Source organism: Capsicum annuum, chromosome 10 (genome assembly GCF_002878395.1).
Source record: "Capsicum annuum cultivar UCD-10X-F1 chromosome 10, UCD10Xv1.1, whole genome shotgun sequence".
Classification (NCBI taxonomy): Eukaryota; Viridiplantae; Streptophyta; class Magnoliopsida; order Solanales; family Solanaceae; genus Capsicum; species Capsicum annuum.
The window spans coordinates 165,643,227-165,715,315 of NC_061120.1; the positions used below are offsets into that span (position 1 = coordinate 165,643,227).

Consider the following 72,089-nt stretch of genomic DNA (forward strand, 5'->3'; position numbering starts at 1 on the left):
GCGGATCAATTCACTAGTGATTTAATAACCTAACTCAAAAGAGGAAAGGATTTTTATTAAAAGATTTTAGAGATGGAACTATTAAACAAGTGATTAATATCTTTCATGGTATTTTATAGAATCTATATATAATATAAAGCTAAACATTAGAAAAATTAATGTAACACATCTCTTTGGCCAAAAATCCTTTTTTTCCTTCATTTGTTTGCCTTTTTCTTCATTTTTTTCAATTTATGTGACATGTTAAAAAAGAAAAGAAAAACCTTCAAGAGTCACTTCTTTCAACTTGCTTAATTATTTTTTTAATTATATAAAATATATGTTGTACGTTGAACATTCTATAACATTTTGCCAGTTTCTTTTCTTCGCTTTCTGTCTAATTTTATTGATAACAAATCTGTATAACTTAATGCACAATTTCTTAATTGTGAATTTTATATCTATAAGGACATTGAATAATTTTTATGACAATAGATAATATAACTAAATGTGGAATGAAAGCAGGGATCGAACCCTTCAAATAGAGAAAAAGTTTCTTCTTACAAATTCAATCCACTTGATAATTCTAATCAACAGCCTATTGTTGCATTGTCTCTTTCAATAGGTGATACATATACTTTGTCCATCATATTAATGTGTGTGTCTTTTTAGAAAAAAAATTATTGGTTGTGATAATATTTAGGTGTTTGACCTCACCTTAAAGCTTAATTAAGCATATGTTGGCTTTTCTAATGTTGAATGCAAGGTTTCTTTTGAGAGCAATAGCTGAGTATAGAAGTTTATTTTTACGTCTAATTTGAGAATGTTATTGCAGACAGTATTTCAGAGTATATGTCATCCACAAAAATAAAAAGTCATAGGTATATATCTATTATATATTTTATCACGTTACTCTCATAAAATTGTGTTTATAAAGTGTTTGTATTCTGAATATGCATAAAATCATTTTTGGTTAAGCTTGTGAAATTGTTAATACATTTCTACAGATGTATTACGTAGTTGAATTTTATGATTTAACATTCGGATAGAGAGGTATATATGATTGGGTTCCTCTTGGTGCTATCCTTTTTTGGGTATTATCTTTGTTATCTTAATGTATATATCAAAATAAATATTCATGCACGCTAATAAAAATTCTATTGTGCATTTCATTAATTTCTTGCGAAAATCTGAAAATATATTATCAAATAGGTGTATTGATTGTACTTGTAGATATGTATATGTATCTGTATATGTGTAAAAAGATTTGAGTAAGAATTTTTTAAAATCAAAATGTCTTAAATAGAACGGAGAGTGAAATAATGACATTTACTTCTTTTTCTTGCATTTTGAAAAATGATAGAATTACAAATTTTTTTGAAATAGTGCAAGTTTTATGAATGAATATCTCATTTTTGGTTTTTTAAATTTTTTTGGTTATTTGTTATTTTGTCTTCTTAAAATGAAGATCCATTATAAAAATATTAATTACGCATGTTAGAAACAAAATTATGTGTTGAACATAACAAGTTTTTAAGTGGTATTTTTTCATTTTTATTTGATATTTTAAAAGTTATATTTCTCTCTTTTTTTTCTTTTATTATATAGGAGTATCTTATTTTGCAAATCTAATTCAATAAAGAAGAAGCGGAAAAGAAGGATGTTATAAAAATTTTGTAAGAATATTAAATTAAACCATGTGAAATTTTTCTATTTATTATTTATAAAATAAATATTGTATCATAAGATTACAAAATTATTATAATAATATGTAGAAAAACTATAAGTTATTTTGGATTTTCAATTTAGTTCTTTTATGAGATATAACAATTATTTTAATATTAAAAATATAATTATGATAATATCATTTCGTCGGTAAGATACATATTATGTTTTGACAAATAGCACAATAAGGTATAAAAGTCAATAGTTAAGCGACAAGAGAACTTAAAAAAAAAATAACGTTGAAAATATTATGATATCGAGGAACAATTAATAACATTATGGTTGAAAATGGTTATTATGGTTGAAAATGTAAACAAATGAATATTTTTATTATAAGAATATAGCAATACATATTTAATTATATTAATAATATGTAAGAAAACTAAGTTATTTTGGATTTTAAATTCAGTTCTGTTATGAGATATAACATTTATCTTAATATTGAATGTTTAATTATAATAATATCACTTTGTTGATAAAGTACATATTATTTTTTGGCAAATAGCACAACAAGGTACAAAAATCAATAGTTAAGTGACAAGAGGACAAAAAGAAAAAAAAGCAAACAACCTTGAAAATATTATGATATCTAGGAACAACTAATAACATTCCGGTTGAAAGTGTAAACAAATGAATTTTTTTATTATAAAAATATAACAATCCATATTTGATTATATTTCTTTAACAACCGTGCGAAGCATGGATATATTCACTAGTTCCAAATGCCACAACCTAGCAACATAGAGAAAAAGAAAGTATAACTTTTCAAGTTCACAAGTTATATAAACAATCATTTCCTATTGAAGTGTGCATCAACTACCAAACTAACCCTCTAATTTAATACGTACCCTTCATAATATCCTATCTAAGAGTGTGTCGTAGTTGTGTTATGTTATTAGTAAAAAGGAAAAAAAAACTCTAGTGTTGTAACAACGAGTATCCCATGCGATCTTAGCATGTAATATTGAGGAAATTCATCATTTCGAATACCATAACCTAGCAACATAGAGAAAAAAGAAGTGTACTTTTCAAGTTCACCAGTAATGCAAATAATCATTTTCTACTGAAGTGCATATTTTAATATTAAGGCAAAACACATTGATAACCCCCTAGTATTCTCATGTGTCATTTTCACACATTTTGCTCACATGTTAAAGTGAGTGTATCAGATTCATTTGAGGAGGTGGGAAGCTTATTTAGTTAATTTTGTTTTATTTTTCTCTTTTTCTTCCACATTTTTTCTTGCCATTATTTTTCAAGATTAAAACTCAAACATGTTCATCAATGATCCAAATTGAAAGAAAATGGATTTCTTTGATCGAAATTCATCTGCATTTTATTTTTAGCTCACAAAGAAAAGAGTAATTTATTCAAAAATAGGATCATACCCAATTCATACTCAAAAATTGAATCATCTGAAAAATCTAATTTAAAAAAAAATTAGAGGAATTATACTCACAAATTGAATCACACCCAAATGGGTTTCCTTAAAAGAAATTAATCTACTATTACAAAATTGTCAAAGAAAAAACACAATCTTTTATTCGAAAACTTACAATTTTTCCATCCTTCTTCATACCAAATTTTGCTTTTAAAAAGAAACCTCTCTGCTAGTATTTTTCAAGCTTCTTCATGTGTTTTGGGTAAAAATTATTGAAGAAAGGTGGACTAATATCTATAATTCTTCAGCTTTTTAGTTGTTGTTGTTTTTTTTTTTAATTTTAAGTTTTGAGTTATTATTAGAAGTGATTTGAAAAGAAAAACTTTGAATAAGTCGTTTGGGGTATTATGGAGAAGACAGCGCCGGGCTGTGGCGGGGGTGGCTTCAGCAAATAATAAAGTTTTGAGGTGTGTTGTAGAAGACAGTTGGATGGGGGGGTGAAAATGTTATTTTTTAAGTAACCTTGAAATTAATTATGTGGAAAAAATGACAGGTGTTATCTATTCAGTAGTGGGGTTTTAAAAAATATGTATTTTTATTTATTATTTTTTTTGCTGAAAATTAGTTTCCTGTTTATTTTTCTTTTAATTTATTTTAAAATTATTATGTTACACTCAAATGTAACATGTCCTTTTTTAATTAGTCATTATGACATGTCATTCGCGAGTATATTATATTTTCTCTGTAATTTTAGTTGATTGCGGAAAAGGCATCAAAATGACACAACTTAACACTAATTAAGGTGTTTAAAATAAACAATGACTAGTTGAGATTTCAAAATAAAAGTTCATGTCAAATTTAGGAGATTGTCAATGCGTTTGACCTAATATTAACAAAGAATTGCAAGTTAAATAGTAAGTTATTTCATTTTAGAAACCGAATCGATTTTCATTTGCATGTCATCACGTAAATTAACTTTTGAGATTCATAAAATTTTAAGCTCAAGATGCGACTCTTATTATAAATTAATATACTAGTAGTTTATTTTCATCTAAATCACGGCTTATTATAAATTAAAGAGTAAATTATCAGAAACATACCTACATCATTTTTTATTTGAATTTTATACTCAACCTATCACTCATTATTTGAGGAACACACCTCAAGTAATATATGATGATGTCCATAATTTACTCTCTCTTTTATTTAAAAAGCCTCGCCACATGACACTCGAAATGGACAAATAGATTCCACCTCAGAAAAAATTAATAAAATGATAACTTCTAATTCAAATAATTAATCTCATATCAGGTGCTTACCATTTAAACTTTTTTTTTTTTTTAATATTTCAGTTTTAAAATTTTTCATTTTTGCTATAAAGAACAGCCAAAATCAATTTTTTGAGAAATTTGCCAATGTGCCAATCTCTCGAAGCTAATCTCTTTCAAGAACCTGAAAACAAACTCACAACATTTTCAAGGTGTTTTTTTTTTCCTTTTTACTTTTTTGCGAGGAGATTTTCATTTTTATCATTTAATATTCAATTGGAGTTATTGGTGCGCGACAGAGATACACATATAAGAATAAGACATAGGTCTAATTCTATAGAAGATTAATTGCTTTATAAATGTTATGAAATATAAGTAAGAACAAGAATAATAGGGAGAGGATAGAGAATAACTCTTATTTCTCTGAAGGATTTCTTGAGGGGTTTATTACAATGAAGAAAGATTCCTTTATTTATAGGGAAATACTAACCTTGTCCCAAAAGTTAGGGAATCGAACTTTTTCATAAATACACATTCACTATATATGCTAATACATTTTTAACACTTTCCCTTGAGTATCTAACTGATAGATAATGTGTCTCGTTAAAACCTTATTAGAAAAAATTTCATGAAAAAAAAATCTATTGAAGGAAAAGAGTACATGTTTTTAACAATACGCATATAGACTGCCTCATTAAAAACCTTACAAGAAAAATTCAGTGGAATAAAACTTCGTAAGGAAAAAAGAGTGCATCGCATATCAACTCCCCTAATGAGAACATCGTTGAACCTTTGCATCCTGACTTATGTACCATCTTCTTGAAAGTTGCAGTTAGAAGAGACTTCCTGAATAAATCAGTCACATTGTTACTTGCACCTTAATATCACCATTATTTTGGAGTTCATGTGTACAAAAAATTTTTGACGAAATGTGCTTCACTCTATCTTCTTTTATGAATCCTCCCTTAAGTTATACTATGCATGTTGTATTATCTTCATATAAAGTCGTGGGTACTTTGTCACATTTAAAATTATATTTTTCTCGAATGAGATGTATCACGGATAGCAATCACAGACTCTAGGCTTGCTTCATGAATAACTATTATCTTAACATGATTTGATGGAGTGATTATGATAGACTACTTTGTAGATCTCCAAGATATGGCAGTACCCCACATATAAACACATATCATGCTTGAGACCGACCTTTATGCGGGTCAGACAAATATCCAACATCAACATAACCGACAAGATCGGGACTGCAATCTTTAGAATAAAATAAGCTCATATGTTTAATCCCATTTTGATGTTTCCTAATAGGAGCAGAACTATATTTTGCTAGCAACTAATCGAAAAGGAAACATCGAGCCTTGTAGTATTACTAGGAGACAAAACTATATCTTGCTAGTAAATCAACCAAAAAGGCTATGAAGGATTTTTTTGTATCAATGTGAAATGCCATATGGCAAGATTTTTTTAAATCAAAGAGAGTGTGTAGTACACACGCCATCAAGAGAGTGTAGTAAAAAAAATTGTGCGTCTCAAACTAATGAAGGATAATTTAGGTACGAAATTTACACTGCCAGTAGTTTAAGTATGAAACTCAAAAAAAAATAAAAAAATAACATTAGGTGTGTTTTTCATACTTCACTATAAACTTTATTTTCATCTGAATCACTCAGAGATGGGTTGAAATGAATCAACCCGATTTTTACTGATTTTTATTGACAACGACAGAACAATCAACTTTTATTGACTTTCAACATATAAACCACACTACGTTCTAAAAGGTACAGAACTGTATTTTTAAAATAGGTACAATTATATTCGAGAGTTTTGTTAAAATTCATATAGAAATTGAACGATTAAGATTACCATTGGAGAAGTTGGTTGACCTAAGAAGGAAGAAGAAGAAGAAACAAATATTATTTCATCAAAAACAGTTCATCCCAAAATACACTGGAACAGTGCTTATATAGAGCACTGTTTTTTTCTAACTAAATCTTAACAAATCTGCTCTACCTAATCTGACTTATGTTAATTACATATTTGCCCTTATACATCAAGTTATCCCTATCTCATTACTCCCCCCTCAAGCTAGAAGGTGCAAAAACATTCAGCACTCCTAGTTTGCCAACCAAACTTCCGCGTTGTGATCTGGACGATCCCTTAGGCAATATATTTGTCAATTGATCCTTAGAGCTTACATGTTCAGTCCTTATCATCCCATTTTGTATCTTTTGTCTGAAGAAATGAAAGTCAAATCTCTATAGGTTTTGTTCTTTCATGAAACACTATAGGTTACTCTGTTATCACTTAATACTACTACTGGTTCTGCCGTCTCACTCCCCAGTTCCTTTAATAAAGTTTTGATCCATATTACTTCTGAAATTGCACAAGCCATGCTCCTATACTCAAATTCTGCTGAACTCCTGGATACTAAACTTCGCTTCTTGGACTTCCATGATAATAAAGTATTACCATGTTTGATTAAGAATCCTAAAATTGACCTTTTAGTGTTTGGACATGATTCTCAATCTGCATCACAGAACACACACAATTGATTTGATATTTCTTCTAGTGATAAGTATTCCAAGCCCTGGTGCCCTTTTTAGATATCTCATCACTCTAATTGTTGTTTCCCAGTGTGATCTTTTAGGTTGCTGCAAGAATTAACTTAGGTTGCTGCAAGAATTAACTTAGTGTTTGGACCGAGTATGAAATGTCTGATCTGGTTTATGTCAATACAGCATCCTTCCTATCAGTCTTTGATATTGTTCTTTGTTCGCAGGAGCTTCATCATCAGTCTAATTTGTCAAGTTGTCTAATTCTTGTGTTGTAAGTTTGAGATTTATTTCAAGTGGAGTCCATACTGGTTTAGCATTTCCAAGTCCAAGTCTGACAAGATCTCTAATGCATATTTTTTTTTATTGACTAAAATTCCCCTTGCTGATCTAATGAACTCCATTTCAAGGAAACGTTTTAGTTCACCGATATCCTTGGTTTTGAGAACTGTTGCAATGACGACTCAGTATCTTTTATAAGAGTCAAATTGCTACCGGCCATCAACATGTCATCAACATACACAAGTATAACCACTATATTTTACCCTTCTATTTTGATAAACAAGGAGTGATCTAGAGTGCTTTGAGTAAAACCAGATTTAAGCCATGCTTCACAATTTGAGATTTCATTGTCTTCTTGCTTTCTTAAGCCCATAACGATTTCACAAGTATACATATTAAACCAGACTCTCCCAGACTAGGAAATCCCTCAGGCAATTGCATATAAACCTCATGTAAATCCTCCTTGTAAGAAAACATTATAAATATCTAATTGCATCAGGATCAGCGGAGCTCCAACGGTATCGAAGGGATGTAAGAATAGAGCATGATTATGGTTGAATTTCACTGCTGCCATTGTTGAAGCGCGGAATATCAAGGTCGGAAATCGAACAATTCTAGAAAAAAAAAAAAACTCACTATATGTGGTTGTAAAGCTCTGATTCCTTGTTAAAATTCATATAAAAATTGAACGATTAAGCTCACCATTGGAGCAGTTGGTTGAGCTAAGAAGGGAGAAGAAGACAGATATTATTTCATCAAAAACAATTCATCCCAAAATACAATGAAACAGTGCTTATATAGATCATTGTTTTATTCTGACTCACTCTTAACAAATCTGCTCTACCTAATCTAACCGACTTATAATAATTACATATTTCCCCTTATACATCTAGTTATCCTCATCTCATTACTTTTGACATACAATTCCATATGACAAGGGAGATAACCTACTACGTAAAAGGGTCAGTTGGCTGCTGGGGGTAGGGGTGGAGGATTGGGAGAATGTAGTTTTACCATATCAGAAGAAATATCATGCGGGCATACATGAGTTGCAATACAATAAATCCTCAGATTCTTCATTTCAACATAAAGTGAACCTTCAGTATCTAAAATAATAAGTAGAGCTGAATATTCTATGAATAACAACTGAGGCGAAACCCAAAAGTCCGAATTTTGAACTCATAAAAGGCGCTATTGGGAACTTAAGGATCATGATCAAACTAAACTAATATAGTTTGGTTGATGCATTTTCAAATCGAGGCAATCCCCAATCGGCTGGGCTGAACTCAAATAAAGAACTCAAAACCTGATCAGCGACTTGATGATACGAGCTATCCAGCCTTGCATCTGGAACCATAACCACTGACCTGTATGCATGCAGTAACATAAAACCCAAGTCAGTAAGTAGATGATACCGCAATCAGAGTTTTTATGCATTCCTATGTCAACTGTATATCTGTACCTTCACTTTTCTCATAAGAACATTAATGCAACGAATGGGGATAAAAGATACCAAAATGCAACCAAGTGATCTTTATATCAATAGAAATCATAATGCAATTTCAGGACACACTTGGCATATGTTGTTACATCTTACCAGAAGAAGTCCTCATCTACGAACAGAACTTTGGGGATTTTAGTAGCTGAAGCATGTTCTTGGCACTTAATCATGCCTCATAGGACCCAAACCACGTAGCAATAATAGCAAACAAAAATGAGGAAGTTCAAAACTCATGAAAACAGCTAACATTCCAGACTGAACACACCTGAAGAAAGTAAATTAAGGAAAAAACATAGCCTCATAATGGAAAAAGAAGGAAAACTATTCGGAAAAACAACAAGAGAAACACCAACGGAACCACGTTACAAGGACTCTGATGATCACTACTAGCAAGAGATTCAGGTCTGCATATGAAAGGACCCAAACAAGGACTATCGGCTTTCCATCAAAGGCAAAACAATAGTGTTTACATGGGTGTCATAAAGTAGCAAACTGAGGCTGTTGAGGACCGAATAATAATATGCATCTTTTGGATTATTGGATGATAATGAAGGGACCGAAGAAGAATATAAATCAGATAGAAAATTGGAACACCAGGAACACCAGGGAGTACCTGCAATGTTTATAGGTTGAGAGATTCTTGAAAGTCAAGACAAAACCCCAAATATAGTTAGGAGGAAGAAAAACAAGATCCTGAAGGAGTGCTGTGAGACTGAGCAAATTGACTTGTCAGACATCGAAAATGAGGAAATGGACATGTACTAGCAGCTGCACAAAACGAGTGCCATCAGTGCAACAGAAAGAAAACCTTGCCAGATGAGATCAGGATCATATTGGTAAACAATGTTCACAAACATATTTTAGAGAACATTAACTGACATACAAAGGGTTCTAAGTGTCCTTTAAAATGAAGGTAACCTTGTTTGCCATAGTGAGCACGTAGTTCGGTCAGACATGGAGGACCAGACCAAAATCATATTGTTTCCTCAATTACTAAATGCTATCTTCAAGAGATGTACAACACCTATGAGTTAACCAACTAAACGTAGTCTTAAGCCTCATTTGTTTGGACTTAATGGAGATCTGAATCTGAATGGTTCAGACCTTAGGCCATTAAGTGCATTTGGTTTCATTAAGATTTAAGTACTTCATTGGTCTGAATGGTTCTTAACAATCAAGATCTAGAATAATGTATTAATACCATTAAGAGGTATTCTTGTATGGATGATATTCACCACAACTCTATTCACAATCACCAGTCACCACCACTTGCCACTTTTGCCATCACAACCAACACCACCATTATCAACCACCACTACTTTCGTCAACCACATCAACCACCACCAACTACCGTCACCGCCAGCCACAACTATCACCGCAACCATTTACATGTTCATCATACCAAGAAGTGTAACCTTTTGCACAGGATGTCAAGTACATAAGACTGCTGTCGGAGACAAAATTTCATAGTAATCACTAAGACAAAGATCATGCAATGAAAAGATATGCAGTTAAGCAAGCATTTACTGGAAGTGCAAGGAGAGTTGGGAAGTGGAAAAAGAGACTTTTAAGAGTGAAAATAAAGAATATAGGACACAAGTTTTAAGAAGGTAGTAAAAGAGACACTTTTCATTTAGTGATAACGACACATATCTTAAAAGTCCACAAGTTCTTTTATTTACACAAACATCCCACTTCTATTCCCCTTCCCCCTCCCCTCCACCTCATCACCACCTCCAAACAACTAAGCAGATGTTTAAACGTCTTTCTAAACAACTCCTGATTGTTTAAACAAAATTCTTGATTGCTTAAACATCTTTCAATTGCTTAAACGACTCTTGATTGTTTGAACATCTTTCAGTTCCTTAAACAATTCTCAGTTGTTTTTCGACGAGCAGCAAAGTTCCTCCACTATTTTGAACATTTACCAACAAATACTCTCCAGATATAAAGGAAGAAAGAATTAAAAGAAAACGAAAACACACACAAAAAAAAAAAAAGAAAAATGAAAAATTCTAGATGAAGAGAAGGAGACAAAAAAAAAAGGGGGGGGGGGGGGGGCAGCCCGGTTCACTAAAGCTCCCGCTATACACAAGGTCCGGGGAAGGGCCCCACCACAAGGGTGTATTGTACGCAGCCTTATCTTGCATTTTTGCCAGAGGCTGTTTCCAAGGTTTGAACCCATGACCTCCTGGTCACATGGCAGCAACTTTACCAGTTACTCCAAGGCTCCCCTTCACAAGGAAAAAAAAATGGTAAGAGGATAAGGTAAAGCTCCCGCTATGCACAAGGTCCGGGGAAGGGCCCCACCACAAGGGTGTATTGTACGCAGCCTTACCTTGCATTTCTGCCAGAGGCTGTTTCCAAGGCTTGAACCTGTGACCTCCTGGTCACATGGCAGCAACTTTACCAGTTACTCTAAGGCTCCCCTTCTGAAGGAAAAAAAAAAATGGTAAGAGGATAAGGTAAAGGATAAGAACACAGAAGAAAAAGAAGAAAAATGGCAAAGAAGATAAGGAAGAAGAAGATGAAGAAAGGGAGAAGGAAAAAAGAAGGGAAGGAATAGAAAGTTTGAAATTTGAACTATGAAAGAGAGGATATTTTTTTTAATATACTTGTTCTCAATGTTTTACAAATTATAATTACGTCCCAAATTCACTTAATTAACTTTGACTAGATTATGTGTCCCTTTTAATTCATTCAATCCTCATGTGTCCCTTTAACTCATTTTCCCAAGAGAGTTAATACCACTTTAACTCATTTTCCGAGGAGAGTTAATACGAATAAACTACTTAAAACGATGGACATATGAAGTGCATGAAGTGAAATTTCACTCAACCGAAGAGGCACTTAGTTCAAAAGTATGTAGTTCGCTTAAGCAATTCTAAATGAACAAAATCGAGAAAAAATCAGCAGACATTAAAATTTTGGTGGACTTACATTCCGGCATTCTTGGCCGCAAGGACACCAGAGGGTGCATCTTCAAATACGAGAATCCTCTGCGGGTCTACTGGTCCACCCTGTCCATATTAAACTTAATGAATACAGCTTATAGGCATCCATGATATTTCATACTTGACCGCTTATACTGACCATACTTCTACTTTTCCATTATCTGAAGGACCTCTATTCTAGTTGTACAAATTACATCTAACTGTCTCAGCCTTGAAAATTGTGTTAAATTACATCTTTTGCCCTGAAGACTTGTACATTCAGAAAAAGTAGTCTCTTACTGTACAATTTCGTGAACAGAATTTGACTAGCTGTAGTAAATATTCTAAAACTTTTAGATGTTATATATTCTCCACTTCAAATTGAATTCCCACCTTCCAATTTTAGTTCATCCCAAAATAGCGTCCTTCCTAAAAAGAATTCTTAAATATACTATGCCATATAAAATCACATGGGACCCTCTTTTTCTCTTCTAAATACTCATGTCTATCCCAAAAAAAACTTTCCATGTTGACTTTTCAATAATCAAAATACGTTTTGTTCAAACATAACTTTAGATGAACTTTTATATACAAAAGAGTATCTTAAATCTTCTACAATATGATCCACAGATAGTAGATCATTTTTGCCGTTTCATCATATATTTTTTTCAAAAAAAAATTAGGCCCTAAACTGGCTTTGACATGCCTCACTCAATTCTTGTCGCGGAGCAGCTAGACTTAAAAGAGAGACAGTCCTCCTTTCTAGAGTTCAAAGAGCAATAGTGCAACCATAATTCAGATTCCAAACTATCTAACTGAAGAGTGATTTTGTTTTAGGCTGCATTTGTTTATATTCAGATTCAGACTCTGAATCTGAATGCATATCTGAATGATTAAGATGTTGTCTTCAGATCTGAAAATTGAAAATATCTGAATATGCAAAATTTATTTATTTGCATGTATAATAAAAAAATATAATTCAAATAAAAAACAATTATATATTAGAAAAATATTTAATTGAATATAAAAAAATTATTATTTTATTAAAAAATATTTATTTTTATTAGTGATAATGGAGATGGTTTGTAATGGTGGTGGTGGCGGTAATGATTAAAATTAGTGATTAGTAATGTTCGTGGTGAAGTAAGGAAATTACCACCATCGGACAAGAAATTAGTAGATCATTACCGAAAATACAGAATATTGCAAAAAAGAAGAAAGACCAAACTTAGGTGGTTCTAGTAAGCCCATACATAAATGAGATCAATCATCTCAGACCGATACAACTTGCAATATCGAAACTGGTAACGAAGAAAGCTTGTCTATTAAAAACAATAATCGGGTCATTTCAATGAGCGGGGAGATCAATGATGGAGATGACACGGTATATAGCCAAAATCCAAGGCACGCACTATCTGCTTTGTCCAATAGAGCTCACAGATTTGTTCCTTGGGCTACACCATTATATAAGCCCAAAAGAGCATGTAGAATGAGTATTTGTGTTGTCTTATGCAGCACTGCACAATTCTCTTTCTTTCCAATGTGGAAATTTACTTTCTTAAGGTGTCATATGTACCCCTTCTTCGAATGTCTGTCATCCTAGTTGTTGAAGCATGTAACTATCCCATCTAAAGCTTAAATTGTTAGAGAGAGCATTCTTTTATTTATTTAATTAATTGTCTCTTCATGTGTGTCAAGTGTGGGCAAATTTATTTTTTATGAGTCAAGCACGTGTAAATTATTTTTGATAATGGCAGTGAAACTCAAACCCGTGATCTCTGCCTGCTCGACTAAATGCTTAAGCTGTTTGAGAAAGCACACTTTTATTTATTCAATTGTGTCTTCAACACTTGTCTAGCGGCCCGGCCTTTATGATACGAGTCAAACGGCCATCATAGCTTTTGATGACGCCCTCGGAGGCCAACACAAAAGGACTCTAGCTTTGGTCTCCTCGAGGACGCATTTAGAGACCATTTTGGGCATTTGATGGGGCAATGCCGAGTGTGGAAGGCTGCTTGGGAGCTTGACTTGATGCCCGAGGGCTACAAGTGTTGTTGAAGTATCAACCACCGCCACGGTTTGGAGCATTGAAGAGACGAACATGGACTAGTGTCTTAACACTCCAAGACCACCTTTCAATAAGGGTGTCTTGGTCATTTTAAGTCGCTCCATGACACTCCAAAGGCACCAATTCATTAAGGTTGTGTAGGTCATTTTACCTTCAATTTGTAATAACTATAAGTAGGTAACTTAGGTCATTTCTCTTCTTTAGTTTTTGATTGATGATGAACTATTGAAAGATCTTGAGAGTTTCACCTCTCTGGGCTTGGAAAAGCCAACTTTAGTGTAGGGCTTGGAAATGCCGATATTGTTCATTGTTAAGAAACGATGGTTGTAAGGTGAAGTTGATTCCCTTAGTGGTCACTGTAAGAAGATTGGTATTTGGATTTGCAAGTGTAAGGGTCTTTACGTTTGATACACGATGGGTTCTTACGTCTTTGTAAGTTCTTATGTCATCTTGCCTATCCTTTATTTTTATGCATTTGTGGTGTTTCTTGTCTCGTGTTTGTGTTGCTGCCATTGTTGTTAGTATCTCATTCTCGGTTTCTCTCTTGTTGTTCTTGGTTGTCGTAGCTAGTTGTTGTTGTTGCTCTCGGCTTGCTTGTGTTGGTTGTTTCCGTGTTGTTCTTGGCTGGTTCGTGTGTTTCGTGGTCGTTCCGTTATCATTTGGTATCAGAGCGTGGCTGATTTTGTTCCCACGAGATCAATCTTCGGCATGCTTGCTTGAAAATTCAAAAAAAAAGGTAGTTGTCTTATGTTGTATCTTGGCCGAAGGGTTGTTGCTCTTGTTGTGTGTCTTGGTCGAGATTTGAAGCATAGATCTAGGTGTCCTTTATGTGTTTTGATAGTTTTTTGTGTTAGCTTCTTGTTCACTAGCACTTCTTGAGTCTAGATCCAAGTTCTTGAGCTAACTTTTCAAGTTGTTTAACCTTGTGGACGGCTATTGTTGTTGTTGTTCTTGATATTCTTGTGTTGTGTTGAAGAAGAAACTTCGAAAGAGATTGTTTGATCTTAAGTCAAGAAAAGGAGAGTGTGACTTCTTGTTTGTCTTGGAAACAGTTTCAAGACAACACCAAAGTAGTAAAAGAACAAAAGGCTTCCAAAAAGTCTAGTTACCAAAAAGGAGCAAGGCCACTTTTCAAGATTGACTAAAAAGGGAGCTAACCAACATAACCAACAATTTACATGATCACGTAGCTATGTCAAAATGCTCCCATCCCAGGCACAGTTTTCGATGTCCCTTCTGGGCCTTAGTTTCTCTCTCCGATAATCAGTCCGACTGCTGGAAATTTCTCCCCTCCCTCTTTTCTCTCTTTCTTTCTGCTTTATTATTGGTGGGAGTTGTTTCTTCTTTTCAGTTGATCAAGTCTTTTGAAATTAAGGATATTAGCGAAGGCCAGATTAGGTGGTTCCAATTCAGTAAACGGAGCAGCCGTTTCTCCAGCAAAATAAAAATTGACAAAAGCAACCTGAGATGGGTATGCAATGCACTACAGCAGGCTTCTCGAGGCTTTGGAAACCTCTACAGGAGATGGGGAAGAAAGCAACAGAATGATCTACAAAGAGTTGATCAAAATTACTATGTTTATGGGCGTTTTATACGAATCGAAACTTGGAGGGGAGACAGAAAAAGTGCTATTATTATTCCAGAGGCTTATTCTAATCTTGGCTGGTCTGAAAATGCTTCAAAGATTCTTAGATTCTTGGGTAAGCCCTCGAACCCAGTTCTTTAAAGATTCACTAACCCGGGGAAGACATTTTTGGATGTTGCATGCAAACAGAGTTGGCCGGATCAGACGATCAAGACAAACCTGAATCCACAAATTTGTTTCTTTCCTGTTGTCTTGTGGGCACCTTCAATGACCCTTTCAACTCGAGCCCAAAATCAGACGTTATTAAAAAATGGTTCCTAAGCAGATGGAAGATAACGGCAGGTCTAAGGGTCACTCCCATCTCTCACAACCAATTTCTATTTGAACTTCCATAGAGGCAGGAGGCGGAGAGGGTGAAAATGGGTGAATGGTTTTGGAATGGAAGAAGACTCACTCTTGATTGGTGGTCTCCGGTGGCCGGAACTCAACTTGCAACAGCAAAGTCTGCTTACCGATGGGTTCAAGCTTTCGGAATTCATTTGAATGCTTGGTCGGAGAAAACCATGAAAGTTACTGGTGACTCTTGCGGTGGTTATGTGGACACTGACGAGGACACGAAGAAGCGGAATCACCTTTATTGGGCTCGTATTTGCATCACCGACTCTACCTAGGAGATTCCAAGAAAGATCTGAAAGTGGAGGATTGGATTTTTGAGATCTCCATAGTTGCCGATGTTGTTGAAAAAATTCCACTCTCCACGAAAAAGCCAGACGAGCCTGCCAAGTCAGCATGTCACTCTCCACAAAAAAGACCATTGAGTCAGCGGGTCACATGCCTGCCAAGTCAGGGTTCTAAAATTTTGAATCTCATAGGGTTGGGTCATCCTTTATTTCAGCCCAACAGCAGAAACGCGCCCAAACCCTATTTCAGCCAAGAGTGGAGCAATTATATTATTCCAGAAGAAAGAAAAGGAATAAAACTCCTTTTGTTAAGACAAGGCCACAATTAAATGAGTGGAAATCCAAAGGGCCGGCCCAATCACTCATTCAGGAACCCCCACTTTATCAACAAAAAGGAAAGGCCCAGCTGAAACTTGCTCCACGGATCCAGCAGCGGTGACTAGTCGACCTTCTATCGAAGCAGATCCCAGTGGTTCCATGGCGTATGACAACCATGCAAACGATGAAGCAGAATATATGAAATCCCTCCCACTTATCACTCTTCCTTCTTTATGCCCTGAATCCCACTTGCCCTTTTCCCAGACCTTCATCTGGAAGTGATGCTTTGCGATTAACATGGGATGGCTATAATCACGACAAGCACCAGGTTGCTCAAACTCCAAACGTTATTGAGACACGGTGGACAAAAATTACTATGTCTAAAGCATGTAAGGCTTTTGGGGTGAAATCTTCAGGTTTTGAGCATGAAATTCTTGATATGATTCTGCGTATGGAGAAGAAAAGACAATCTCAACTACAACAGCAAAAGGGAAAAGGTAGCGAGGCTAAGAAACCGAAAAAGAAGGGAGAAATAGAGGAAAAGAAATTAGCTTGCACAATTACTTATGATAGAGGTGAAGGATCCAGCAGGAACAGGCAATTCAAAGCTTTCTCGGAATGAAAGCGAAGATCATCAGCTAGAACGTGAGGGGGCTCAATGATACGAGCAAGAGGACCACCATCAATTCCCTTATCCAGAAGTGGAAGCCTGACATTCTATGCTAACAGGAAACTAAGATTGAAGGATGTTCCGTGGAGATAGCGAGACAGTTATGGGATTCTAGATGGGTTGAATGGGTGGAACTAAAAGCCAGCGGCAATAGAGGGGGCATAATTATATTGTGGGATAAAAGACAATGGAGCTGTATTGATGCACATCAGGGGCAACACACTATGTCGGTTATGATGGAAGGTGTTCAAACTGCTTTCAGATTTTGTTTTAGTGGTGTCTATGGGCCACTATGGGCCACACTCTAACTGTGAAAGAGATGACTTCTAGAATGAGTTAGCCAGCGTAAGGGGTCTTTGGAATGAAAGTTGGGTTAGCGGAGGAGATTTTAATGTCTGTCGATTTGAAAGTGAAAGATTCAATTGTTTGAGAAGATCCATGGCCATGAAATTCTTCTCTGAATTCATTCAAGACATGGGCTTAGTTGATTTACCATTGCAATACCTGGTCCAGGGGGAAAACTCACTTCAAGCCTCTAGAATTAATCGATTGTTGATTTCTTCAGAGTGGAATGATGCTTTTGGCTGTGTGAAACAACTGGCTCTCCCCAAGGTTATTTCAGATCATAAACCCATCTCTTTAGAGAGTGGCGATTGGTCAAACGAACCCTCTTATTTTAAATTTGAGAATATGTGGCTCCAACAGGATGGATTTATTGGCTTGGTAAAACAGTGGTGGCAAAGCGATGCGGTTAATGGTTCTCCAGATTTCATCCTCTCTCAAAAGTTGAAATCTTTGAAGAGGGATTTGGTTACATGGAACAGGGATGTTTTTGCAAAGTTTCTTCTAGAACTAGCAAAGTTTTAGAAGAGATTTTAATTCTTGAACGGACCACTGAAGGGAGGCTTCCGACTCAATCTGAAAAGAACAAATTATTGCAATTAAAAACAAAGATTCAACAGCTAGCTAAGGCTGAAGAAACATCTTGGAGACAGAAATCAAGATGCCTATGGTTGAAAGAAGGGGACAGAAATACGAAATACTTCCAAAGGGCTGCTAACTCTCGTAGGAGATACAATTGTATTGACAAGTTGAAGGTGGGGGAGATCATTATTGATGACAAAGTGCTAATAAAAGAGGTTGTACTTGACTAGTATCAGAAGTTATATACAGAAGATGAAACTTAGAGGCCTACAACCACCTTCGAGAGCTTGGGTCTTCTAAACCAAGATGACAGGGTGGCTCTTGAACAACCTTTTGATGAAAAGAAAGTGTTGAGTGCTCTTAATTCATGTGCCCCTGACAAGAGCCCCGGGCCAGATAGCTTCACAATGGCCTTCTACCAGAAATGTTGGGGACACAATTAAACATGATCTTATGGAGACCTTTCATCATTTTCACAACAATTGCCACATGGTTAAATCTTTCAACGCTTCTTTTATCGCCCTTATCCCAAAAAGAAAGGTGTTATAGAACCACATGGAGACCTCTTATTGGTAGTGTCTACAAGTTGGTGGCAAAGGTGCTAACTAAAAGATTAAAAAACGTGATTGGGAGATTGGTTTCAAGTAATCAGAATGCTTTTATAAGAATGCTTTTATAAGAATGCTTTTATAAGAAGCAGACAGATTACTGATGCAGCCCTTATAGCAAATGAAGTATTGGATTGGAGGCAAAAAAGTGGTGTCCCGGGTCTATTTTTCAAGCTGGATATAGAGAAGGCTTTTGACAAGCTCAACTGGCAATACCTAACTTCTATTCTGAGGCAAATGGGATTTGGAGAAAAGTGGATCAAATGGATCAAGTATAGCTTCTCCACAGTTAAATATTCTGTTCTAGTCAACAGAAGCCCTACGGGATTCTTTTCCCCTTTGAGAGGGATAAGACAAGGCAACCCACTATCTCCATTCCTTTTCATTCTGGCCATGGAGGGTCTTAGTAGGATGCTAGAAAAGGCAAAGCAATTGCAATGGATTAGTGGCTTTGAAGTGGGTAATAACCCTGGTCTTATGGTCCCTGTTTCTCATCTTTTTTTGCTGATGACACCCTTATTTTTTGTGGTGCTGAAGAGTCTCAAGTGAGGTATCTCAACCTCAACCTTATGATTTTTGAAGCTTTATCTGGGCTCCACATTAACATGTCGAAAAGCATCATCTACCCTGTTAATGTGGTTCCAGATCTTGAGATGCTGGCCAACATTATGTACTGTAGCACTGGAACTTTTCCCACTACCCATATAGGACTCCCCCTTGGTGCTAGTCACAGATCAACAGAGATCTGGAATATGGTCATCGAAAAGTTTGAGAAAAGATTGGCCTCCTGGCAACAACAGTACCTTTCTCTTGGTGGTAGAGTAACGCTCATCAATAGTGTTCTTGATAGCATTCCGACTTATTTCATGTCTTTGTTCAGAATACCAACAGAGGTTCAAGAGCAACTCGACAAGTTAAGGTCTTTTTTGTGGGAAGGTAATAGTGAAAGTCACAAGTTTCATCTAGTCAAGTAGGCCAAAGTAACTCTTCCAAAGCATCTAAGTGATCTAGGGTTAAAGGATTTAGCAATACACAACAAATGTATGTTAATGAAATGGCATTGGAGGTTTAACCAAGATAACGCTGACCTTTGGAAGGAGATTATCCTAGCCAAATATGGTAGCAATAGCCATTGGTGCTCCAACCCAATCCTAGCTCCTTATAGGTCTGGATTATGGAAAGGTATTAGGAGATTGTAGGATGAGTTCTTCCTCAACTCCTCTTTCAAAGTGGGAAATGGAGCACATCTCCTATTCTGGAAAGACAAATGGCTCGGTGCTATCATTCTTAAGGATGTGTTCCTTAGGTTGTTTCATATAACTACTAAGCCAGATTCAACCATTGCTCAGAACAGGGAGGATAACACATGGAATTTGCATCTAAGAAGACACCTAAATAACTGGGAAATTGAGGACATGATAGCTTTGATTGGGAGTTTGCAGAGCAGTCCAATTCTCACTCAAAGAACTGACAGACTTAAGTGGGGAAGCAACAAGAATGGTTCTTATTCTGTCAAAGAAAGTTACCTGCTCCTGAGCTCAAACAAGGATCTGATTGACCAATGGCCTTGGAAGCTCATCTGGAAAACTAAATTACTACTAAAAGTTTCTTGTTTCTACTGGATCACCTTACAATGAGCTTGTTTAACTCTAGACAATCTCATGAAAAGGAAATTTCTTTTAGCTAATAAATGTTACTTGTGTAATTGCACCTCTGAGTCCATTAATCACTTGTTCTTACACTGTCCAGTTGTTACAGAAGTGTGGAATATGTTCCTCTCCTTTTTTGGTCAGGCAACTTTTTGTCTGTTGGAGTATTTGGAAAGTTGGCAAGTCTATCAGAAGGATTTGGTCAATGATTCCTGCTTGCATTTTGTGGTGCTTATGGTTGGAAAGAAACCAAAGATGTTTTGATGGTATTGCAACTGCCAGCTCCGACCTCAAGGCCAGATGCCTGACTACTCTTTTTAGTTGGCTTAATCTTACCTCTGCTTACAGCTTAGATTCTTTTTTAGATTTTATTAGCTCTCTAGTCCTTTGATGGACCTTGGATTTATCAGCTCTTTAGACTTATGATAGGTTCTTGTTATCTTTATAATGAGCTGATATCTCTTCTTTTGTAACTATGCATCTCCTAGATGCCTCTGTGATTTATAAAACACTTACTTCATCAAAAAAAAGATTGACTAAAAAGGGAAAGGAGACAAGACTTCTAAAAAGGCTGTCTTACCAAAAGAGTGAAAGTAGGTCAAGACTTTTAAATCTTGAAAAGGAAGCCTAAAGTTTTGTTTATCTACCTACCTTGACCGAAAATTCCTCTCCATCATTTTAAGATTGAACACTCAAGTTTGTAACAAAAAAAAAATTTTCAACTTCAATGACATTCCAACGACCAATAGTTGGCTGCCATATCATCATAGGCTCAAGAATTTTGAAATCCCTAGTTTCTTTTCCTTGATTCAATTAGTTTCAATTTTGTTGATTCCAATACTAAGTGCCTGTTTGGGATTGCTTATTTTCCAAAGAAAAACACTTATTTTGAGAAAAAGCACTTTTTTAAAAGAAGGTGTTTGGTAAATTTGCAAAAGTGCTTTACAAAAAACAGAAGCAGTTTTTCTGCTTCTGGAAAGAAGCAGAAAATTTCTACTTTTCAAAACAAGCAGAAGCAGAAAATTACCTTTTCATGACTAAAATATCCCTATCACTCTCTCTCTCTCTCTCACACACACACACACTATATACATATATATAACATATCTTATAAGTATGATTAAAGTTTGATTTTAATATTTTATACTTCATATTTACATCATAATTCTTTATTTTATGATTTATATATTATTATTTTATTTTTACTCATTTTTTAAAAATAAATTTAAAATGATCATTGATGATGATCCGAAGAATATATAACTTTAAATTTTTATTATTAATGATAACAAATGAAAGATGAATCATGTTATAAGAATAAATGATATTATGACAATACTTGTAAAATTTTTCTCGAATATTTAATTTTAAATAAATAATTCATGAAAAGTGACATATTTGTTACCATATAGTTTACATATATGAAGAAAGAAGATGAGCCTTTTGGAATATCTTCAGAAATACAAGACAAATCTTCTACTAGTATGGAGATATTGCATAGTAAAATTAGGGATGAAACCATTGAGAATTTTGTGATGTATGAAGACTAATTATTTTTGTCGTTAATTTTTTCATAAATAATGATTTAATTAATGAAATAATTTTTATATTTATTTTTGTTTGATATTTTAAAGTGATATTTAAATTATTTAAGTAATATATCATTATTAATATTTTTAATGTTTTTATGTATATAAATATTTATTGAAAATTTTAGAGTACATATTTTTTAATTAAATAAAAATAAAATTTTAATTAAAAATATTATAATAGATATTTAAAATAAATTTTCTATAAATTGATTTTAGTAGTAAAAGTCAATTGATACAAGTCCTTTTTGGTCATTTGTCTCAAAAAAGCACTTAATGAAAAAGATTATCCAAACTCAATTTGTTTATTAAAAATACTTTTCAAATGGATTTACCAAACACAATTTTTTTTCAAAAGCACTTTTTTGAAAAGCTATTTTATAAAAGTGTTTCTGAAATAAGCAGTTTTGTAGCAGTAATCCCAAACGGGCTCTAATTGGCAAGCTAGTACTCATCTACTAGATTGTAAGTTAGTTTTTGTGTTCGTTCATTAGTGTTTAGCGTTTGTTGTTTGCGTTTTTTCTTTTGAAATCGTTGTTAGTTCTTGGCTCTAGTCATCTTGTCTATCCTTTATTTTTATGCATTTGTTGTGTTTCTTGTCTCGTGTTTGCGTTGCTGCCATTATTGTTAGTATCTCATTCTCGGTTTCTCTCTTGTTGTTCTTGGCTGCCGTAGCTAGTTGTTGTTGTTGCTCTCGGCTTGCTTGTTTTGTTGGTTGTTTCCGAGTTGTTCTTGGATGGTTCATGTGTTTCGTGGTCGTTCCGTTATCACCTTATCATCCCGCCCTCCATCATGAGTGTACCCCCCTTAGAAAGCGTCCTCGTTGAGATTTGCCCCAATATCATACTATGGGAGTCCAGCTCCGCTACAACATTTATCATAACCTAAATAACTTTCATGATATGATACTTTTAAAAGAGCTTCAATTCATTTACATAATTTTGATTTGCAGAAAGAAGGTACTATGGACATCAGTGATTTTAGGCTTATCAGCTTAATAAGCATTGTGCATAAGATTTTTGTTGAATTGTCACCAACACATTTGATAACTATGTGCATAAGCTGATACCACCTTTACAAATGTGCTTTTATAGAACGAAATAAAATTTTGGATACAAACCTTGTAGCAAATGAAGATAAAGATTCCAGGTTGGGATCTCTTCAGGTTTAAAGATGAGGTTGAATGGGTCATTGAAATAGCCAGTCAGCCATTTGGAAAAGAAGCTTTCATCGATCCCTCCTTGGCTAGGGGCCTCAACCTGATGTCAAGGCTATTGACATAGTACAAGTCATTTGACGTAGTAAAAAATACACTGGCGAACTGGTTCAGATTGATGGAAAAGAAAGGCGTTTCCTGACCAGTATACATATCAAATGACACATTCTTCTATAGATCTTCCATGTGATAACGATGGCCTCACAAGGAACTGGTGAGAATTGTGAAAATGGAGGAACCAGCACCAGACTTACGAGTACTCCATTTATGAGAACTTCAACAACCAGGATAGATACATAAAGATAGTGAAAGTTCAAGTGATAGCATCCATGGTAGCATACCTCCATTAAAGGACTTGTATGATGCTTTGGAAATTAAGGAGATGCAAGACAAGGGTGACAAGCTTCAATGGGAGATCAAGAAGATACTTATCATGGAAGACAAGTCCAAAAATGAGCCCACGAATTATAATGAGTGGGCTAAAAACTACACGTATTTCCTGATCCAAGTTCAAGTCCAAGAGAAGAAATATTGAGACTACATCGAGCAAGGAAGAAGCCCCAAAGGAACCTAAAAATGCCAAGGAGATGAAAATTCAGCCCCAAAAGAAGATGATTCTTACGTACACAACTGGGTGTAATTCATGCCCAAAGTTGGAGTAAAACAGGCATGAGTTTTGGGTGCCAATTTGCTATTTCTTTCCTTTTAGTTAGCTAATTTTAGGAAGAAGTTTGGCATTATTTTTATATGATTTCCTAGTTTATAGTTTTCTAGGTTTTACTATTTATTATTTCAATAAAGTAGGATGCAAATCTCGTTCTATTTGGGATGGGTTTCCCCACATATAAGGGTGAATTTTGTTATTTTTCAGGACAGGATATTATGAATACTGTTTGAGAAGTTTCTCTGCTTTAAACCTTTGTGTGTGGCGACTATGGAATTATCTTACAACCTTACAAGAAACATTATTTAGGAGGTAACATTAATTCTTAGCCTGGTATGTTTGGTTTCTATTGAAGTAAATTAAAGAAGGTAATTAGTCATATACTAATTATTGTGCCTAATTTCTTCAAAATAGGGGTCCGGATCACTTTTGATCTAAGTTCTTGAATTGACTTTATTAGTATCATAATTTCAACCCGCTAATTTTTGAACACGAAGATCAATTGGGGTTCTTAGCACTTATTTTGAAATTGAGAATTTTATTCTCGAATTTGACATATCTTTCAATTCCTGTCTTTAGTCTTTATATTTTCCCTTCTGCATTATTTTCTTGTTTTTATTCAAGTAACTTGATTCTTATCACCAAGGAAAGTGGAAAAGATAGAAGTCTCCGAGTTCAAGGATAAATACAAATGGGTTGACTTAGCTGGAAAGATACAGAGGTTTGATGGAAAAGAGAGTAAACAGACTCATAAAGTAGTTCTTGTAACCTAGTGATCACATGTGGAGGCTATAAGACTCATAAATGGTCTGATACAGAGATCTTATTCAAGGCTGATAATGAAGATATGGTAATGAAGGTAGATGGGGAGTCTTTAGTGCAATGGAAGAAGTACATGTTCACATGCTTAATGAAGAAGTACATGTTCACCTGCTTAATAACAAATGTAGAATGGAAATCAGAGATGAAGTTGAACCCAAGTGACTATATCTTGGGCCAGAAGATGCCGGGGGCTAGCATCAAAGCTTGGGGTTGTTAAGATGGTCAATGGAAGATTTCTTTTGGAATTTCCATCGGATATAGAAGTTGCCAGGGTTAAGATTGGTGAATGGAGATGGAAGGGACAGATAATTAATCTTGTGAATTGGATTTCGCCAACATCAATGTCTGGAAAATACGAGTTCCGGCGACTCAAGATGGGTTGGGCTTAACAATTTTCTGACGCAACTCTGCATGCCTTGATGCTAACACTCAGTTAGGTTATAATGGGGAATAGAGCAAGGAAGGTGTATCACATATGTAAAAGTACATTTGTATATAGAACTATTTTATACTTCTTTTGCTGATGCATTACAGTATTGTGCAGCACCTTGATTAATTGAAGTTGAAGATGGAAAGACAACTGTAGAACATTCATCAGAGAGGATTGGACTGATATGAGCAAGTCAGATTCATAGATTAACTTATGAGATGGTAAAACAATGCAACATCCAAACAAAAGTTATGTATCTTGTTTATTTGGCAGCTAACAATTAAAGATGACTAATGTGTTTGATCATTGCATCACCATAAATAGCTCATAGAGAAAAATTTATATTTCTAAAGGATAAGATTATTTGAAGTTTGAAATAAGAACTAAGCCAACAGAAAAAGTCAAGTACGTAAATTATCAGTCAGACCATCCTAAGGGAGGTTTATGTAATGGAAGATTACGAGAAGGATTAGCATCATAGCTACGAGATCTCTCAGGATACACCAATCTAGAGAGAGAAAATCAGAAAATTACCTCAAATCTGTTTGCAGCTGCAAGGAATATATCAGGTGATGGCTTCCCTTGTTTAACTTCTGGATCATCACCACGAACAATATGATGCATCAGCGAAAAAAGTTTACTGTGTCTTTGAGTTTTCAAATCAAAATGCCGCTTGTGAGTACTGAAAATGCATTTATATTAGTTCACATGTTGCATCTTACTTCACAAACGTTATTTAAGATTATGTTAATTCTTACACTTCTACTTGCTATGCCAATTATGCCAACAATGATAAACTTTCTGGTGACCAAAACTAAAAGAAGATGACATACCCCGTAGCAACACACATTGGTATCCCATTTTCATGAAGGTGATGAATCAGGCGGCTGCCCCCTATAACAGGACAAAAAGTTAAAACGAGAACACAAATTTGTGTATACAAATCCAATTTTAAGAATGAAATAAACAATATGTAGAATGTATATGCTTAGTCTTCATACTTAATATCCACTCTACTTCAGAAACGACTGTTCTAAACTAACATTACTGAACGCAAAGAACTTGAAAACATAATCATACTTAATATGCAAAGGGACCTCTAAAATAGTGATTTTTTTGCAACGAGCTAAAAGTTGCACAACACACATAATGAAAAGTCAAAGAAATCATTTACAAATGTGATAATAAGAGCAAAAAGAAACCTCTCAAATCATTTCCCTCATGTGCGCAGCAAAAGGTGTTCTAACTCTGAAGAATATATCACAAGATGGTAATGAAGTTGGTTTCCTTGGTAACTAGGATGCCATATGTTCCAAAGCCACTTGGCAATAGGCTTTTCTTTTCTCAAGTTTCATGGTATAAGCTTTATTAAATAACAACTCTGTCGAGGCTAGCTTGCAATACACCTCAACTAAAATTTACCTCGTACCTAATACCTCTCACTAGCACAGGTGCCGAATAACACTACCCACCAAAATACATTGGAAGTTTCGTCTAGGGTTGCTTCCAGTTAGATTCGAATATTAATTGATCAAGGTTGTTACTCCAGCTCTCAACAGCTAGGTCATCCCCGGGCTGTTGTATAAAAAAGTAAACAATATACATATATATATATATATATATATCCATGTATATAATATGCAAATCAGAACTCAATTTTAAAGAGAAATCAGATATAGTACAATTAAGTCTTCAGTCAAGAAGGTTATATAGAAAGTGAAGAAATTGATTTAAATATTTGATCAAGTTCCGCAAATTTATGCCATTTTAATACAAATAGTAAATTCCAGAAGTTTTACATCATGTGCAAATGTATGCTACTCTTACTACAGAACTGAGGAAGGATGAGAAAGCTGAAACTTGAGAAATGAATAAACAAAAATAATCTGTGTCTTGTGATTATTACAACTGTACCTGGCATGAGGTCACTTGTGGGAAACATTTTCTGCAACATCTCCTCTCTCTCTACAAGAAAATCTTCAGCTGAAAGTGAATCACTTATTCCTGTCTCTTCAACAAAGACCCTGGCAGCCTCTATAGCCTTCTTGCCCATCATCTTTGCCTTGAGTGACCAATCAAAAGACTTATTATACCTAGCAAGTATAATCTCCTGGACCTCTGTATAGAATTTCTCGGTGTCTGATATACAAAAGAAAAGCAACAAAAAAGCTAGTCAACCAAGATTCATCTTCAAGTAGCATCTGTTCGACCACACAAAGATTCACCAGTTCTTTCCAATAGAATCTAACAAACAGGAGGGCATTGTAAATATCAATCTTCCCTTTGATCCCCTATGTTAACAATCTATCCTCACACCTTCTTCCCGTTAATTATTTGTTTCTAATCTCCATCCTTAGAAGCTCTTTTTTTTCCCTAAAACATACTGGAGTGTCTTAATCTATCACATGATGAGATAAATCCATATCAAATAATAAGTTGTGCAATGTATGCTGCGGTCAAACCACATATGTATTCCCAAGGGGCATAACAGATTTGATTGTGTGAATTCGTTTTGGTTATTTAAGTTATGTAACTTAGGTAACAACAACAACATACCCAGTGTAATCCCACAAGTGGATTTTGGGGCGTGGGGGTTTTGGGGGGGATGTTAAACAATGTACGCAGGCCTTACCCCTCCCTTGTGGGAGGTAGCGAGGTTGTTTCTGAAAGACACTTCGCTCGCTCAAATGCAGCAAATCAAAGTAGCTATGAAAAAAGGAAATACGGAAGTGGAGAAAACAAGTTAATTAAAATGGAAAGCAGTACAAGGCATCTTGAAAAAGAACAATAACAACAACGAAATACGAAATAATTTGGTAACTGAAATAACACCGCCATCAACTTCTCCCCTAGAGGCAGGGCCCAGGCAGGGGTCAAGCCACCCCATTTAGGTAACAACAGAAAATCCAAATAACAACACACTTAAGAGTAAAATACTAAAATGACCTCACAAAAAATCCAAGGAATCAATCCATGCATCCTTTTCCTAAACTTTAAGATCCCCTATAATAAATCAACAACAATCTTACTGTTGCTTGGAGAGAACACGGGAACTAGATTATTTTTTGTGGTTGATAAAGTGGGAACTAGATTGCTCTTGAATATTACAAATCTTAAAGGAGCACAACAAGCTGTCTTAGGAATAAGAGTTGATTGTAGTATTGTACATCTTTAAAAAAGAATTTGTAAAAGATAAGACAATGCACGGTGGAAGGAAATTTCTCCCATTGTCCTATTGCTAAGTTTTCCTCTATAGAGAGACACCAGTATAAGGTTTTTACTACATAAAAATCATAACAGCGTACAGGCAGTGAGTAATATATTATTTATAAAAGGAATGCAATTCTCTGATATGGTGGCATGCTTTAGAACCACCAATCCTTTATAATTTATTGACTTTTTCAAAATTACGGGAATACATAATCAAAGAACTCATATCGTTTATAAAAAGAATGCAATTCTCTGCTATGGTTACATGCTTTCAAAACCACCAATCCTCTGTAATTTACTCTTGATTCCTCTTAATAAGGGGAGATATAATTAATGAACTAAGAAACGTCACTGTGGTTTCCCTGATAGGTGAGTAATGTCGTAGTTCTTGGGTAGCTTAAGTGCCAGATATGTAATGTTACATCAGAAATAGACATACAATACGTGTATACTGCTTGAGGAATGTGAAGTGTCTTAGTCTACTGATAGAGAAGTAGTAACAGAATACAGCAAAAGACTCTTCCTCTGCATAAGAGACGGCCTAATGGTCACAGGGACTTAAAGAGACTAGAAACTATGGAGTTACTCACCTATCAATAGTAATTTGACAAGTTACTGTATCACTAACAAAGGAACATCCTCTTTCAATAATGCTATTTCACCCCTGAACAGATTTTATAAATTTTGAAAATGTCTCACATAATTACATCAGTCACCCTCGACTTTTTCAATATATGCGCTTCTCCACCCTATCTTCACAGCTCCTGAATCTGCCAGGTATAACATCAGGAGTCACAGTACTCAACCTTCATTTTCAATCAACACTAAGGGTAGAACACATCACACTCAAATTTTGAATTGCACCCCCCACCCCACCCGACCCCACCCCCACCCCAAAAAATGATCAGAAATCATACAACATCCAAAGAAACAGTATAAGCAAACGATTGCATACCAATATTACATCATATTGATACCTAGAAGAAGACCGTCCATGTCAAAGATAACATGAGTGATTGCGCCTTTTCTTGCAGGTGAAGCATCATTCATGCCTTGATTCGCCATATTTGAATTACTTTCAGATTCGGGAGATCTGAAAGCTTATATGTTTGTAAGCCACTACGCTTAATTTGAAAAAGGTACAATGAATTAAGCCCGTTTTGCCACAAAAATTATAATTTTCTGGAGTTAAAAGTTAAAATTAAAGTTAAATTGTGTTTGACAAATATAAAAAGTGACTTTTAAAAGTTCTTTAAAAATATTTTTGTAAGTATTGAATTTATTTTAAAAATTAATAATTATGTATTTGAATAAAAGTATTGAAACTGAAAAGAAATTGTTCATATATTTGGTAAACAAGTATTCTTAAGTATTTTCTTTGGTTAAAATATCTGAAATATTCTTAAAATTATTAATAATATATAAAGTTAATTATTATTAATTTTATTTTTAAAATAATTCAAATTATTAATATATAAATTTTTAATTCAATTTCAATATATATAATATAATATTTTTATGAATGATTATTAAATTTATGAGCTAAAAAATCTTTTTTTTTAATTAAATGAGTTTAGTTTTTAATGGACGTGGAAAGTTTAGTTACTTAAAATTCGTGAAAATTACCTTAAATAAAATTATTAGATTGTTTTTTTTTTTTAATCAAGCTTGGGCAAGTAGGCCATATATAATAATAAAATAAAGAGTACCAGTACATAAGGAAAGGGCCAGGTTCAAAAGTGACCCAGCCCAAAGAAAATAACCAAAATACAATCAGACAACAACTACAGAGATGAAAATTCATTTTGGAAATATCTTTGGAAAAGCAAGAAGCTTTTTTTTCCTAAATCCTCAACTTCGGTGGAATCTCTTCTTAATGATCAACGTGGTCATCAGTTAGCTCTATTGAATCATGTGAAATGTTTCTTCTATCTTATCAGTTATCCGCAACTGGAATCCATTCCGTTCATCCATCCTCTGCACAAATCAGATAAGTGTCTCTCCTTTCAAACTCATATAAACATTGTCATTTTCCTCTTCCTCTTAATCGGTGGATTGAATCTCTAATAAGATTTATACCACCACCAGATCCTAAGTAAGAAAAAAGTGCTTATAGAGATTCATCTGTTGTTCATTTCTATGCAGGTTAAAATTACTCTTTCAGATCTAATTTTCCAAGGTAAAGAACCTAGTTGCATGCTTGTCCTGCTTCGTATCTATTGAACACCTCAAATCTCACAGGTGCAGATACTCAAATTATTTTGAATTCACTTCAGACATAGCTAGCAATCTAGATACTAATATCCTTATCAACCCAAATCTGAAATCACAATATTAGTGAATCCTGCATAAAATAGTTTCCATGTATATGTATGCTCCATTAGTCATAAAATGAACTGAAAATCTTCTTTAGTCAAGTGTATACGTTGCAAGTGGATTACCATTTAATCATTTAATTGCCAGTAACTTGCCTTTTTATTTGTGGGATACCTTGTCTGTCTAATTCCAGAGTAAATTTATCTTTCCTTAGGATGTCTTGATAATGTTGAATTAAGAAATCACCTGCAAAAGAAAAAACTAGATAAGTGAAAAAGTCAGCAAGAGTATTTCCTTCCCGAAGGGAATTTTGTACTCTTGCTGTCATTGTTCTCCTGAGTCTGTTAATGTCATTCACTTCCATCACCACACTACACTGTGGCTTTCATCTATCCTCCAGAATCTTCACCATTGCCATAGAGTCTGACTCTATAATAATAGGAGTAGTACTGTGATCTTTACAATACTCCAAACATTTTCTTATAGCCCTTGCTTCAGCCACCATGTTGGTAGTATCTTGAAGTCTGATCCATTTTGCTACTACGAAAAGCCCTAAAGAATCTCTAATGCAAAAAGCTGCAGAGCTGGGGCCTGGATTGCCTCTAGAAGCACCATCTGTATTACACAAACCATTGTTCAGGTGGGGGGTCCACCTCACGATTCTGTAGATAAGAAGGTCAGAAACCTTCTAAGGCGGCAACCATTTCTGGCCATTGGTCAAACTCCCACTTACTCTTAAACTTGCAAGATATAAACTTCTTTAGGATCCCATTGATCTCTTTAAAAACCTTACCAGTAGAGAATATGCCTCCATGCAAAACTATATTTCTCCTTTTTTAGATGACCCAAAGGATTATCATAGGAACTACATGAAAAGCAGCTTTCAATCTTGAGTTTCCTTGACTGTTCCATCACATTCTTATGTTGGGTTTCAAGAAATGGCATTGATTAATCCCAGATGCTCCTGAATAGTGTTGCCATACTATTCTTGCCACCTCCCCAGTCAGAAAAAGATGTTCAATTGTCTCCCTTTCAGGAATTGAACCACACCCACAATTAGCAGATTCATTAGGATTCCAGATATTTATCAAGTGAGAAACAACCACCTTTTCTAACCACACTCTCCAGGCAAGGAAAGAAATTTTAAAAGGTCATTCTATGCACTATAATAGACTGAGATCTTCATTAAGATCTTTCTTATTTCTAACCAAATTCCAGACACTCTTCACACTGAAACTACCTGCACTAGTCAAGGTCCACTATGTCTTGTCTCCTTCTTCCATAAATGAGCTTTACTTAAGTTGTTCCTAACATGTTTGACCACAAACTCAGGAACTCTCTATTGCATGATTTGAAAATCCCACCCATCGACCGCCAGAAAATCTCCAATATCTCTAATGCCATAACAAGTATGAGTATCTGAGTGGTGCTTGAATAAGGAACCAAGATTGGTCCAATTATCAAACAAAATACTAACGTTTCCTCCTTTTGGTTCCCACCAAAGGAATTGTTCAACTAAATCCTTGTTCTCCAACATATACTTCCAGACTTGAGATCCTTCTTTCCATTCCACAAGAGCAGGAATCTATTTTTTTACAATATTTAAACCATAAGAAATGGGTCCACAGATTATTTTGAGTTCTAAATCTCCACCATAATTTAGCATACATTGCTTTAGACACATCAAACATTGATCTAAAACTAAGTTCCCCTTCATTTTTAGGCAAACACACCTTGGTCCAGGCTGACCAATGTTTGTTTCTTTCTGTTTCTTTATTACTCCAAAAGAATTTTGCAAATATCCTGTGAAGTTCTTTCAATACACAAATAGGAAGGACTATTACAGAAAGCACATTTATAGGGATACTTTCCAGAACACTTGCAAGAAGGACCTTGCCACCATAAGATATCATTTTCCCTTTTCATGCTTGAAGTTTCCCCTTCACTTTATCAAGTAGGTCAGCATAGTCTTCTTTCTTTTTTTTTTTTTGTGGGTAATCGGACACCCCAGATATTTCATTGGAAATTTGCCTTTATTCATTGCAGTGATGAGAGCAATTTGAGAATCAACTGCCCTTCCTGTGTTTTGATGAATGCAATTGAAGCTTTTATCCTTATTAACTTTCTGCCCAGACTGTCGCTCATAATCCTGCAAAGTAGACATAATTTTTTCCAGAGAATAAACATCAGAAGAGGAAAAAATAATGGTGTCATGAACATAAGCTAAATGACTCAACCTAGAACACCACTTAGGCACCCCAAATCCAACAAATTGATTATCTTCAAATAAAGAATTTAAAGTTCTTGACAAAACCTCTGAAGACATAATAAACATGGTTGGGGAAAGAGGATCCCCTTGCTTCACTCCTCTGGTGGAGTGAAAAAGTCCATGGGATTTACCATTAATTAATACAGAATAATAATTGTTAGAAATTAATCTCCAAATTAAATTAACAAAGATATTGAAAAATCCCATTTTCCTCATCACCTTCATTACCAATAGAAGTTTGTGGCTATATATCTACCTACTTCAGTACTAACCTCCATATATTCACTAAAATAATCATTTCATTCTTCCATATATTCAATTCATCAAAATTATTTATCTATGAATACTCCATTCCTTTGAGAAAAATCACCTACTTCTTCCATGAATATTCAGTTGGTTGAAGGAAAATCATCTACTTCTTCCATGAATACTCCATCTCTTCAAGGAGAATCATCTACTTATTCCATGAATATTCAATTGGTTGAAGAAGAATCATCTACTTCTTCTCAAACTCAATGGAGCTACGATGTTTTTCTGAGTTTTAGAGGTGACGATATGTGCAGTAACTTCACTGGTCATCTTTATACCTGTTTGTGCCAAGTTGGAGTTAATACTTTCCTAGATGATGAGACACTGAGAAAAGGCGACATCATTTCAACCAAACTTGAGAAAGCAGTTGAAGAGTCTAGGATTTCTATTATTGTTTTCTCAAAAAGTTATGCATTGTCTAGTGTATGTCATTAGAAATTTATATTGATGATGTTTCTATTTCTGTGTATGTCATTAGATATTTGTATTGATGATGTTTCTATTTTTGTGTATGTCAAAAATATTTTCATCAAGAATTCTGAAAATTTTGCAAAATGAAACCATCAAATTGATCATCACTTTTACATTTTCATATACAATTGCAAACTAAACTATGTTGAATATTTTTATACTTTCATGTATATAACCTAACGCTATTTAGTATGAATAGTTCAAGCGCCTAACTTCAAAACTATGTTGAACAAAGTTTATTTTTTGTATTAAGTAGTATTTATATAATGTTGTGTTACTTTAACATTTGTTTCGCATTTTACATCGTTGAATGAAATTGATATGAACTAAGTCGCATCAGATGGTATTGAATTTGATATCAACTACATTAAATTATACATTTTTAAATTCTGCAATTAGTAACATTTGACATGGATATTGTATTTTGATGTTTATTGGTGCTCATTACTCATTGTTTTTATAAGATTGTTGGTATGAACAAAGTTTAGTTTTGATATTTAACATAGTATTTATATAATGTTCTTCATCTTCTTCTGGCAGAACGCAAACACCAATATCAATCATGATTATTTTTTATTGTAACGAAAAATTATTTGACATCAAACAATTATCATTTATTTTCAACATTTACGGTGATAGTTTTTCATGTAATATTCATTACATACACTAAAAATTTATGTAACATACAACATAATTTTTCTTCGCGATTGTCACATTCATAAAACTTATTCAATACAAATGTGATATATGTGAAATTTCATCCATACCAATTTTAATATCAATTTAATATAAAAGTACGACCTCCGCGCTTAGACTTTTAATAGAAAAAATTGGAGCTCAAATTAATTTTTTCATAGATAATTCCTTTTTGTGACACCACAGTTTTAAGATCATTGCCACAATCTAAAAATTTATATGCTATTGCAAACAAGAAGGCCCTATTGAAAACTTTTTGCCTAAAAAAAAAACAGTAGAAGAGATCTCCAGAATAATGAATCAAAAAATCGCACATTCAATATAACATTCAGAATTTGGATTCATGTGTTTTTCAGAACAAGAGGTGTTCGAGTCTATGGGTTGCCTTCAATTTTCAGTTATTCTGTGGAATAGTATGATGATATCAACATCAAAAGAGCAGATATTCCACTAATTATCATATTTCTCAGCACTCAAAACCTTATATACAAATAAATAAGGGAGATATAAATAATGGAGATATATGTTTTTAAACGTTATTCATCATTTACAGATATAAAAATCTAGCTACACAACTATATACGATGACATCCATTTTTTATTGATAAAAACATCAAGCTACACATCCATCTATTGCATTGATCCAGTGTTCCTCGAGTTGGCCTATAATTCCTCTGCTAAGCACCATAACAAGAAATTAGCACGATAGCAGCAACGATGAATTCATCTAAAGACAATAAAGATTTAACCAGAAATAGTAAAAGAAGGCTGAGCCACCAGCATGATTAGCTTCGTTGTGTATGGGATTCAACACTACTTGAATTATGTAATAGGGTGAATGATGAGATTGTGTGGTCATATTAATATCTTTCGACTATAGAACACAGGCAATACTCTTAAACTAAACACTCATGTCATCAACTGACAACCAAAATCAATACCATCAAATGAGTAGAATAGGAGAAAAGAAGCAAAAATGCAAAAATTACGTATTTGATTTATTGGAACAACTAAATCGTGTAGGAAAAGAAGATAGTGTATAAAGATGGAAATTCTTAATGGAGACATTAAAATAGGAGAAAAGAAAAACGGTTTGAGAGATTTGAGGGTGGATTAATATCAACAATTAAGGTTAACTACATTTAAGGAAGAAATATTGTATATTAGTTGTATTAAATCTTTATTTTCCTTTTCAGTAATTACTTTTTGTATTTTTATAAAAACAAAAAAATTATTTTTAGCTATTTTTTTTAAATGAAAGTTGCTATAACTTGAAAACTAAAAAGTTTTGCTAAAACTTGTAATAAACAATCTAATAAATTTATTTAGTTAGTTTTCCCTTAAAATCTTGTAGAACAGAAAAACTTTCGACAAAATTACAAGGAGAGATATACATGGACTATGGTCATGCACCCTAGTCCCTCCTACGGTAACTCCGAATCTTGTGGTGCAAGGACTATAAATCTCTTTTATGGTTTAATAAGTTTACCTATTTTATTTTACTTGAGCTTGTTTATTATTAATAAAAAAATTAATTTGACTAATTTACCTTACTTTTAAGACATAAAGATTTAAATTTTTTGAAAAAAATCCTAAATCCAAAATTTAATCTTAAAGTTTTGAACATTGAAAATAAAACTTGAAATCCCAACCAAAAAATTCAACAAAATATAGATTTCGATTTTTCTAAAAGTTAGCTCGGTAAGTGCATTAGGAAAAATAATATATGCATTTACTTTTGAATATTATTTGTTACTCTCTCCATTTTAAATTAGGGCTACAAGAGGATAATTTTCAATTAAGTGAAAATTATAAGAGATACAAAAGTCATTTACTTGGTCAACTTTCAATTGATTATAAGCTAAAAAAAAAAATAAGTAGGGAATGGACAACTTCTTGCTTTTGGCTTAAAAAAGTCAAAATTGACTTTTTTAAGCAATTATAAAAATTGCCAAACACTTTCAAAAGCAAAAAATGACTTATAAGTCATTTTGACCAAATTATAAGCTTATCCAAACACCCACTAAAGTTGTTTCTAAAATTTTGTGAAAAAAATATGAGTGAAAAATCTACTGTTCAAAATTCAATTCCGCAATTTTATTTAGAATTTTCATTGCCAAAATCTTGTTTTCACTTTTTCACTAAAGTGAAATAATTTTTGAAAAAATGTAAATAGTTTTCATGGACAAACAGCTACTAAGTATTTGGAATCTTCGTTAAATGTTATGTTCAAGTCTACTTTTTAATTAAATACACTAAAAGCTTTTTTTTATTTATTTAGAAAATGACCCATTTTAAATATTTAAATTTATTTATGATTTAAAATTTATTTACAAGTTTTAAAAGTTATAAATTAGTTCACAAATCACCAATTACAGAATTTAAACAAAACTTCTCCCATCAAAATCTTATAAAAAATTTATAAATTAATTCAAACCTAATTTACGATAGAAAGGTTTATTATCGATCCGATCGATACATGGACAAATCGATTATCAATTCGAACGATATATGGATAGGTCAATTATCAATCCAAACGATGTTATACATCAGTCTTTTGTGTTATTCAATTACTGACCGATTATAATAATTAGATAAATTAATTATTATAGATTAATCATCAATCATTTCTTATCCGGTAGATTAATCACGGATCTCTTTTTATCCGACCAACTGCATATAATATATATACGTACACCCACAAAAATCTTTTTCGTTAGAAAAAAATGGTACTGAAATTAAAGGAGAGCAAAAAAACTTACAAATTTTGAAGGAGACAGAACATTTAGAAATAAAATACGAGCTTCAAAAAAGATAAAGTTGACGAAACAGTAAGTTTTCAGTAAGAATAGAAGAGAGAAAAGTTACAAAGATAGAAAGAAGTAATTTGAAATTGAAAAAAATAGGTTGGGGTTTTATGTTTTAAGTATAATTGTAAATAGCTTCCATAGTTTTTAAGATGTTATTATAGTTTAATTCTTCATTAAAGTTATTTTTTATTTTGTTTTAAAATGAGAAAATGAAAGTAGACCATTTTGCTAATTGAAAACTTGAAGAGGCCTATTAACCAAATTTTTCCTTATTTACAAATATACTTAAAACATAAAACCGTAACCAATGTTTTCAGTTTCAAATTACTTCTTTCCCTTTCTCTAACTTTTTTCTTCTTTATTCTTACTAAAAACTCATTGTTTCTTCAACCTTCGTATTTTTGAAGCTCGTATATTCTATCTCCTCCCAAATTTGTAAGTTTTCTACTTTCCTTTAATTTCAATTATTTTTTTCTAAAGAAAAGGTTTGTGTATATATATGTAATTGATCGGATAAAAAAAAGATCGATGATTGATCTGTCGGACTAATTACTATAATCGATCACCTATTGAATAATATAGAAGAATGATGTATAGCATCAGTCGGATCAATAATCGACCTGTCCATATATCATTCGGATCGATAATCGATCTGTCCATGTATCGATCAGATTGATAATAGATCTGTTCATCATAAATCAGGTTTTGAATTAATTTATAAAATTTTTAAAAGATTTTGATTGGAGGAGTTTTATTTAAATTCTGTAAGTTGGTGATTTGTGAATTAATTTGTAACCTTTAAAACTTGTAAGTAAATTTTAAATCATATATAAATTTAAATTTTCAAAAGAGGGTCATTTTTCTAAACAAAAACAACTTGCAGTTTATTTAATTAAAAAGTGGACTTGAAGAGACCATTTAACAAAAATCGCGTGCAAATAGCTCCCATAGTTTTAATATGTTATTATAGTCCAATTCTTCATCAAAGTTATTTTATTTTTTATTTTAAAATAAGAAAATGAAAGTAGGTCTGTCACGACCCAAACTAGGGCTTGGCCTTGATAGGTATCTTAAGTCCGTTGAGGACCGAGACCACCCCTTTTTGCCTAGCCAAACAAAACACAATACAACTAGTAGTGGATAAATTCCGAACATATAACATGATAGTTAAACGACTAACTCAGAGAGAAATCTAAGAACTTTAACATCCTTCTCAATCCACAGTAATCCACAAAACCTCTATTAATAAAAAACAACCTAAGTTGGGACATACCTCCGATGATAGCCAAAAAGAAATCGAAAGATAGTCTACGACATAGTGTAACCAAAACATGAAATGAGGATCTTCCGAAGAATGAAAGCTCACCGTTTCAAGCTGACGCATGAGCAATTCAAGAATCACCTAACGCTATGTAGAAAAAGCAGAAATGTCTCTGGTTATGCATAGCGTGGAGATACAGTGTCCGGAGACGGTTAGTGGGGTGAGTGCTAGCATGTAACTCAAGGAAGGGATAAAGTAATGCCATGATCAAGAGTTTCAATAACTTTCAAGTTATAAATTGATGTAATATAATGATTATAAATAAGTTTTCAAGAAACTTTTATCTGCTTCAATCATTTTGAATCCTTAAAAAGTTTTTATATAAATTTTATCGAGTGACAATATTCAGCATTTCATGTGTGACATCTTCAAGTGTCTGGATTGCAAATCAAATAGGTTTTATGCTTACCAAGATGCATCCTTTCATGTCACTTGATAAATATTTCTACGTCAGCATGCTTAAATAAACCTAGAATTCAGATCCTCATAATCTTTTATAATACTGCACTAATATTGTATAAAGATATATCAATGATACATCATTTTGTATCGATTCACAATGTGACACAACATTTAGATATCTCATCACTTCATTATTTTCAGGTACCTGAACCTTTCATAAGGTTTCATGAAGTGTTATGTCATGGCTCTTTAAGAGCCCATTGCTTCCTTATTATGATCATTTGCTCTTTTTTTACAAGGATTATTTCATTTAAAACCGATTGATCTATCATGCTTCATGCATGCAGTAGATTTTTTCCTTTAGGGACATTCAATTTGAAGCATTTACAACTAAATATGAGATTAATATTGGGTCAGCAAATGCTCCTAGCATGTGTACTTGAATTATCCTTTGAATGAGGATCATAGTGATGACAATTTACAATATATTTCTTAGCTGTTTATATTTCCCCCTCATGTTAGGAAAACTAACATGCATCTTAATTTATTTTAGAGAATTCATCTTCGTACATCATGGTATATCCATTGATCAAATACCACACATCAAAACTACTACATGGAATAATTGATTCATAGTCTTGAAATAATTGAGAGGGAGGAATTAATCATAAATTTAAGTCTAATACATACAAGTGCTATTGTATGCAATATAATATATTTTAGACCAACACATAAATTTTTGTTCTCATTAGCAATGGTTCGGCTATTTATCAAAGGCATTCAATGACAAACCAACATTATCAAGATGAATTGTCTTGATTACACAATCTGAAAATTATGCTTTTAACTCAATTTCATTGAGAAAACAACTTTATGAATGTCAAAATTGCAGGTTGACATTAAACTCACATATGGTCATTTTATATCGATACATCTTAATAGATCATATGACAGGTGAAAGGGTCCATATTCACCTTTAATACTTTACAAAATTTAGGAGATTCAACCCCAACATTAGTTGGTCCACAACTTATCATGAGAACAAGAAACATTAAAAGTTCATGAAGAATTTTCTAATTCTTCAATATATGTTTAATACTTAATACGCATATTTTTGGGATGTCGCAATTATTCATGTCAATTTATGAACTTTTATAAACTCCAAGTTTACCATGACATGTGAGTTTGCTTTAGTAAATTTCAGATTTACTATTACATGAATAAATTTCATATTTACTACTTTAGAAGTAGATTTTAAAATAACTTTTCTTAATTACTATGCCTCTTTCGGAGGTAAGTTGTGACACCATCACAATCAAGTGCACGTTTGTATTGATAAGCTTTAGTAAATATTATCACATTTACTTTAGAAAATGGATCTGTACTTATAACAATCGAAATTCTCATTCCTCGATAATGGAATATAATTATGCCTTAAGCCTATCAAATTTTGATTGCGTATAACCTCTTTCATGATATTGCTACTTCAAGAACAAATTGAGGCGTACATCTAATGTAGAGAATTTTTTTCCTAAGATATCTATTTATAATAAGTGTGTGAAAATATTATCATTTTTTATGATTATTATCATATTGTCCCTCCGCACTATATTTACATATTTCATCACTTGTCTTCTTTCAAAAAAAATTATGCATTGCTACCACATTCACTTCGGGAAATGGAACATATTCAATTGGAGATGTTTCATGACTTTTCACCAAAAACATAACTTTTTGCCATAACCATCATAATATCATCAATATGGTACATTGAGATTCACACTCAATGTCTTATCCATATAAAGACGTCTTAAGCATAAATCAATGAGATTTAAACCCAACTTCTTCAACATGATGCATCGGGACTCTAACCCAATGTCTTTCCATATGAACATAAGCAACACTAATCTTAATGATGACAGAATTAAGTATATATAACTAAGCTTAACCAATTTTCTTCTATTCATATGTAAAACAAAGAACATAAACAATTTATATGCATAATTAATTAAAAGAGGTAAGCACAATTAATTTAAAGGAGCAATCAAAGGGAGGAAAAAAATCTTTAGTGGCAGTCAGAAAAATTAACGCAACTTATTATTATATTATTGCATGTAAACACGTACCAAAGGTTTGCCAATCAATTCACCACCATACTATGACGAGACTAAAGTTAATAGAAAAATAAAAATAACATAAAAGTACTAACCTTTTTTATAAGAACGTTCATAGTTCGTGGACTAACATTCATTGCAGTTTGTCCATTATTATCAAATTTTTATTTTTCTCGTAAACATGAATCTTTAGGTCAGAGACTCGTGCTGATAACGTGTTATGAAATATAAAGTAAGAACAAGAAGAATGGAGAGAAAAGAGAGGATAATTCTTATTTTTCTTAAGGATTTCTTGAGGGGTTCATCACAATAAAGGAAAATCCCTTTATTTATAGAAGAAAACTAACTATCTCAAAAGTTGGGATTTCTAACTTTTCCATAAATAGACATTCATTATACATGATAATACATTTATAACAATAAAGTGATACTTTAGTGATACTTTAACATTTAAATTTTAACTCACACTAATAATTTATTTAATTTTATTAAGGTGAATTTTGTATCAATGTGAAATGCCATGTGGAAAGATTTTTTTAAATCAAAAAGAGTGTGTAGTACACACGCCATCAAGAGAGTGTAGTAAACAAATTTACGTCTCAAACTAATAAAGGATAATTTAGGTACGAAATTTACACTGCCAGTAGTTTAAGTATGAAACTAAAAAAAAAAGAAAATAACTTTAGGTGTGTTTTTCATACTTCACTCTAAACTTTATTTTCATCTGAATCACTCAGGGATGGTTAAAATGAATCAACCCGATTTTTATTGATTTTTACTGACAACGACAGGACAATCAACTTTTATTGACTTTCAACATATAAACCACACTACGTTCTAAAATGTACAGAACTGCATTCATTATTTTTGACATTTAAAATAGGTACGGTTATATTCGAGACTTTTGTTAAAATTCATATAGAAACTGAACGATTAAGATCACCATTGGAGCAGTTGGTTGACCTAAGGAGGAAGAAGAAGAAACAAATATTATTTCATCAAAAAAAGTTCATCCCAAAATATACTGGAACAGTGCTTATAAAGAGCACTGTTTTGTTCTAACTAAATCTTAACAAATTCGCTCTACCTAATCTGACTTATGTTAATTACATATTTGCCCTTATACATCAAGTTATCCCTATCTCATTACTCCCCTTTCAAGCTAGAAGGTGCAAAAACATTGAGCACTCCTAGTTTGCCAACCAAACTTCTGTGTTGTGATCTGGACGATCCCTTAGGCAATATATTTGTTAGTTGATCCTTAGAGCTTACATGTGCAATCCTTATCTTCCCATCTTGTATCCTTTGTCTGAAAAAATGAAAGTCAAATCTCTATGTGATTTGTTCTTTCATGAAACACTATAGGCTACTCTGTTATCACTGAGTACCACTATTAGTTCTGTTGTCTCATTCCCCAGTTCCTTTAATAAAGTTTTGATCCATATTACTTCTGAAATTGCACAAGCCATGCTCCTATACTCAAATTCTGCTGAACTCCTGGATACTAAACTTTGCTTCTTGGACTTCCATGATAATAAAGTGTTACCATGTTTGATTAAGAATCCTAAAATTGACCTTTTCGTGTTGGTACATGATTCTCAATCTGCATCATAGAACACACTCAGTTGATTTGATATTTCTTCTAGTGATAAGTATTCCAAGCCCTGGTACCCTTTTCAGATATCTCATCACTCTAATTATTGTTTTCCAGTGTGATCTTTTAAGTTGCTGCAAGAATTGACTAAGTGTTTGGACCGAGTATGCAATGCCTGATCTGGTTTATGTCAATACAACATCTTTCCTATTAGTCTTTGATATTGTACTTTGTTCTCAGGAGCTTCATCATCAGTCTAATTTGTCAAGTTGTCCAATTCTTGTGTTGTAAGTTTGAGATTTATTTCAAGTGGAGTCCATGCTGGTTTAGCATTTCCAAGTCCAAGTCTGACAAGATCTCTAGTGCATATTTTTTTGATTGACTAATTTTCCTTTGCTGATCTACTGAACTCCAAAAAACTGTTTAAAGTTCATTAATACATTACATTTAAATTTGAGCAAAAAATGCATGTAATTCTTAAGAAGTCATCAACAACTATAAGAAAGAATCTATTACCATCAAAAGTTTGTGTTCCATAAGGACCCATACATCTAAATGTAATAAAGCAAACACCATAGTTGATTTAGTAGTACTGCTAGTAAAAGGAAATCTGACATGTCTAGCTAAAGGGCATATTTCACAGGTCAAGGCTGATTTGCACTTATCCATTGTGTAGCAAAACATATTTTTTATTGATCATATTAAGGCAGGGCTAATCTCCTATGCCATAACAAAATGTCTTTTTCCTCACTTTGAGCACTGCACACTTTAACCCTATCATTATCAACATCATGTGTCCTAGAAGCTTTAGTGCGACCCAAAATGTAGAGACCATCAAGCTCCTTATCAATCACCATTAATTTTCCACTAGAAAGGTCCGAGAACAAACAGAACCCAAGGTAATGATACAAAATAGTTGAGCTCTCTAGTTACCTTGGAAATTGATAACAGGTTATATTGAAAATCTGGAACATACAATACATTCTCTAACTTTCTTGAATAAGTGACCATACAATTACTAGATTGAATAAGTGACCATACAATCTCTAGTTACCATCTTGATGTGTTTACCTTATCAAAGCGTTCACACAGATCATCCCAAACCGCCTTCGCACTCGAAGCATAGACAATTCCAGTGTGCAAATCTAGTGTAACGGAACTCATGATCCATCCCTAAACCACTGCATTACGACGATCCCACTGGTGCCCTAATTCCTGTGCAAAATCCTACTGTTTCCAAGTGCCATCAAATATCCCATGCTTGTTCTTCCCAAGCAATTGGATATGCATTGCCCTAAGTAATTGTCCAATCCTATTAATTGCATCAGGATCAGCGGAGCTCCCACAGTATCGAAGGAATATAACAATAGTGCATGATTATGGTTGAATTTCACTGCTGCCATTGTTGAAGAGCGGAATATCAAGGTTGGAAATCGAACAATTCTAGAAAAAAAAACTCACTATATGTGGTTGTAAAGCTCTGATTCCTTGTTACAATTCATATAAAAATTGAACGATTAAGCTCACCATTGGAGCAGTTGGTTGAGCTGAGGAGGGAGAAGAAGAAAGAGATTATTTCATCAAAAACAATTCTTCCCAAAATACAATGAAATAGTGCTTATATAGAGCACTGTTTTATTCTGACTCAGTCTTAACAAATCTGCTCTTCCTAATCTAACCGACTTATAATAATTACATATTTCCCCTTATACATCTAGTTATCCTCATCTCATTACTTTTGACATGCAATTCCATATGATAAGGGAGATAACCTACTACGTAAAAGGGTCAGTTGGCTGCTGGGGGTGGGGGCTGGAGATTGGGAGAATGTAGTTTACCATATCAGAAGAAATATCATGTGGGCATACATGAGTTGCAATACAATAAATCCTCAGATTGGACCTTCAGTATCTAAAATAATAAGTAGAGCGTAGTATTCTATGAATAACAACTGAGACGAAACCCAAAAGTCTGAATTTTGAACTCATAAAAGGTGCGGCTGGGAACTTAAGGATCATGATCAAACTAAAATAATCAAGTTTGGTTGATGCATTTTCAAATCAGGGCAATCCCCAATCGAATGGGCTGAACTCAGATAAAGAACTCAAAACCTGATCAGTTACTTGATAATACGAGCTATCCAGCCTTGCATCTAGAACCATAACCACTGACATGTATGCATGCAGTGACATAAAACCCAACTCAGTAAGTAGATGATACTGCAATCTGAGTTTTTATGCTTTCCTATGTCAACTGTGTATCTGTACCTTCACTTTTCTCATAAGAATATTAATGCAACGAATGGGGATAAAAGAGACCAAAATGCAACCAAGTGATCTTTATATCAATAGAAATCATAATGCAACTTCAGTACACCCTTGACATATGTTGTTACATCTTACCAGAAGAAGTCCTCATCTACAAATAGAAATTTGGGGATTTTAGTAGCTGAAGTATGTTCTTGGCACTTAATCATGCCTCATAGGACCCAAAACACGTAGTAATAATAGCAAACAAAAATGAGGAAGTTCAAAACTCATGAAAATAGCTAAAATTCCAGACTGAACACACCTAAATGAACTCAATTAAGGAAAAAACATAGCCTCATAATGGAAAAAGAAGGAAAACTATTCGGAAAAACAACAAGAGAAACCCCAGCGTAACCATGTTACAAGGACTCTGATGATCATACTAGCAAGAGATTCAGGTCTGCATATGAAAGGACCCAAACTAGGACTATCGGCTTTCCATCACAGGCAAAACAATTGTGTTTACATGGGTTTCATAAAGTAGCAAACTAAGGCAGTTGAGGACCGACTAATAATATACATCTTTTGGATTATTGGATGATACTGAAGGGACCGAAGAAGAAGATAAATCAGATAGAAAATTGGAACACCAGGGAGTACCTACAATGTTTATAGGTTGAGAGATTCTTGAAAGTTAAGACAAAACCCCAAATATAGTTAAGAGAAAGAAAAATAAGATCCTGAAGGAGTGCTGTGAGACCGAGCAAATTGACTTGTCAGACATAAAAAATGAGGAAATGGACATACACTAGCAGCTGCACAAAATGAGTGCCATCTGTGCAACAGAAAGAAAACCTTGCCAGATGAGATCAGGATCAAATTGGTAAACAATGTTCATAAACATATTTTAGAGAACATTAACTGACATACAAAGGGTTCTAAGAGTCCTTTAAAATAAAGGTAACCTTGTTTGCCATAGTGAGCACATAGTTTGGTTGGACATGGAGGACCAGACCAAAATCATATTGTTTCCTCAATTACTAAATGCTATCTTCAAGAGATGTACAACACCTATGAGTTAACCAACTAAACATAGTCTTAAGCCTCATTTGTTTGGACTTAATGGAGATCTGAATCTGAATGGTTCAGACCTTAGGCCATTAAGTGCATTTGGTTTCATTAAGATTTAAGTACTTAATTGGTCTGAATGGGTCTTAACAATCAAGATCTAGGATAATGTCTTAATACCATTAAGAGGTATTCTTGTATGGATGATATTCACCATAACTCTATTCACAATCACTAATCACCACCACTTGCCACTTTTGCCATCACAATTAACACCAAAATTATCAACCACCACTACTTTCGTCAACCTTATCAACCACCACCACCAACTACCATCACCGCCAGCCACAATTATCACCTCAACTATTTACATGTTCATTATACCAAGTGTAACTTTTGGCACAGGATGTCAAGTACATAAGACTGTTGTCGGAGGCAAAATTTCATAGTAATCACTAAGACAAAGATTATGCAATGAAAAGATATGCAGTGGTGCAAGCATTTACTAGAAAGTGCAAGGAGAGTTGGGAAGTGGAAAAAGAGACTTTTAAGAGTGAAAATAAAGAATATAGGACACAAGTTTTAAGAATGTAGTAAAAGAGACACTTTTTAATCAGTGATAACGACACATATCTTAAAAGTTCACAAGTTCTTTTATTTACACAAACCTCCTACTTCTATTCCCCTTCCCCCTCTCCTCCACCTTATCACCATTGCCAAACAACTAACCAGATGTTTAAATGTCTTTCTAAACAACTCCTAATTGTGTAAATAACATCTTTCGATTTCTTAAACAACTCCTGATTGTTTAAACAAAATTATTGATTGCTTAAACATCTTTTAATTGCTTAAACGGCTCTTGATTATTTGAACATCTTTTAGTTGCTTAAACAATTCTTAGTTGTTTTTTCGACGAGCAACAAAGTTCCTCCACTATTTTGAAAATTTACCAATAAATAATCTCCAAATATGAAGGAAGAAAGAATTAAAAAAGACAAAATCGCACAAAAAAAGAAAAATCTAAAATTCTAGATGAAGAGAAGGAGACCAAAAAAAATGGGAAGAGGGGCAGCCCGGTTCACTAAAGTTCCCTCTATGCACAAGGTCTGGGGAAGGGCCCCGCCACAAGGGTGTATTGTACACTACCTTACCTTATATTTCTGCTAGAGGCTGCTTTCAAGGCTTGAACCCATGACCTCCTGGTCACATGACAACAACTTTACCAACTTTATCAGTTACTCCGAGACTCCCCTTCATAAGGAAAAATAAATGGTAAGAGGATAAGGCAAAGGATAAGAACACAGAAGAAAAAGAAAAAAATGGCAAAGAAGATAAGGAAGAAGATGAAGAAGGAGAGAAGGAAAAAGAGAAGGGAAGGAATAGAAAGTTTGAAATATAAAAAAGGATATATTTTTTTGAATATACTTGTTCTCAATGTTTTACAAATTATAATTACGTCCCAAATTCACTTAATTAACTTTGACTAGATTATTTGTTCCTTTTAATTCATTCAATTCTCATGTATCCCTTTAACTCATTTTCCTAGGAGAGTTAATACCAATAAACTCCTTAAAACGATGGACATATGAAGTGCATGAAGAAATTTCACTCAACCAAAGAGGCACTTATTTCAAAAGTATGTAGTTTTCTTAAGCAATTTTAAATGCACAAAATCGAGAAAAAATCAGCAGACATTAAATTTTGGTGATGGACTTACATTCCAGCATTCTTGGCCACAAGGACACCAGAGGGTGCATCTTCAAATACGAGAAGCCTCTGCGGGTCTACTGGTCCACCCTGTCTATATTAAGCTTAATGAATACAGCTCATAGGCATCCATGATATTTCATACTTGACTGCTTATACTGACCATACATCTACTTTTCCATTATCTGAAGGACCTCTATTCTATTTGTGCAAATTACACCTAACTGTCTCAGACTTGAAAATTGTGTTAAATTACATCTTTTGCCCTGAAGACTTGCACATTCAGAAAAAGTGGTCTCTTACTGTACAATTTTGTGAACAAAATTTGACTAGCTGTAGTAAATATTCTAAAACTCTTAGATGTTATATATTCTCCACTTCAAATTGAATTCCCACCTTCCAATTTAAGTTCATCCCAAAATAGTGTCCTTCCTAAAAAGAATTCTTAAATATACTATGCCATATAAAATCACATGGGACCCTCTTTTGCTCTTCTAAATACTCTGTCTATCCCCAAAAAAACTTTTCATGTTGACTTTTCAATAATCAAAATACGTTTGTTCAAACATAAGTTTAGATAAACTTTTATATACATAAGAGAATATTAAATCTTCTACAATATGATCCACGGATAGTACATTTTTTTCGTTTCATTATATATATATATTTTTTAAAAAGTTAGGTCCTAAAGTGGCTTTGACATGCCTCACTCAATTCTTGTCGCTGAGCAGCTAGACTTAGACGCCATTGGAGGCCAACACAAAAGGACTCAAGCTTTGGTCACCCCGAGGACGCAAAAACATGCATGTAGAGACCATTTTGGGCATTTGATGGGGCAATGCCGAGTGTGGAAGGTCTCTTGGAGCTTGTCTTAGTGCCCGAGACCTACAAGTGTTGTTGAAGTATCAACCACCGCCATGGTTTGGAGCACTGAAGAGACGACCCTGGACTAGTGTCTTAACACTCCAAGACCGCCCCTTCAATAAGGGTGTCTTGGTCATTTTAAGTCACTCCATGACACTCCATAGGCACCAATTCATTAAGGCTGTATAGGTCATTTTACCTTCAATTTGTAATAACTATAAGTAGGTAACTTAGGTCATTTCTCTTCTTTAGTTTTTGATTGATGATGAAATATTGAAATACCTTGAGAGTTTCACCTCTCTTAGAGAGAGTTCTTAGTGTAGGGCTTGGAAAAGCCAATTTTAGTGTAGGGCTTGGAAAAACCGATATTGTTCATTGTTTAGAAACGGTGGTTGTGAGGTAATGTTGATTCCCTTAGTGGTTACCGTAAGAAAATTAATGTTTGGATTTGCAAGTGTAAGGGTCTTTACGTTTGATACACGATGGGTTCTTACGTCTTCGTAATTTCTTATGTCATCTTGCCTATCCTTTATTTTTATGCATTTGTTGTGTTTCTTGTCTCATGTTTGTGTTGCTGCCATTGTTGTTAATATCTCATTCTTGGTTTCTCTCTTATTGTTCTTGGTTGTCGTAGCTAGTTGTTGTTGTTGCTCTCGGCTTGCTTGTGTTGGTTGTTTCTGTGTTGTTTTGTGCTGGTTCATGTGTTTCATGGTCGTTTCATTATCATTTGGTATCAGAGCGAGGCTGATTTTGTTCTCACGAGATCAATTTTTGGCATGCTTGCTTGAAAATTCAAAAATAAAAGGTAGTTGTCTTGTGTTGTATCTTGGCCGAAGGGTTGTTGCTCTTGTTGTATGTCTTGGCCAAGATTTAAAGCATAGATCTAGGTGTCCTTTATGTGTTTTGGTAGTTTCTTGTGTTAGCTTTTTGTTCACTAGCACTTCTTGAGTCTAGATCCAAGTTCTTGAGCTAAATTTTCAAGTTATTGAACCTTATGGACGGCTATTGTTGTTGTTGTTCTTGATATTCTTATGTTGTGTTGAAGAAGAAACTTCAAAAGAGGTTGTTTGATCTTAAGTCAAGAAAAGAGGAGTGTGACTTCTTGTTTGTCTTGAAAACAGTTTCAAGACAACACCAAAATAGTAAAAGAACAAAAGGCTTCCAAAAAGTCTAGTTACCAAAAAGGAGCATGGCCACTTTTCAAGATTGACTAAAAAGGGAGCTAACCAACATAACCAACAATTTACATGATCACGTAGCTATGTCAAAATGCTCCCATCCCAGGCACAGTTTTCGATGTCTCTTCTGGGCCTTAGTTTCTCTCCGATAATCAGTCCGACTGCTGGAAATTTCTCCCCTCCCTCTTTTCTCTCTTTCTTTCTGCTTTATTATTGGTGGGAGTTGTTTCTTCTTTTCAGTTGATAAAGTCTTTTAAAATTAAGGATATTAGCGAAGTCCAGATTAGGTGGTTCCAATTCAGTAAACAGAGCAACTATTTCTCCAGCAAAATAAAAATTGACGAAAGCAACCTGAGATGGGTATGAAATATACTACAGCAGGCTTCTCGAAGCTTTGGAAACCTCTACAGGAGATGGGGAAGAAAGAAACAGAGTAATCTACATAGAGTTTATTAAAATTACTATGTTTATGGGCGTTTTATACGAATTAAAACTTAGAGGGGAGACAAAAAAGTGCTATTATTATTCCAGAGGCTTATTCTAATCTTGGCTGGTCTGAAAATGCTTCAAAGATTCTTAGATTCTTAGGTAAGCCCTCGAACCCAGTTCTTTAAAGATTCACTAACCCCAGGAAGACATTTTTGGATGTTACATGCAAATAGAGTTGGCCAAATCTGGCGCATCAAGATAAACCTGAATCCATAAATTTATTTCTCTCTTGTTGTCTTGTGGGCACCTTCAATGATCCTTTCAACTCTAGCCCAAAATCAGAGGTTATTCAAAAACTGTTTCCTCAGCAGATGGAAGATAATGTCAGGTCTAAGGGTCACTCCCATCTCTCACAACCAATTTCTATTTGAACTTCCATAGAGGCAGGAGGCGAAGAGGGTGAAAATGGGTGAGTAGTTTGGAATAGAAGAAGACTCACTCTTGAATGGTGGTCTCCAGTGGCCGGAACTCAACTTGCAACCTGAATGCATGCCAAGTCAGGGTTTTTGAATTTTAAATCAGTTAGGGTGAGGTTATCCTTTATTTCAGCCCAACAACAGAAACGGGCCCAAACCCTATTTCAACCAAAAGTGGAGCAATTATATTATTCCAGAAGAAAGAAAAGGAATAAAACTCCTTTTGTTAAGACAAGGCCATAATTAAATGAGTGGAAATCCAAAGGGCCGGCCCAATCACTCATTCAGGAACCCCACTTTATCCATAAAAAGGAAAGGCCTAGCTGAAACTTGCTCCACGGATCCAGCAGCGGTGACTAGTTGGCCTTCTATCGAAGCTGATCCCAGTGGTTCCATGGCATATGACAACCATGCAAACAATGAAACAGAATATATGAAATCTCTCCCACTTCTCACTCTTTCTTCTTTATACCCTGAATCTCACTTGCCCTTTTCCCAGGGTTCTGATTTAAATTTACCTTCATTTGGAAGTGATGCTTTGCGATTAACATGGGATGGTTATAAGCACGATAAGCACCAGGTTGTTCAAACTCCAAATGTTATTGAGACACGGTGTCAGACCCCCTGTTTTTCACTGCGTCCGACCCCGCTAGGGAGTTGGTTTTAGAGAAAATGGGTTTTTCCAATTAAAGTGACGTTTTGAAAAAGAATTACTTTACTTACAGAGTCGCCACTTGGAATTGAGTTTGGGTGTTCCAAGTCACCTTATTGAATCCCTATTCAAAAGGAAATGACTCTTCGTTTTTTTTTCCTGCTAACTAGAAATCCGGATAAGGAATTCTGTTGACCGAGGGGAAGGTGTTAGGCACCCCTCGAGTCCCGTGGTTCTAGCACGATCGCTTTAATGACTTACGTTTGGCTTAAAATAATTTTTTTTTTTGGATTTAATATTTGTTAACCTAAAAGTTGTTTGCCTCCCGCTTTTAATTTATTTTTAAAATTATTTATTATATTGACGTGTGGCTTACCAATAGTAGTACTTTCGGCCCCACCACAAATTTTGGCACGTTTCTCGCGCCTTTATGGCATTTATGAATCGTCCCATTTTCCAAGTCTAGATAAGCAACTAATAGGTTTAGAATCTACCCAACTCAATTAGATTATCTTTAAAATAGTATGTTTATTTTATTATAACGAATGATCGGCAACAGGGCTTTCCGACTTCCCACGACTACTGCTTAGCATAATGAAATTTTAAGCTAAAAACGACCAAACTCATTTTCGTACAGTAAATGACTAAATTCGAAACTTAGTAAATCTAGGCTTAACACGTTATCATATTTTGATTAGTGTCGAAGAAATTAGTAAGTTAAAAATGTGATGTTAAACCAATAGCCCATGAACATCAAACGTTTCATTAAATAATTATCTAATGCTCAATAAATTGAACACTTACATTTTTATGAATTAATGTTCGTTAGCAAATTATGATGTACTATAAATTATTTTACTTTTCTAATAGAGAAACAGATAAATAAATAAAAATTCATGCGTCTATCTAACAATAAAAGGACATGTGTATATAAATATTCCCCCCACAAAAAAATAAGGAATGAACTCACTAACATAAACATTTGAATTAACTCGAGGCAAACAAAAATGTGCCGAACATTTTTACTAATCAAGAGTAAAAAAAAAATTGCACTAACTAATTACTTTGTGTGAAAACTTGGATCCTCCTATATCCATCAACTCTAAATTATTAATGGCAAACTAAATGTTCCTAGCCTCGATGTTTAAATTCGTTTCAGCAATAGCAAAGTTAAACAATTTCAATTAGTTGCCCTTCAAATTACCTAAACTAAACATAGAATTTAACAAATATATATTTTTTTTCTAGAGTAACTTTTCAAATAAGACAACAAAACAAAATTACTAAATAAGGACAACATTGGAATATACATATTTTGCACGTGAAGATAATCACATATTACTCCAACTTTTATTAAACTCATGAAATCAAAATCTAAATATATTTCATTTGATAACAATGAAGAATGATAACCAAATCAGACATATATGAAAACTCAACAACTTTGTTATATTATATCGGAATGAAATCTAGCATAATCGTGATATTACAATATAGAAAAAAAGATTAATTGTGACCTCTTGTGGAAGTAACTCACAACAAAAGAAAAAGAAATAACGAACTCGGAATCACGAATCGAACATCAATCTCCAACTTGTTGTCTACCCATTTGCTCTCTCGTTTGTTTGCCTTTTGATTTACTACTATTTCTTTCTTTTTTTTTTCCCTTTTCCTTATTGTTTTTCTTCTTCTTTTCTTAATGTTTTTCTTTTGTGTTGACTTCTCCTTCTCCCCTCCGTATGGTGCATGTGTGTGTGTTATATATTTGTGTATGTGTTTGTGTCGTGTGTGTGTGTGTTTATGTCATGTGTGTGTGTTTGGAAAATGGGGGAGAGGTTTGTGAGAGTGGGGCTTGTGGGTGGTTTGGGTAGTTTAGGATTCCCTTTTTTTTTTTTAATTATTATTATTATTATTTTTAAATTTTAATTTTAATTAATATTTTAAATAAAATAAAAAATAATAAAAATCTATTTTAAAACTAACAAAATACAAGACTAGCTAGTCTTAGGAATATGGTTAAGAAATATTAATATCACAACATTCTTTATTAAAAATTGAAAGAAGAAACAAATATAATTTAGAAAATTTTTTATTTATTTATTTTTCATTTTTTTTCTTTTTTTTTTCTAAAAATAAATAAATAAACAAATAAAAACTAAAAAATGAAAGTAAAAACTTATTTAAAATGTGACTCTATTTTTGTAGTTTTTTTTTTTCCAAAATTTTAAAATAAATTTAGTAAAAATAGATAAATTTAAAATATCTAATTTAGACCCTAAAACGAAATTGAACACTAAAATGGCAAAAACACTTAGGTTTGGTAAAAAATTAGGTGTTTACACACGGTGGACAAAAATTGCTATGTCTAAAACATGTAAGGCTTTTGGGGGAACTCTTCTGGTTCTGAGCTTGAAATTCTTGATATAATTCTGCGTATGGAGAAAAAAAGACAATCTCAACTACAACAGCAAAAGGGAAAAGGTAGCGAGGCTAAGAAACTAAAAAAGAAAGGAGAAATAGAGGCAAAGAAATTAGCTTACACAATTACTTATGATAGAGGTGAGGGGGCTCAATGATACGAGCAAGAGGAGCACCATCTATTCCCTTATCCAAAAGTGAAAGCCTGACATTCTATGCTTACAGGAAACTAAGATTGAAGGATGTTCCATGGAGATAGTGAGAGAGTTATGGGATCCTAGATGGGTTGAATGGGTAGAACTAAAAGCCAGCAACAATAGAGAGGGCGTAATTATATTGTGGGATAAAAGACAATGGAGCTGTATTGATGCACATCAGGGGCAACATACTATGTCGGTTATGATGGAAGGTGTTCAAATTGCTTTCAAATTTTATTTTAGTGGTGTCTATGGGCCACTATAGGCCACACTCTAACTGTGAAAGAGATGACTTACAAATTAAGTTAGCTAGTGTAAGGGGTCTTTGGAATGAAAGTTGGATCATCAATGGAGATTTTAATGTCTGTCGATTTGAAAGTGAAAGATTCAATTGTTTGAGAAGATCCATGGCCATGAAATGCTTCTCTGAATTCATTCAAGACATGGGCTTAGTGTATTTACCATTGCAATACCTGGTCCAGGGGGAAAACTCACTTTAGCCCTCTAGAATTAATAGATTCTTGATTTTTTTAGAGTGGAATGATGCTTTTGGCTGTGTGAAATAACTATCTCTCCCTAATTTTATTTTGGGATCATAAACCCATCTCTCTAGAGAGTGGCGATTGGTCAAATTAACCCTCTTATTTTAAATATAAGAATATGTGGCCCCAACTGGATGGATTTACTTACTTGGTAAAAAAGTGGTGGCAAAGCAATGCGTTTAATGGTTCGCTAGATTTCATCCTCTCTCAAAAGTTGAAATCTTTGAAGAGGGATTTGGTTACATGGAACAGAGAGGTTTTTTCGAAGTTTCTTCTAGAACTAGCAAAGTTTTAGAAGAGATTTAATTCTTGAATGGGCCACTGAAGGGAGGCTTTCGACTCAATCTGAAAAGAATAAAGTATTGCAATTAAAAATATAGATTCAACAGCTAGCTATGGCTGAAGAAACATCTTGGAGGCAGAAATCAAGATGCCTATGGTTGAAAGAAGGGGACAAAAATAGGAAATACTTCCAAAGGACTGCTAATTCTCGTTGGAGATACAATTGTATTGACAAGTTGATGGTGGGGGAATCATTATTGATGACAAAGTGCTAATAAAAGAGGCTGTAATGACTACTACCAGAAGTTATATATAGAAGATGAAACTTGGAGGCCTACAACAACCTTCGAGAGCTTGGGTCTTCTAAACCAAGATTATAGGGTGGCTCTTGAACAACCTTTTGATAAAGAGAAAGTTTGAGTGCTCTCAATTCATGTGCCCTTGATAAGAGCCTCGGGCTAGATGGCTTCATAATGGCCTTCTACCAGAAATGTTGGGACATTATTAAACTTGATCTTATTGGACCTTTCATCTTTTTCACAATAATTGCCATATGGTTAAATATTTTAATGCTTTTTTTATTGCCCTTATCCCTAAAAAGAAAGGTGTTATAGAACCACATGGAGAACTCTTATTGGTAGTGTGTACATGTTGGTGGCAAAAGTGCTAACTAAAACATTAAAATAAGTGATTGGGAGATTTGTTTTAGGTAATCAGAATGCTTTTATAAGAGGCAGACAAATTACTGATGCAGCCCTTATAGCAAATGAAGTATTGGACTGGAGGCAAAAAAGTGGTGTCCCGGGTCTATTACTCAAGCTGGATATAGAGAAGGTTTTTGACAAGTTCAACTGGCAATACCTAACCTCTATTCTGAGGCAAATGGGATTTAGAGAAAAGTTGATCAAATGGATCAAGTATAGCTTCTCCACAGTTAAATATTCCATTCTAATCAACAGAAGCCCTACAAGATTCTTTTCCCCGAAAGGCAACCCACTATCTCCATTCCTTTTTATTCTAGCCAAGGAGGGTCTTCGTAGGATGCCAGAAAAGGCAAAGCAATTGCAATGGATTGGTGGCTTTGAAGTGGGTAACAACCTTGGTCTTATGGTCTCCGTTTCTCATCTTCTTTTTGCTGATGACACCCTTATTTTTTGTGGTGCTGAAGAGTCTTAAGTGAGGTATCTCAACCTCACCCTTATGATTTTTGAAGCTTTATCTGGGCTCCACATTAACATGTCGAAAGCATCATCTCCCCTGTTAATGTAGTTCCAGATCTTGAGATGCTAGCAAATATTATGTACTGTAGCACTGGAACTTTTCCCACTACCTATATAGGACTCCCCCTAGGTGCTAGTTATAGATAAACAGAGATCTGGAATGTGGTCATCGAAAACTTTGAGAAAATATTGGCCTCCTAGAAACAATATGATAAATGCTAAGTGTGTATCAAGAGATTCCATCCAACACAAGAACAACAAGATGAACAACAAAGTGCTATGAATCGAAAATGGCCACACACGACTTCACTAGGCTTGCAACATTTGTTTGAACTAGAAAAGTGAGTTTATTAACAAGAACAACAAAGACAATATTGCTAGTGAATCAAAAGAGCCCCACACGGCTTCACTAGACTTTTATATTCAACAACATAATGTTAACAAGATTTACAAAGAAAGAGATAGAAACTTGACACAATATTCATTAATCTAAGAACCCTAATAAGAGAAAGGACCCTAAGACTAATAAATATCAATACCAAGTTCTTACTTAGATCAAGAGAAACTCAAAGAACCTCAAGAACCTAGTTTCTAGCCAAGATACAACACTAGTATCACTCTACTAGTGAGAATTTGGTTTTGGCCTCTTTAAATGATGAGAAAGAGAAGTCAAAAATTTACAAGTCTTTGTTTCTTGAATAATAGGAATGAACTAAAGCAAGACTAGCCCTATTACATGGCTTATATAGTCACTTTGAAAGGAGGGACAAAGACCAAATTACCCTTGACATTTAAGTGGGTGGGTTTGGGGTGTTTTGGTGGGCCTCTTTACATTTTATTAAATATAGGCCCTTAGATGGGCTCACAAGGGCCTCACACATGGCCAAGAATGTGAACAAGGCTTGGAGTCGTTGCAACTCACGTGCTTGGCTTCTTGTGAAAGGTCTCGAGCTAGGAATTCCCATATAACAATAGTACCTTTCTCTTGGTGGTAGAGTAACGCTCATCAATAGTGTTCTTGATAGCATTTTGACTTATTTTATATCTTTGTTCAGAATACCAATAGAGGTTCAAGAGCAACTCGATAAGTTAAGAAGGCCTTTTTTGTGGAAAGGTAATAGTGAAAGTCACAAGTTTCATTTAATCAAGTGGGCCAAAGTAACTCTTCCAAGGCATTTAGGTGGACTAGGGTTAAAGGATTTATTAATACACAACAAATGTATGTTAATGAAATGGCATTGGAAGTTTAACCAAGATAACGCTGGCCTTTGTTTGGAGATCATCCTAGCCAAATATGGTAGCACTAGCCATTGGTGCTCCAACCCAATCCTAGCTCTTTATGGGTCTGGATTATGGAAAGGTATTAGGAGATTGTGGGATGAGTTCTTCCTCAACTCCTCTTTCAAAGTGGGAAATGGAGCACATTTCCTATTCTAGAAAGACAAATAGCTCGGCTCTATCATTCTTAAGGATGTGTTCCTTAGGTTGTTTCATATAACTACTAAGCTAGATTCAAATATTTCTCAGAATATAGAGGATAACACATGGAATTTGCATCTAAGAAGACACCTAAATGACTTGGAAATTAAGGACATGATATTTTTGATTAGGAGTTTGCAGAGTAGTCTAGTTCTCACTTAAATAATTGATAGACTTAAGTAGGGAAGCAACAAAAATAGTTCTTATTCTGTCAAAAAATGTTACCTGCTCCTGAGCTCAAACAACGATCTGATTGACCAATGGCCTTGGAAGCTCATCTGGAAAACTAAATTACCACTAAAAGTTTCTTATTTCTACTGGATCACCTTATAATGAGCTTGTTTAACTCTAGACAATCTCATGAAAAGGAAATTTCTTTTAGCTAATAAATGTTACTTGTGTAATTGCGCCTCTGAGTCCATTAATCACTTGTTCTTACACTATCCAGTTGCTATAGAAGTGTGGAATATGTTCCTCTCTTTTTTTAGTCAGGCAACTTTTTGTCTGTTGGAGTATTTGGAAAGTTGGCAAGTCTACCAGAAGGATTTGGTCAATGATTCCTGCTTGCATTTTGTGGTACTTATGGTTGGAAAGAAACCAAAGATGTTTTAATGGTATTGCAACTGCCAACTCCGACCTCAAGGCCAGATGCCTGACTACTCTTTTTAGCTGGGTTAATCTTACCTCTGCTTACAACTCAGATTCTTTTTTAGATTTTATTAGCTCTCTAGTCCTTTGATGGACCTTGGATTTATCAGCTCTTTAGACTCATGATAGGTTTTTGTTATCTTTATAATGAGTTGATATCTCTTCTTTTGTAACTATGCATCTCCTAGATGCCTCTGTGATTTATAAAACACTTACTTCATAAAAAAAAAGATTGACTAAAAAGGGAAAGGATACAAGACTTCTAAAAAGGTTGTCTTACCAAAAGAGTGAAAGCAGGTCAAGACTTTTAAATCTTGAAAAGAAAGCCTAAAGTTTTGTTTATCTACCTACCTTGTCCGAAAATTCCTCTCCATCATTTTAAGATTGAACACTCAAGTTTGTAGCAAAAACAATTTTCAACTTCAACGATATTTCAACGACCAATAATTGGCTGCCACGTCATCATAGGCTCAATAATTTTGGAATCCCTAGTTTCTTTTCCTTGATTCAATTAGTTTCAATTTTATTGATTCCAATACTAAGTGCCTGTGTGGGATTGCTTATTTCCCAAAGAAAAACACTTATTTTGAGAAAAAACATTTTTTCAAAAGAAGGGTATTTGGTAAATTTGCAAAAGTGCTTTAAAAAAAACAGAAGCAGAAGCAGATTTTCTGCTCTTGGAAAGAAGCAGAAAATTTCTGCTTTTCAAAACAAGCAGAAGCAGAAAATTACTTTTTCATTACTAAAATATCCCCCCTCCCCCTCTCTCTCTCTCTCACACACACACACTATATATAACATATCTTACAAGTATGATTAAAGTTTGATTTTAATATTTCATGCTTCATATTTATATCATAATTCTTTATTTTATGATTTATATATTATTATTTTATTTTTACTCATTTTCTTTAAATAAATAAAAAAAAATCATTGATGATGATCCGAAGAATATATAACTTTTAATTTTTATTATTAATGATAACAAATGACAGATTAATCACGTTATAAGAATAAATGATATTATGACAACACTTGTAAATTTTTTCTCGAATATTTAATTATAAATAAATAATTCATGAAAAGTTACATATTTGTTACCATGTAGTTTACATATATGAAGAAAAAAGATGAGTCTTTTGGTATACCTTCAGAAATACAAGACAGATCTTCTACTAGTATGGAGATATTGCATAGTAAAATTAGTGATGAAATCATTGAGAATTTTTTGATGTATGAAGGACTAATTATTTTTGTCGTTAATTTTTTCATAAATAATGATTTCATTTATGAAATAATTTTTATATTTTATTTTTGTTTGATATTTTAAAGTGATATTTAAATTATTTAAGTAATATATCATTATTCATATTTTTAAAGTATTTATGTATATAAATATTTATTGAAAATTTTAGAGTACATGCTTTTTAATTAAATAAAAATAAAATTTTAATTAAAAATATTATAATACATATTTAAAATAAATTTTCTATAAATTGATTTTAGTAGTAAAAGTCTATTGAAACGAGTCCTTTTTGGTCATTTGTCTCAAAAAAGCACTTAATGAAAAAGATTATCCAAACACAATCTGTTTATTAAAAGTACTTTCAAATGGATTTACCAAACACAAATTTTTTTCAAAAGCACTTTTTTGAAAAGCTATTTTATAAAAGTGCTTCTGAAATAAGCAGTTTTGTAGCAGTAATCCCAAACGGGATCTAATTGGCAAGCTAGTACTCATCTACTAGATTGTAAGTTAGTTTTTGTGTTCGTTCATTAGTGTTGAGCGTTTGTTGTTTGCGTTTTGTCTTTTGAAATCGTTGTTTTTTTGGACATGAGTAGACTCACCCCTCAACTCATCATAAACCACAAGCCGACTTGTAACACTTGTGAAACCAAGTGTGAGACGATCAAATGTATGTGAGAGTGTGGTGAGGATATTGTGAGTTAATTGTCTGTTGTTCTTTTGTTTTTCTTTATCGTTGTCTTATTTTGTATGTACCATGGATATTAATAATTTCAATGCCACGTGTGATAGTTTCAATAACTATTGTGAAGATGTCCACACTTATCCCACCAAATCCAATTCCTCTTGTCCAAGTACCTTGTGATGAGGGTGTTGAAAATGAGCAAGTGGGCTGCTATGACCCACACCAAGGTGAAGGTCGTAGCTCATACGAGCTACAAGGTAAAAACGCTATCACCTACACTCCTATAAACTTAGAATTTTGTGATATGGCTATTTGTAGCCAAATAGGTGTAGTTGTGGGTTTGCCTAGAGTAGAGGTGCTTGAGTCTTCCTTTTGTGATACTCTTGGTGTTGTTAGGTTGCATGAGAACCAAACTCTTGTTGTAAGTAGGCAAGCACTAGTTGATCGTTTAGATAACAAAATCGATTCTTCTCATAAGGATGATTTGTGTCCATCTAGTGCTAGCACTTATAACTTGGATAAGGTCCCCTTGCCAAGAGATAAGAGCATTCACACACTAGTTGACCCTTGTGAAAACCAAGGTGACTCTACGTTGGTATGCAAGGTTCCAACAACTAGTGAGGGCGTGCAAAATAATTATTTGGGTGAAGATGACCTTGATTTTCTTGGATGTTTAGGAAACCCGAGTTATGATTGTACGTATGAAAATGGTTTTTATTGTAATTCCTTGGTTGCCCATGGTGGGTTGAAATTATGTGCGGTTTACCCTCTTGAAAAAGAGTATGGCCGAAACCTATGTCTATGGCTACTTCTCCCATTTGATCCTGGTGCCATCTTAGGGTGTGGAAGAAGTATTCTCGGCTTAGGCTCATTATCTCTTGATAGACTCCATAACCATTTCCTTTGTGGATTTGTCAATAGCTTTCTAATGTGTAACACGAAGGACTCTTGGTTATATTTCAAGTATGTCCCTCCTTGTGATGATAGGCGAAATTACGCGCCTATATCAATATATTTTGCCCATATTTTAGCCTAGTTTCGAGAACTAATTATCTATTTCGTACACTTTTAGTCCTTTTTCCTGTAAATGAGCTAACAAATGTGATTAGGAAAGTTTCAGGTATAAATGATGCAAAATACAGCAATTTATGGCTTACTTGACGCAAAAGAAAGCTCACAAACGAGATGGAAAGGAGCTGGACGCATAAAGGACTAAATCTGCTGCATGGAAAATCTGTCCCGGGCTAAAACAGCATTTCTGAAGACTTTGGGACTTACAGACACAAAGCTGGATTTTTGCCATAATACATTAACCTAGTGCAATTAGGTTATGTGTTTCATCATTCTATTTGGATTATAATTTTGTAACCTTACCCTAGTACAATTGGGTCAAGGATTTCATTAGTATATTAGGATTTGGTTATTTATTTTATTAGTTTAGTAGGAGTAGGATAGGAGTATTATAAATACCCTATCATGTTAGAGATTTTGGAGAAAAAAAGGAGGAGAGGAGACATTCTGACAATTCATTCATCTCCTTACAATTAAGACATCTTCCTACAACCCATTCTCAAGTCTTCATTCTTCTACTCTTAAATTCCACAACAAGAGAATCGTTACTTGCTACGGAATCACTAAAACCACACGCCAAACACCTACTATTCACGCCATCCACCATGCAAAACGTGATATCCTTCGCATTCATGGGTAACTAAATCTCTTAGTTGGGGTTATGGAAGCCGAATGAGTTACTATCTATAGCTATGAGTTTGTGAGTTCAAGACAAGTATATTGCTTATATCATTATTCTCTTCATCTTAAATCTACATTCTTTGCGGTTCAAACACAAGAACACGCCATTCTAACATCTAACCTGTTCGAGAGAAAGGTTATTTGTCTAGAAAAGAAGACGCATAGACCAACGCCAGTCTAACATCTGACTTGTTCGAGAGAAAAGTTATTTGTCTGGAAAAGAGATAATGTCAAGGTAGTAGGACACCCTTTCCTATTAAAAAGCTAGTGCCGTACCTGGACTAACTTCTTGGAGAATTCGTACCGTTAGTCACGCTTTAAGCTCGAGAGAGTTAAAGTGAAATAGTCCTTGTTTAGGTCGAGAGACGCTTGGATTTACCATCGACTACAATTCTCTATAAGCAATTACATGTCAAGACTCTACACACTCATAGCCAATAGAGACGTATACCTCAGAAGGTGGACATAACCCCAACGCCTCAATTCTCATTGTTTACAACACACGTGACAATCTCTCTTTATTTTGCTATTTTCAGTTCTTACATTCTTGTTTTGGTTACATACTACAATCCCCCCTTTCCTACGAGACTTGCACTAAAAGTCTAGTAATTTCTCTTGCTTGTTGGCCAAGCTATTCTCTGTGGGATCGATACCCAACCCAGGTTGGGTTCTATATTTGCTAACGACCGCTTTACACTCCCACGAGAGCTGTAGATTGAGCGTTATCACCTTGGCATATTGATGTTATTTATTGTGCTAACTCTAACCCTCACGTCATGAAGAGGTGGTGCTTGTTTCTCTTCTCTTTGTTCTTGCAAGGTTTGGATTCGAGGTCGAATCCTTTTCAAGAAGGGGAGGATAATACGAGTCAAACAGCCATCATAGCTTTTGATGACGCACTTGGAGGCCAACACAAAAGGACTAAAGCTTTGGTTACCTCGAGGATGCAAAAGCATGCATGTAGAGACCATTTTAGGGACTTGATAGAGTAATTGGAGTGTGGAAGGTTGCTTGGGGGCTTGTCTTGATGCCCGAGAGCTACAAGTGTTGTTGAATTATCAACCACCCCCACGGTTTGGAGCATTGAAGAGATGACCATGGACTAGTGTCTTAACACTCCAAGACCGCCCCTTCAATAAGAGTGTCTTGGTCATTTTAAGTCACTTCATAACTCTCCATAGGCACCAATTCATTAAGTCTCTGTAGGTCATTTTATCTTCAATTTGTAATAACTATAAGTAGGTAACTTAGGTCATTTCTCTTCTTTAGTCTTTGACTGATGATGAAATATTGAAAGACCTTGAGAGCTTTACCTTTCTTAGAGAGAGTTCTTAGTGTAGGGCTTGAAAAAGTTAACTTTAGTGTAGGGCTTGGAAAAACTGATATTGTTTATTGTTGAGAAACGGTGGTTGTAAGGTGAAGTAGATTCCTTTAATGGTCACCGTAAGAAGATTGGTGTTTGGATTTGCAAGTGTAAGGGTCTTTACGTTTGATACACGTTGGGTTCTTACATCTTCGTACGTTCTTATGTCATCTTACCTATCCTTTATTTTTATGCATTTGTTGTGTTTCTTGTCTCGTTTTTGTGTTGCTACCATTATTGTTAGTATCTCATTCTCGGTTTCTCTCATGTTGTTATTGGCTGTCGTAGCTAGTTTTTGTTCTTGCTCTCGGTTTCCTTGTGTTTGTTGATTGTTTCCATGTTGTTCTTGGCTGGTTCGTGTGTTTTGTGTTCATTCCGTTATCACCTTATCATCCCGTCCTCTATCATGAGTTTACCCCCTTAGAAAGTGTCCTCATTGAGATTTTCCCCAATATCATACTATAGGAGTCCAGCTCCAGTACAACATTTATCATAACCTAACTAACTTTCATGATATGATACTTTTAAAAGAGCTTTAATTCATTTACATAATTTTGATTTGCAGAAAGAAGGTACTATGAACATTAGTGATTTTAGGCTTATTAGCTACTAGTTAAGGTCCACCATGGTTTGTCTCCTTCTTCCATAAGATGAGCTTTACTTAAGTTGTTCCTATCATATTCGACCACAAACTCAGGAACTCTCTCTTGCATGATTTGAAAATCTCACCCATCGACCATTAGAAAATCTCCAATATCTCAATGCCATAACAAGTATGAGTATCTGAGGTGTGCTTGAATAAGGGACCAAGATTGGTCCAATTATAAAACAAAATACTTCCAGACTTGAGATCCTCCTTTCCATTCCACAAGAGCAGGAATCTATTTTTTATAATATTTAAACCATCAGAAATGGGTCCACAGATTATTTTGAGTTCTAAATCTCCATCACAATTTAGAATTCATTGCTTTAGACACATTAAACATTGATCTAAAACTAAGTTCCCCTTCATTTTTAGGCAGACACATCTTTGTCCAGGATGGCCAATGTTTGTTTCTTCCTATTTCTTTATTACTCCAAAAGAATTTTGTAAATATCCAGTGAAGTTTTTTTAATACACAAATAGGAGGGACTATTGCAGAAAGCACTTATATAGGGATACTTTCCAGAACACTTGTAAGAAGGACCTCCTTACCACCATAAAATAGTATTTTCCCTTTTCATGCTTGAAGTTTCCCCTTCACTTTATCAAGTGGGTCAGCATAGTCTTATTTTTTTGTGGGTAATTAGTCACCCTAGATATTTCATTGGAAATTTGCCTTTATTCATTCCAGTGACGAGAGCAATTTGAGAATCAACTGCCCTTCCTGTGTTCTGATGGATGTAATAGAAATTTTTATCCTTATTAACTTTCTGCCCAGACTGTTGCTCATATTCCTACAAAGTAGACATAATTTTTTTCCAGAGAATAAACATCAGAAGAGGAAAAATAATGGTGTCATCAGCATAAGCTAAATGACTCAATCTAGAACACCACTTAGGCACCCCAAATCCAACAAATTGATTATCTTCAAATAAAAAATTTAAAGTTCTTGACAAAACCTCTGAAGACATAATAAATAAGGATGGGGAAAGAAGATCCCCTTGCTTCACTCCTCTGGCGGTTTGAAAAAATCCATGGGATTTACCATGAATCAATATAGAATAATAATTGTTAGAAATTAATCTCCAAATTAAATCAACAAAGATATTGAAAAATCTCATTTTCCTTATCACCTTCATTACCAATAGAAGTTTGTGGCTATATATCTACCTTCTTTAGTACTGACCTCCATATATTCACTAAAATAATCATTTCATTCTTCCATATATTCAATTCATCAAAATTATTTATCTGTGAATACTCCATTACTTTGAGGAAAATCACCTACTTCTTCCATGAATATTCAGTTGGTTGAAGGAGAATCATCTAGTTCTTCCATGAATATTCAATTGGTTGAAGAAGAATCATCTACTTCTTCTCAAACTTAATGGAGCTACGATGTTTTTCTGTCTTTTAGAGGTCACAATATGCGCAGTAACTTCACTGGTCATCTTTATACCCATTTGTGCCAAGTTGGAGTTAATACTTTCCTAGATGATGAGACACTGAGAAAAAGCGACGTCATTTCAACCAAACTTGAGAAAGCAGTTGAAGAGTCAAGGATTTCTATTATTGTTTTTTTTAAAAAGTTATGCATCGTCTAGTGTATGTCATTAGAAATTTGTATTGATGATGTTCCTATTTCTGTGTATGTCATTAGAAATTTGTATTGATGATGTTTCTATTTCTGTGTATGTCAAAAATATTTTCATCAAGGATTCTGAAAATTTTGCAAAATGAAACCATCAAATTGATTATCACTTTTACATTTTCATATACAATTGGAAACTAAACTATATTGGATATTTTTATACTTTCAATGTATGTAACTTTACGCTATTTAGTATAAATAGTTCAAGCGCCTTACTTCAAAACTATATTGAACAAAGTTTATTTTTTGTATTAAGTAGTATTTATATAATGTTGTGTTACTTTATCATTTGTTTCGTATTTTACATCATTGAATGAAATTGACATGAACTAAGTCTCATCAGATGGTATTGAATTTGATATCAACTACATCAAATTATACATTTTTCAATTCTGCAATTAGTAACATTTGACATGGATATTGTATTTTGTTGTTTATTGGTGATTATTACTCTTTGTTTTTATAAGATTGTTGGTATGAACAAAGTTTAGTTTTGATATTTAACATAGTATTTATATAATGTTCTTCATCTTCTTCTGGCAGAACGCAAACACCAATATCAATCATGGGTAATACTGATTATTTTTTATTGTAATGAAAAATTATTTGACATCAAACAATTATCATTTATTTTCAACATTTACGGTGATAATTTTTCATTAATATCCATTACATACACTAAAAAAGCTATGTAACATAAAACATAACTTTTCTTAATGATTGTCACATTCATAAAACTTATTCAATACAAATGTGATATATGTGAAATTTCATTGATACCAATTTTAATATAAAAGTATGACCTCCGTGCTTAGACTTTTAATAGAAAAAATTGGAGCTCAAATTAATTTTTTCATAGATAATTTATTTTTGTGACACCATAGTTTTAAGACCATTGCAACAATCTAAAAAATTATATGCTATTGCAAACAAGAAGGTCCTATTGAAAACTTCTTGCCTCAAAAAAATAGTAAAAAAGATCTCCAGAATAATGAATTAAAAAAATGCACATTCTATATAACATTCAGAATTTGGATTCATGTGCTTTTCAGAACAAGAAGTGTTCGAGCCTATAGGTTCCCTTCAATTTTCAGTTATTCCGTGGCTTAGTATGATGATTTCAACATCAAAAGAGCAGATATTCTACTAATTATCATATTTCTTAGCACTCAAAACGTTGTATACAAACACATAATAAATAATAGATATATATGTTTTTAAACGTTATCCATCGTTTAGTGATACAAAAATCCATCTACACAATCATATACGATGACATCCATCTTTTATTGATAAAAATATCAAGCTACACATCCATCTATTCATTGACCCTTCATTTATATATTGGTTAGGAGTATATTGTATAGTGTTGAGATCCCTAAGTATTGATGGAATAAGATAGTGCACCCTTATTACATACTTAGCATTATTATCTTGGTCCTTTGCACATGAATAGGATAGTTGTTCCTTATAAGACTTGTTATACGATTTCTAGATTCTTGGGTTTAGTTTCCATTTTATTTATATGTTTTATGTATTTTCTTTATCTTTGGAGATCTATTGAAAGTTTCCTACTAAATACCATTCATTTTATACTCATACTACACGTATGCAGCCTGCACATCATAGAACGGGTTATGATGTTAATTTATGCGTCGTGCAGAGTAGCCATGGTTTAGAGACTTAGACTGAGCTCTTGACATTTGGAGTATTACTTATCTCTCTCTAATGGACTAGAATGATCTCTATATTGTATTCGAAAATGAGTTATGATAATGTTTTTATTTTATGTATTCAAATTTTGTACTCTTATTATATTAGAATCACTTGTAATGATACCACTAGGTTTTGGGACTATATTATGTACTGATCCTTATTTTGTATAATCTATATTTGCTGCCTTTTACTTTTTGGGTAGTCCAGTACTAGCTATTTTAGACTACAATTTATGTATGCCTACTAATGGGTTATAGTAGGCTCTATCATAACCTAAGAAATCAGGGGGTGACAAATTGGTATTAGATTATAGATTTCACCAGTGTGTTAGTACAAGTGCTACATGTTTTGTAGAGTCGTATAGATCTATGTGGAAATGTCTATAACCTATCTTTAGAAGGCTATTGTAACGCCCCGAGATTGGGTCCCGAGTCGTCACACGATGCTTAGGGGTACAAGTGACCCCAAGCTAACCCTTGTACTGGCATAACTCATGAGCAACTGGACAATATGCACATATCAGAGAAAAAAATGATAATACAAAAGATAAATATGTCTAATACCTACTAGATTTACAAAAGTACAACTCTGCTTTTATGTACAAAACGGAAACTGAATACATCAACTTCTACTGTTTGTCTATGAAGCCTCTACCAGTATTGACTCTAGGTAATCGGGTTATGACTCCCAACTACCCCAACTCAATAACACTGAGTAAGGAAAAATTATGGTACTTCTTGAACTGAATATCTAACTCAAGTCCTCGAACCAAAAGGACTCATCACCTGCTGACTGGGAGCAGCGGACTGACTGAATGCGGTATCTGCGCTACAACTTGTGCCTACATTATAAAACACTGTAGCACATAGAAATATATAGGGGTCAGTACTTTAAGAAATGTATTGAGTATGTGTGGGTGCAATGCAACATTATAAATAATATCATAAATGATTATGAAAATCATGCATGCTGACGATAACGACTTTTTTGCTTGAATTAACTGAAATATATTCCTTGTAAATCATCAATAATAATACAAGCATTATATATCTCATAAATCATTATACTCAACTCAAACTTCTTAACTCATGACTTAGAGTGACTCGGTAACTCATGAAACTTGAACTCTTATGGACTTGGGAGTTTCTTATAACCGACATAAACTATATGAATTAAACAGAGTCCAATGTTTTGCCCTCCTAAGGAGAGAACCCCACATTGGTGGGAGCATCGTACTCTTGCCAGGGAGTACAACCTAAATATAGTGATCACAATCTCATACTCGGCCTTTGGCCCACAATTATCAATATCAATCCTACGATGGCACGTTGTTTTGGGGAAGTACCACATTTTTCGCTCGGTGCTAAATACTACTCCCAGACACAAGTGCAGAACGCGTTAGGAAATCCACCACAAACATCACAAGGGTCTATCATGAAGACCAAATCAAATCTCTTTCTCATTTATCAAATCATAATCAATTTGTGGATTCCTAACTCGACTCAAGTCAAATCAATCTTTCCCAATATCAAAATATATCAATTAGTTAAATCATGGAAACATTGATACCTTTGAGGAAATATCAAGACTCATTGTAACAACTCAATCTTATTAATCAATATACTCAATAATTTTCCATAAGGAAGCTTAAAGCTTGACACATATCTTGAAAGCACTTGAAATACCAACTCATGATAGAAACATGAAATTCACAATATTAAATATCAAGTCATAACTTGGAAATTGTAAAATAATCATGTATCAAAAATTTCAAGAAAACATCATAGAACTCATTATTGACTCTCAAGCTCAAATATCAATATATATATATATATATATATATATATTCAATAATCAAACTTCTCATAAAAAAGCTTAAATCATGAAACTTATCTCAAATCATTCGGAAATCATCAATTCATAATAACAATATTCAACTCATGGCATAAGTTCTCAATTTAAGAAATAAAATGATGAAATAGTCATGTGTATCAATCTTGAATAACTCAAATATAATAAATTATTAATAAAGTAATTTGGGTGTAAACCCACTTTGTAAAATCATGAATTTCAATAGTAGAAATTAAATCTTTGGGCACAAGAATGAAAGAAGTGTTCTTGTTCAAACCCACATACCTTGGATTATGATTTTAAGATGAACAAGCTTGATTGGAAACTCTTATTCACACTTTTGAGCTAAGTTTCTTGATGCCTTTGACTTGGAGAATTTGATTCTTGAACAACTTGGTGAAATCTTTTGGAGGATTCTTGAATTTGTTGGAGAATATTTGATTTAGGATTTTTGGAAGAAAACCCTAGTTTCTAGATTTTTTTCTTGGAAGAGAAATGAAAGAAATAAGGTTTCCCTTCTCTATTTGGATATATGTAGAGGTTAAAAAAAAATGGAAAAGACCAAAATACTCTTGCAAAAATGTCCCTTAATTGCTGGAAAAAAAATAGCTGACGACATCCGTGACAAGCCGTCAGGCCCGTGATAGGTCATCACGAAATGTCGTCACAAAAAGGGTCAAATTTATAATTTTTTTGGTGAAGGTAGACGACATTGGTGATAAGGCGTCACGAGCATGACTGCTTATCACAAAATGTTATCACTGGGGTTGGAAAACTGCCCAGGTATGACGACATTGGAGACAAGCCGTCACGCTCGTGATAGCTTATCACGAATGTCGTTACTCAGTTTGCAGTCTGACATGCCGGAGTAAAATGGGCATAACTCTTTGCTCCGATATCGGATTTTTGCGAAATCAGTATCATTGGAAAGCTAATTTAATCATCTATCTTTTGGTAGGTCATGAGTTCAATAACTCATAGTATTATATTCTCATTTGAAGTTGAATATGGCAATATCTTTCACAAGAATTCAATCGGTAAGGAATGTTTTGATTCACCTAATCGCTAGAACATATTTGAGGCCTTAATACACACCACCCTTGATTAGAAAACAAACAAAGAACTATAATTTATTTCTCATTATCTTTATTCATGGTTTCACTATTGGTTATTGTCTCGGGGTATTACAAAACGACTCTAACTTCCTCACCGGGTCTCTGATTCGGATGAATCTTATGTCGATGGAAATCTTATCCAATTCTCCACTCGATAGAAAGTAGAATTTAGGGGAAACTAACATGATATAAACATTAATCACTTTGGAATTCATCCATACTCACTCAAAAGACGGATTTAGACTTAAGAAACAATCGGGGTATTACAATATCTCTCCCTTGGAAACATTCGTCCTCAAATGTTGCTATTTGGCCAAGAATACAGAGAAAACTGAAGACGCACAGCTGTAAAAACTTGCTAATTTGAATATATAGCCTTCTAAATTTGAAGTACTTCGTCGAATGTATAAACTCATGATAAGAATAGCTATACCACTGGATCCGAGACTGGAAAAGAATTGATAGAGGACAACTATAATTCTCGACTAAATCTGAACTAATTTGCCTTCTTCTTATATTAAAGAGCAGGCTCATGCTGAGAGTTTAGAATTTACTTGATCTGATAAGGGTGCAATCGTACTCATAAACGGTGAAGAGATAATTTATGCAGTCATAGGTCATGAGAAATAAGGATAAGACTACACAATGGGTATTACATTGTCTGGACTAGAATACATGGAAAACAAAGATTGTTCAATGAATTCTTACAGAATGAATCACAATTATATATCCAAATCTGAAACTGATGCCTGATACACATACTGAACTGAATTCGTAGATTTTGGGTGCGAGCAACTACTTACCAGATTGCCCGTACTTATGTTACTTTGAGTGGTAAGACCAGACTAGTTTGAAAAATAGAAGACCATAGAAACCTATCTGCCAAATTTTAAAAACTGGTTTGCTGACTATGCAAATTGAATCGTACTAGATACTTATACTTAAGTAGAGGATTTCTTCAACACCCTCCCAAGGAATTCTAATGGTCTAAAGGACCAAAGAACTTTAGGGAAGATCTAAAGAGATCATAGAATTACCATAATCCCATAGCTTGAAACATAAACATATGAATCATAGGTCAGGATAAAAGTACTAAGCTTCAAGCAAGGCAACTCCTTACTCTCAAACTTAACGACACTTCTCAAACACTTTCTCGACTATACCATACCCTTCTTATACTATACTTGATTGATACGACTTATAATCCTCACATGACACCAATGCTTCCATCTACTCATATCTCCTCGAACCAAACCCCCTCATCATCTTCGTGCCTAACCTAGAACCATAAGATTCGCTATCTAATCACATTCTGAATCATGGGCTCCCATACATCTACATTTTTACAACTTCTCACTTCAAGAGTAATTCTCATTACCACTTCGACAACTCCAATCCACCCAGTACTAGCCATTTACTAACATGCAAGGCACCCCTCCGTACGCACACAAACACTACATTCAAGCCTATCTTCATAACCACTTGTGCATTCCTAATCAAACGCTTATAAAGCCTCTTCTTCATACCCTACACACCTCTTATCAAGAGCAACTTCCATGCACTCACCTTAAGCAAGCACACCTGACATACTTCTAGCTAATCAAGTCCTACACAAACGCTTCACTTCAATATTCTTTATAACTCAAGGAATTATACAAAATGCACACACCACAATCTTCCTTATCATAACACATTAAACTTTAACTAACCATAACATGTATCAAATACTTAGACTCAATCTTACTTCACCATACCGCCTAGCTAAAGTAAGCATGCCACCCTCTATCATTGATAAGGAAATATCACCTCTCTACCATCTAAAAAACTATTTACCACTACTATCTTAGGTAAGGAAAGATAACTAAAAGATTAGAGCATAAGGATATGACACATGAATAGATTCTATGAATAACTTAACACTCAACTGAGGCTTGAGGAATAGAGGATTTAACATCATAAACCTATCAAAGAAATACCGCCCGAGGACATGCATGATATAAATCTGAATTAGTTTCTTCGCTGATCATTAAAAGTAGCGCTTGAGCATTGGAACTGAACATATCACAAAGCTTGAGTACATAAGTCATGCGTTGCATAACCTAAATTGGGAATTCGTAACTATGAAATGTGATTCCAACCGATAAAAGGTCTGAAACTCCGCATTTTGGTAAATAAGTGAGGACAAGATTCTTTATGGCATGCCTGTACATGAATCATGATCATGGAATCAAAGCGCAAAGCATGAATGAATACTGGAATAACTGAAAATACTTAAATAAAAATGGGTCAA

At 34.0% G+C, this 72,089-nt stretch overlaps 1 protein-coding gene and 2 long non-coding RNA genes across 4 annotated transcripts; 1 reads left to right on the top strand and 2 right to left on the bottom strand.

Annotated features, from left to right (window-relative positions):
- Positions 1-8,193: 8,193 nt before the first annotated feature.
- LOC107845974 ((DL)-glycerol-3-phosphatase 2) lies at positions 8,194-29,391 on the bottom strand. Of its 2 annotated transcripts, none has more exons than XM_016690494.2 (6): positions 29,044-29,391; positions 26,771-26,995; positions 25,690-25,750; positions 25,391-25,538; positions 11,641-11,720; positions 8,194-8,566 (listed from the first exon to the last, which is right to left on the bottom strand). In XM_016690494.2, exons 1-6 carry the CDS (start codon positions 29,129-29,131, stop codon positions 8,425-8,427), a joined length of 744 nt encoding a protein of 247 aa, XP_016545980.2. In that variant the 5' UTR covers positions 29,132-29,391; the 3' UTR covers positions 8,194-8,424. The 2 variants fall into 2 exon arrangements, with proteins under 2 accessions (XP_016545980.2, XP_047254208.1); XM_047398252.1 differs by lacking the exon at positions 8,194-8,566 and adding an exon at positions 9,149-9,468 and having other exon boundaries at positions 29,044-29,284.
- Positions 29,392-29,769: 378 nt separating this feature from the next.
- On the top strand, positions 29,770-33,538 carry LOC124888056. The gene is made up of 2 exons (XR_007045965.1): positions 29,770-30,307; positions 33,045-33,538. It is a non-coding gene; the product is annotated as an uncharacterized LOC124888056 (long non-coding RNA).
- A 9,655-nt stretch (positions 33,539-43,193) lies between these two features.
- Positions 43,194-50,461, bottom strand: LOC124888057. Its single transcript, XR_007045966.1, has 2 exons — positions 46,837-50,461; positions 43,194-43,764 (listed from the first exon to the last, which is right to left on the bottom strand). It is a non-coding gene; the product is annotated as an uncharacterized LOC124888057 (long non-coding RNA).
- Positions 50,462-72,089: the final 21,628 nt, after the last annotated feature.

What these genes read in the sequence shown, in the direction of transcription:
- LOC107845974 (XM_016690494.2), bottom strand. Translation starts at nt 29,131, where the DNA reads ATGGCGAATCAAGGCATGAATGATGCTTCACCTGCAAGAAAAGGCGCA. An exon ending in CAGCTGCAAACAGATTTGAG is followed by an intron (nt 11,721 to 25,390) that starts GTAATTTTCTGA and finishes TAATATGGACAG; the next exon opens with GGTGGACCAGTAGACCCGCA. An exon ending in GCGGCCAAGAATGCCGGAAT is followed by an intron (nt 8,567 to 11,640) that starts GTAAGTCCACCA and finishes GCATGCATACAG; the next exon opens with GTCAGTGGTTATGGTTCCAG.